The 64,471-nt window shown below is 40.0% G+C and overlaps 1 protein-coding gene across 6 annotated transcripts; it reads left to right on the forward strand.

The window, feature by feature from the left end:
* Positions 1 to 7,482: 7,482 nt before the first annotated feature.
* On the forward strand, positions 7,483 to 42,525 carry SFSWAP (splicing factor SWAP). Of its 6 annotated transcripts, none has more exons than XM_072350829.1 (19): positions 7,483 to 10,085; positions 10,480 to 10,602; positions 11,192 to 11,329; positions 13,487 to 13,572; positions 16,273 to 16,498; positions 16,917 to 17,032; positions 17,224 to 17,359; positions 17,818 to 18,055; positions 18,396 to 18,527; positions 18,891 to 18,984; positions 21,253 to 21,427; positions 22,236 to 22,469; positions 23,888 to 24,078; positions 31,236 to 31,510; positions 35,581 to 35,736; positions 37,048 to 37,173; positions 38,598 to 38,768; positions 39,528 to 39,600; positions 42,045 to 42,524. In XM_072350829.1, exons 2-19 carry the CDS (start codon positions 10,593 to 10,595, stop codon positions 42,108 to 42,110), a joined length of 2,643 nt encoding a protein of 880 aa, XP_072206930.1. In that variant the 5' UTR covers positions 7,483 to 10,085; positions 10,480 to 10,592; the 3' UTR covers positions 42,111 to 42,524. The 6 variants fall into 6 exon arrangements, with proteins under 6 accessions (XP_072206930.1, XP_072206929.1, XP_072206928.1 ...); XM_072350830.1 differs by having other exon boundaries at positions 7,648 to 8,052; XM_072350826.1 differs by having other exon boundaries at positions 7,651 to 8,052; positions 10,480 to 10,649; positions 42,045 to 42,525.
* Positions 42,526 to 64,471: the final 21,946 nt, after the last annotated feature.

Genomic DNA, 64,471 nt, shown 5'->3' on the forward strand with positions numbered 1-64,471 from the left:
CTCCCACAAAGGCCTTCAATTTTAGCCTCTGTGTTTTAAAAGAAAATATGTTTTATATCTTCAGTTTAATGTCTGCATTCTGCCTAGTGTTCAACTGGTATAGATCAATGCCTGGTTTGCACCTCAACCACTCAGCTCAGTGATCTAAGCTGGCTGAGGTTCATGCAGCTTTGCAGCTTAAACTCAGTCACTTCACTGGTCTCTGCATTCACACAGAAGTCCAGTGACCAATATTCATAAGTAAAACAAAGCAATTATTAACACAGTGTAATCCCTGATAGCCTTCCTCTGCTACTCCTTGTCAAGGCCCTTTAAATCTACGCTTGGGTCACAAAACAAGAGCAGAAATTTAAGGAAGTAAGTGCTCTTCATTCCCCTGTTGTAGCAAAACAGTCACACTCTCATGCAGGTTACACACCCATGTATGCTATTTAACATTAAGAGCTTTTCATTGATCAGCATCTTGGCAGAAGTGCAGAAAAGTGATTCATGTAGCTGTACTACTGTCCATGTTGCTCAATGAAATGCTAATCTTGAAGCTTGTCATCTCACTTGCTGGCAACAGTGAAGTTCCCAGGAAATGCAATAGGGAAAGAGTAACTGCTCTGAAAAGATAGGGGAAAAAATGAGGATCCCTCCTGCATTGCATTTTTTATTTCAGCCTCGATAATAAAGAAAAATGTAGCCTCAGTCAAAATGCCAGTGAACAAGTGGAACACTCCAGCTACAGAGGAAAACTTAAAATAACAAATAAATCCCTAAGGCTCATTTTGGTTTTATAGCAGCGTAGTCCCCACTCCCTGCTCCTCACTACCTGCATGCCCAAGAGGCCTACTTGAAATTAATGGGATCCTGTATTCCTCACACCAAGTATGTGTCAGTGGAAGAGATGTAGAATCACAGGATAATTCAGATTAGAAGAGACCTCAGGAGGTAATCACTGTCTGAAACAGTGACTATGAGGTCCGACAAAGTTACTCAAGGCTTAAGCCAAATCCTTGGGCTGGACATTCGATGTCTTTCAGAACTTATTATCTGCTATCATTTTCTGAAGATGCTTCTCCTTCCAGAAACTGATTATATAGAAACCACATAAAGCTTCCAGAAACCAACATTAAAGCACCCTGGAAAATTAGAGGTTTTCTGTGAAATAGCAACCCAGGACATGAAGAAGAGTTTAATTATTCCACACTATAGGGATCTGTGTGGCTGATTCTGTTTATTTACTTGGTTTTATCATTAGGACAAAGAGTTAAAGCAGTTTTACAATATCGTGCAACATACATAATTAACGTTCTCATTTCAGTTGGTGTGTTGTTGTTGTCCACCCTAACTTGAGTGCCCATTACCAAAATACTGCTGCATATGCCATAAATTTGATCTCTAAGACATTAATTTTATTTCCCAAGACACATCAAACACCTACATTATGTTATTGCTTTATTTCCCTTTGAAACACAAACCAGCTGTCTAATCCAATATTTCAAACCCTTAAGTTCTTAACCAGAAGCCACTAAGGTACTGAATGTAAATTACCTTTACTGGAAGGAACTTCTGGAACGAGCAACTGCTGAGCAGCATTTATTTCCTTTCTGTGTTAACAACATTTAGGTGTGCTCTCCTTCACTCTGACACCTATTTAACAAGGTAAGATATGAGCAAGTTTATGCAGAACAGAACAGAAGTGATTGAGAGCTAATTACTGAGTCCTTCTGCCTTAGGTCTACAGCAGTAGAAACCCTTGGGCTTACTGAAGAAGTCACTCACTGAGTGACCTTCAGCACACCAATTTCTTTTAAAGTTTTTCTTTGACACATCAGGTTATTAAAGAACCAGAATCACAGTGTAACTGAATAATTCCGAGATGAGACTGAACACCTTCAGTACATATATTCACATCCAAAATGTGAATAAACAAAGATTTAGGATTGCAAACACTAAAAAGCCATGAAGAAAACTTTACTTGAAGTCTTATCTTATAGCTGGACTAGCACAGACACAATGTGCCTGGGCAGCAGTGCTGATACACCGATCGTTTGGGCTGCACAGATGCAGATGCTAGGCTGCAAACTCCCTCTGAAGTTTTCCTTTATTATGATTCCTACCAAACTAAGAGAAATTACTTAAGACTTGGATTGCTTGTACGCTGAGACAGCAAGTTATCATGCTGATCAATACTGACTTCTTATTATGCATACGTTCCCTAGATGTTAAAATTGCACATAGTACAGAGATGGTAAATGCATCTTGTCTGTGTGCCTGTAGTCACCATAGAAGATTCTATTAACTTACTCAGCATGATGAGCGTTTGTTTTTGCTTCTCCAGTACAGGCAAGGTATATTGTCTGCAATGTGTTCATCACTTCAGACTTTCAAGTTAAGAAAACCATAAGTGTTGCATTGGGCAGAGGGGCATCTTTAAGAAGCATCAAGAGAACCTGGACTGTTTTTCTTCCAGATGTGGTAGCTCAGTTTTTTGCCACTCAGAGCAATAGTATTTTGAGCCCTACACACAGAATTAGGAAAAGGAGTAACTAAAAACAGCAGAAAGAAGCTGTGGAAAGCAACACCAATAGAGGAAGACAGCAGGACAGGCACCAGTTTGACATTAGTGCTGAGATACTTCTGAGTACAAAACGATGATTAGGTGATGAAAGAGGAATGCTATATCTGAGTTTTATTAACATTTTTTACAGATTGAAGTACTTGAAATAAATCATAGAATAGCTTAGGTTGGAAAGGACTTTAAAGATCACCTAGTTCCACACCCCCTACAAATCACTGGATACAAGTGCATGCCTGTAATTACAGGTACCTTCTCCATCTTCATCCGTTTTCAGAAATAGATGTTACCTCAATCAAACAGCAGAGGATAAAGCATTTAAGCCCACTTCAATGAACAGTTGCACTGAGCTTTTTTGTTATTGTACCATGGAAACGCTAACAGTTTATACACAGCAGATCCAGCATCAAGGTCTGACAGCTCCAATGGCCTCCCATGTTCACCACTTGATCCCAGACAAAGTGTGAATGAGAAAGGCAATAGTTGTGTGCTATGGATGATGACAAATTGCACTAGAGAAAGAAAGCACATAAATAAAGTGGCAAATTACATCTGGTTTCACACAGACTGATCTGAAGGCACAGTTATAGCATACTGTGAAACCACCACCTGTTGAGCACGAAACTTTTGACACTGATGAGATACTTGGAATATATATATAAATATTTAACACTGAAAGAAAATTTTAAGGAGTTTTCATCCAAGAAAACTTGAAGCATTAGAGAGAAGAATGGTCTGGTTACTTGAACTGGCAATACCAATATGAAGGGCCTTCATTTCATTTGCAAAAAGAAGTATTTGCAGAACCACAAACTTTGCAAGTAATTAGCTTCTACATTCATTCTATAATATGAAATGACAGCTATTTATAATCTGTATTCCCTTGTTATCACTAGTAATAAATATTGCCTCACAATCCATTAGAGCTAATGAATGTCTTCAGTTCTTTAAGTATGCTATTATAAATAAATAATAGCGGTTTTAACACAAGTTTACATAAGGCAGACTTGGATCTTCTGATATTTGTATATTCCAACAGCGTAAAGTAAAAAATAAAAAATAAAAATCAGACAGCATTTATTTCCTTATGTATGAAGTGTGGCTCTCTTCAAGCAGCTGACAGTCACCAAGGTTTGGTTAGGAATGCTATTGCTCCACAACAAATGGCACTCCTCACAGGAAAAATAAGTGTCATTTCCACATGCAATAAACTTATTCAGCTATGACCTTCTGAAAAGAAGAGAGGATTCCTCTTAATGGCTAAGAGAAGATTAAATACAGTTGGGCAGACTGCAACACGGGGTTGGCAGCCTTGTTGCATAAAGAATTTAGCATAAAACCACCTTGTAGTAAGACAGATCTGCTATCAATTTTGAAGGTTGCCCCTAAACACAACTGTGCTGTCGAGAAAGTAGCAGTCCATTTTGATTACTTTATCTGCAAGATGGAACATGACTTCAAAAAATAACACAAACACAAGATCAGTAGAACAGAATGCAAGTTAATTTCCAGTGATATAACGTTTTGCAAACATGGGTTTGCACAGTAACAAAAGCAAACCTATGATGAAAGCCGAAAGAAAGGAATTTGATTAATTATAAACTGAATATATTTTAAAACTATTTAACTTGCTCTTCAAATCTTTTGTACAGTAACAGAAAAGGTTCGCTGTACATTTTAACTGCAGTGTCTCATACTGAAATCACCACTTTGGAACAAAAAACAGCATGAAAACAGAGCTACTGCTATAAGAGAATTCAGGCGCAAATTCAACATTGATTGTTAGTGCTACTCATAAACTTTAATTTACTCTTTCCAGGCACACAGTAGTAAAATGCCTTTGATGATACAACAGTGAAGATGTTTTTCAATAAAGAAATGGAAGGGGGGGAAAAAAAAGGACAAGTTTATTTTACTTTGTTGTGTTTTGTCATCAGCTGCACATTAAATTCTACTCTATCAGAATTTCTGCTACCAAATGACAGCATCTACTAGCTGAGCTATGTTGTTCAGACCTGTGATGAGGAGTGTCTGATAGAACCTACTGGGCATTTTCAAGGCAAACACCTCAGGGAAAGAAGTTACCTGTTTTCCCAGATACTCTCCATTTCCCTCCCCCTCCCTTTTATTCCTGCTTTAGTATAACATTTTCTGTTTATATTTCTGTGCATCTCTGCTTCTTAAAATCACCCTCAAGAAAGCAGTCCTATGGCCAGAAGACAGTAACCAGATACATTAATCATAGAAATTGGCAGGCTGTGAAATATAGATACAAAGAAGAAAGAACCTGACAGAGGATACATTAGAAAGGTCCTCGATAGATAAATAGACAGCATCACAAAGAAGAGAGCATTTTAATTAACCTTATATTTTTAGACAGACAGGCAAATATAATTTTCACACAAGTAGTAAGTAACTTGCTGGAAATAAATTGAGTAACTAAACTATGAATTACAGAAAGCTTATAACAGGAAGAACCAGAAATCCTCAACCATTACTCTGATATTCTGCACCCAGTCATTAATGTTGTCACTTACATACTACAGCCATTACCATACCTATAAGCTCCTGTTTTACAGGAATTCTGAGTTTAAAATGTGATTCCACTTAAATTGGACTGGAATTATTGTATGTTTTATATGGGGATTCTGCAGTAATGGCAGAAGTAACAGTAACATCTGCTTTAAAAGTCACGGTAATTCAGAGAATATCTTCTTCAAAAAATTAATTATGTACAAATTTAATGTTCAAGTAAAGCTGACTGGTTTTGTGCATACTTCCCTATAGAACACAGCAGCTCTTTCATTAGAAGATACCACTGAGACAGAGTGAAGACATTTAACAGAAGTGTGAGTTCATCTTGGCTCCAGCTTAAGTAGAGCATTTTCCACAAAAATAACAAACCTACTTTGAGTCTCAGTCTCAAGACAGATTTAATTATATGTAAGCTTTCCATTTTTACTACAAAGGACACTATGCACATGTTGATCAACAATAATCCTTTATGGTAGCTCTCTCATACGCAGTTTTGTCTCCATATAACCCAAATACTTTAATCCATTTCTTTGAATTTATATAAATTCCCACCTTCAAATTACAGCTTCTTAGTTATAAAAAATAGCACATCTCTATTCAGAACTGCTTACCCTGTCTTTGTTTAGCTTTCAGTAAGGTCTCTTAACTCCAGCACTCGCGATTTCTTTGTTCCTGTTTGACTGGAACAACACTGGATGCATTCTTATGGTACGCTCAAAATTTCTTTCATATCACTGAAGGACAAAAAGGGAGGCAAACAGTATTTTTCTTTAGAATCAGCCCAACACACTTTTCTTTCAAACCTACATCAGAACTGAGATATACTACGGTTTTCTACACTTTTAGCTAAAGGTAAACTGCATGATACTAGATGACTACACTTCTATTATGATGGAGGAAAAAATGATAGCTATAAGCCCAAAAAAGAAGGGCTTCCTACCTGCAACAGAATGAAAACAGAAAAATCAAAGAGATTCATATTTTTGTTTGTTACAGCTAGCTACTCTTCCTCCCAGTCACTTCAGCAAGAACTGAGTGTCTACATGAAACAACATGGGCATCCTACTATATAAAGACTTTAAAACAGAAGCCTACCATCATTTCAGGTTGTAGTTTCTTAATGAAGTTGAATGTCTTCAAATGCACTAAATAAGAAAGCACAACATACCCTACAACTAGCACCAAGTTTCCTTTCTGACTACGATGACGTATATTAGAATAAAAAATAAAAATGGGATAGTTTACTTACACACACAGAAAAAAAAGCTCTGTCATAGATATCTTTACTACAACGTAAATGTACCATCATGTATTCTTACATGCCTGCTCATGTTCCTACATGTATCCTTGAGTACTTTACAGTTTGAAAATAAACACTGTGCTGTACTCCTGTTCTTTGAGAACTACATGAGAACAAATAGCCTAGAACACCACATGCTGGAATAAACAGTGTGATGATGCTAGAGCCCTTAGGACTCACTTTGTCCTTTTTCAAAGACAGACACACGCTCACCCTTACCCATTTCTCTACATTATTTTCACATTACCAAATTAACACACATTAGCTTTTATAGTCTTGGAGTTAGCATATCCCCTCCTGTTCTTAATAATTCAGTGGAAAAACTATCAGCACCTGGTGCCGTGTTGTTCCTGGGTGTTCTGATTGCCTCTTGATTCTTCCACAAACAGCTCAGCTGGCTGGAAATTTGCTGTTTGTTCGCCTTTTATAGCTCATTAGAATCCTCCCTCCATCTTTCTGTCATTGCATTCTTTGTAACTGAGATTTCCATGTTTGTCCTTTATCTGCCTCGTGCACAGCTTGCACGTCCACCTCAAACGCTGATATCCTGGTAAAGTATTCTGAAGCTTGTTTATTACACGATCAATTCAACTGCTCAGAGCCATTCTGGTGCCGTATTATCTCTATGCTGAAACATCTGCATTACCAGACTTAAGGAAGTGATGAAAACATCACCACATATCCATATTTAATTACTTCCTTACTCCCTCTCATGAACAGTCTATTGTTTGTCCTTTAACTCCTCACGTTTTGTTACGAGGTGGTTTTTTTTTTGGAATCACGACGTGCTTAATTACAACGTTTATTACACCGCAGTCAGATCGTTCCTTCAGTGAACTCTTGCAGAGCTTTACTGACGTGACGAGAGTCGTGATGCTGAGGTAAACAATCCCACACAGCCTCGGGCCCGGCCGCACCGCTCATCCTGCTCAGCTCCCGCCCGCGAGGCCGCGCCTGCTCCCTCAGCACCGCCCCGCGAGGCCGCCTCAGCGCTTCGCCTGACGCACACACGAAGGAGCTCCCCCGCTCCGCACTTTCGCCACGCCCTTGACGTCAGAACCCTCTCCAGGCAACCGACCGGTTCTGCCTCACGCCACCTCGAACTACCCGCACCGCGGCCGTTGGCGGCACAGAGTTCGTTAGCGCTGCACGCTCGTTTGATTTCTCGCTCGAGTCCCAGAAATTTGAGGCGAATCTATCGAGTGCCGAAAAATAGATAGCTTTCCGCTTTGGCCAGCGGAAGCGGAAGGATCGCCATTTTGTTTCGGGTGATGGCGACTGTGGTGCCCTGGAGCTGTGGAGTTTAGCGCGGGCCCGGCCTCCTGGGGGACTCGCAGCTCGGACAGTCATTGCTACTGCGAGTTTCCTCCTCCTCGTCGCGCCCTCCGCCGATATACGGAGGGGTCGGGGGCTCTCGACGGATCGCAGAAGAGGCAGGCCCGCCGCCCCTCATGTTGTTGTCAGGCGGGGGAGCGGCTCCCGGGCCCCCCGGAGGAGGTGGAGGAGGAGGAGGTGGAGGTGGGAATAGCCGTGTGGAGCTGCTGGTGTTCGGCTATGCCTGCAAGCTGTTTCGAGATGATGAGAAGGCTCAGTACCAGGAGCAGGGGCGACACCTTATTCCTTGGATGGGAGACCCCAAGATCATGATCGATAGGTCGGTGTAACACAACCCCTAGACTGTGCTGCGAGATCTCCTGTTATAGCCTCTTTCTGTGCCTCCCCTTGTGCTGTGGGCAAGTGAGGGAGGGGGATGAGCGGAGGGCTTGCTGCCGGATGTGTGGGGATCTTCTTCACTGGCAGCGTTGGAGGGCCGCGTCTCTTGCTAGGCTGCTTCCAGTGCTGGGTGTGGAATCCTGCTGTCCCCTGGTAGTGGGAACTTGGGGTTCCCCTCTCTGGCAGTGTTGGGAGATTGCCATCTTTTTGACACCATTGTGTGGGGTCTTCCTCCTCCACTTGCTCAGGCTGAGTTTGCAGAGTGGAAGGTGGGAATGATCTGTTTTCCATGCAAACCACAGGCATATTTTCTCACTTGGAAACCAAGAGAGTTTATTAGTTTATTATTAGGAGCATTATGCGTTCTCTTAGCAAGCAGGGTGCAGTGTGGGAAGTGGAAAGATGTTTACCCACCGTACAGAAAATGAGGTTTATTGCTGTGTAATCTTGACTGCAAGCTGTTGATGAAGTACCCCAGGAGCAATTTCTTCATCTGATTGCATTTTCCTTGTGCCATGTGTGAATCGCTGTATCAGCCAGAATGGTTCTGGTTTTGGGCGCTTGCTTTTCGAATTTTATGTTGTAGGTGGCTTTTTAGGTTGTTGAGGAGTAGGTACCAGAGAGTACTGTGGCTAGAGAGTGTATCAGAATTTGGTGCTTTGAGTTTTATTCTGGTCTCTTAGGAGTTTCAGCAGTGCAGAGTGGGATTTAGAAACAGTTTATTCAGAATGAGTTTTCTGAATATTTATCTGTAGGAAGAAAATTAGAAGTCAAGTTGGGTATGCACGAGTGGAGCTCTGTGAAAGTACAGTTTAGTACAATTTTAGAAGAGTTATGGCTGACCCTGAACACCTCACTGGGAAAGATGGCAGGATTTTGACTTGAAAAGGATCACATGACATACTATACATATTTGTTCCCTCAATTTCATCATTAATTTAATGCTGGGCATGATTTTTCTTATTTCAATTTAACACACCTCTAATTGTCTTGGAAAAAAAAATCCACAAGAGTGGAGAAAAAAGAAAACCTTACACAATGTTGGATACTTATGGTTGAAGTTAATTTGTTACATTTGAGTAAATATGAATATGTAAAAAAACACCTTTATATTGATACTATGTTGCACTTCTTATCTACATGAGAAGTGTTGTAATACACATTTCTGATGGCAGCTCACTTCTATGATGGATTTTGTTAGTTAGTAGAGGCTGTTTTGCTGTTATATACAACAGTAACCCAGTTTGTGGTAGTTACAGAAATTGTTGGGAGCAAAAATAAGTATGTGCATGTACGTACATACATAAAATACCCCAAAAATTCAAATAACCTACATGCGTAAGTTAAGGAAGCTTGCATTTACTAATCCTGTAGACTCCTTTAGAAGCTTAGGTTCTTTTTATCTCCAGCAGCAGGAAGTCTTCACTTTCACCATTTTGAGAAAAGCACGTTGCTGTTGGAAGACATGGGTTGAAGGTTCTCTAACAGAGCTTGATTTACCAGACCTACATGTTTCATTAACGTTTTGCTATTAGAATATTTACTTTCTTTGTTTTTGGTCTAGCAAGTTGGCACAAATCAAGAGTTGTGTGTGGGAAGACACCTCAGCGGAGTGGACTTTACTGACACTTTTCAATCAGTTTCTTTTATGATGCGCCCACATAATCCCAATGCAATGCTTTTCCTGCAAATAAAATTATTTCTGCGTAGTAGAAAGGAAGTGTACATCATTGATCTTTGCCGTTTTTACGGTGAACCTCCTTAAATTGCATGTATATGTTACTGTTCCTATGTATGTGTGTCTCTCTATCACATAACCCAGAACTTATTTCCTCAGCCAAATGGCTAGGGGCCGAGCCTAGCCATGATTTTACCTCCAATGGACGCAAGTTTCTATGGTGAAGATATCTCCTGAGAGTTCGGGACTAGCAGAAAGAAGCGAGGAAATTTCGACCGTTTGGTTCTTACGGATAGGTATTTATGTATTCGGGTTTGTGTGAATGTAAGCTATTTGACTTTCCAGAAAACGATATTTTGCAAGTGACGTTGATTGGTTGGTTGAACCACGTACGGTAAGAGCTGTTAAGGAAATGGATCCCACTTAAACTATTAAAGGATACCTTTGCCTTTAATTGTAATAATTTTTTTTAGTTTCTTTGAAAGGAATTTAGACTATTAAACAAATTTTCAATAGTTGGTGACAAATGATAAGCAAAATTAAATGTAAATTCTAAAAGGGAGTATGCTTTAACATGTAAGTGCTTTTTTTTGTTGTTTTTTGTTTTCATTTTTAATGGGTAAGTATTTAAGTAGTCACATGAACTCAAGCCCTAAGTTTTTTGCATTGACCAGCTTTTTCGTCCTGCAGGTATGATGGGCGCGGTCACCTGCATGACCTTTCTGAATATGATGCTGAATATTCTACGTGGAACAGAGATTATCAATTGTCTGAAGAGGAAGCTAGAATAGAGGCCCTCTGTGATGAAGAGAGGTATTTAGCCTTGCATACGGACTTGCTTGAGGAGGAGGCGAGGCAAGGTATTACTCAAGGAAACTTCCTGAGTTAGCACATGTTTAAATAAAATAATTATGAAATTAAATTAACTCCTACTTATTTTATACTCTCTTTTTTTCTGATGTTATCTTGACAGTACCCAGTGGATTCGAAAAACGGGAGTCTTTGCGTATGTGAGAGGACCACAGGATAGTTTAAATATAGATCCACACAGAAATTGCCCTGATTCTGAGGGCACTGGAATTTCAACCCCTCCCCCAAAAAAGAATAAAATAAACACATCCTGCTTCTTTTTCAGTGCCATATAACTGAAAGCCATTGTTCTTGTCTGCATAATTGTGTTAGAATGTCTTAACCATCAGCCTTTATCTCTTCAGGGAGATATTAGTAGTCAGCATATGTACATGCTGCCTTTTTCTATTTAATTTTTAATGAAAGTTAAATTAATTAGGTGAAAACGTCTCATCTGAAAATCTAAGTAAGAATCATTACCTTTTATTTTATTTTTTTATGACATAAGCTCTTAAATATGTTGTATTAATTTATAATTGTGTTTTTGTTCAAGAGGAGGAATATAAAAGACTGAGCGAAGCTTTGGCAGAAGATGGTACCTATAATGCAGTGGGATTCCGTTATGGCAGTGATTATTATGACCCTTCAGAACCCACTGAGGAGGAGGAGCATCAGCCTGCAAAACAAAGAGGTAAAGGACAAAAGCAGTGAGCCTTAGTTAAGGGAAAGAGCTTAGCTCTTCTGTCTCCCATGCTAATCTTAATTGAAGTCAGTTGAGTTTTTAACATGAAATCTTAAGGAACCTTTCAGTGTTAATGAACTCTTAGTGAAGTTAGAATTGTTTAATTAGTGAGTGGGCTTGTTTATCTTTATTATATATTGCTATATAATATATATATTATATATATACTCTTACTGAGATGTGAGATGTGTTTGTTTTACCAAGGTATGGAATATAATGCAGGATTGTTTTAGCTATTAAAGATTGTTTGGTTGATCTTGCTGTTGTGTGGGGAAGTCTGACTGTGTCAGGGCAGTATCGCTGGTGCTTGCATTCCACCAAGGGGTTCTCCTGTGCTCTTCAGTGCTGATGCTGGATTTGTGTTGTCTTTTTCAGTCTAATCATTTGTTTTATTCCCTTATGTCAGATAGATTGCATAACCAAATAATTTGTCTTCTTTGCATACAGTTTTTCAGTGTTTCTTGTAAAATGGGTGTGTTGCGTGTTGTGTAAATGTGTGTACAGCTTGCACCTGCAGAAAAATTGGGGATGGTTAAGAGTATGTTTTTAGTTTGGCTGCTACGTTGTTCTCTGCTGCTCAGATATTAGAAAAGTGAATGTTCCCCTCTCTGTTGGTTGCTAAAAATGGAATCTTTTGGACCTTATAGCATGTCTTCATTGGAAGAAGCATTTGCAAAGCTGTGATAACATACCATAGTGTTATAGTAAAAGATTCACGAGTTCTAGTTTTATGTGGGTTGCTGTACATGTTTTTATTTCCTGGAAAGGTGAGATACCTAGAATAATGTATTTCAGTTTTAATGGAATCATTCTTTCAGTAGTAAGGTACAGATTGAACATTAATGAGTCACTGAAAAAAGAGAGAATTATTCCAATTTTCAAGTTAATATTTATTTAATCAATATTTGATACTGCATGGAAGCTCCATACTAAACTGTTACAAAATCTTTCATTGTAATGTGAGAGTTCTGTTGCTGCTGACAAGACGCAGAAATCCTCATAGTAGCTCATGGGATCATTATCTTGGTTGTTAATTTTCTTATCAGACTATGAAGTGAAAACTTATAGTAATGATGGATGACAAAGGGGCACGTCCTGGTAGTATTTGAGAGTAGTTGGAGAAAAAGATAGAAACATCAGTAATATGTTTTGCTGTAGTTGAAACTGTACAGCTTTTTAATAGATAGCTGTATGGTAGCCATTTCCAATAATATAGGACTATAAATCCTTAAATTGATTTTTATAAATTGCAATAGAGTAAAATTCAGTATTGGAAGATGCTTGTAACAGTAATGTGTATTAACTGTACTTCCAATACTGAATTTTACTCTACTGCAGCTGGAGCTGCTGCCAAATGAAACAGAGCTGTTCTTTGCTGCTGCTTACTTTCCTTAATGTCCTAATTTCTGTGAGCCTTTGTGGGCTTGAAATGGTTGAATATATTTTAAATAAGTAAATAAATTGCATATAGCAGTATAAAAGGTTACCGTCTTTCGTTCATGGCTAACAGTTTGCACACAAGTAGTAACTATGACTCCTGATGTGCAACTAGGATGTCTGATGCCTGTGTCCATAGTCTTCCTGACCGGTATGAGGTTACTAGTAGTTTACAGTGTGTCAGAGCATTTAGTCTGCACATGCATTTTCGAAAGGACACAAAATATTGACTTGAACTTTAATGCATGTATTATTGTACAAATGTCATTGCTTTATTTACACTTTTCATCCCTGCAAGTTAAGTGCTAGTTTGCATTTAGCTATTTATAACTTCTTGAAGCCCATCAGTAATAACATTGTAACATCAGAATGATACAATGTTGCCTTAAAAATGCAGGCATAGGCCTCAATGTCCAAGTTAATTTCCCCTCCATTAATGTTTTTGTTTGCACTCTCTAAATTGCTAGAATATAACTAAAGTTCATTTTTCCTCAGAAGGCAGAGGAATCGTATCTAAATGTCTTCAGTGTTACTGCTAATAGTTTCATCTGAGAAATTTCTGGGCTGCACATCCTTTTATCTAAACTTCATTTTTTGTAATTTTTTGTTAATGTTTGAATATATTCTCATGTTCTGTGTTGTAATATTTTTCTCTGTCATTTGTTGTAGAAACATCTCAGACAGAAAATGTGGAAGAAAACGAAGAACCTTTTGTTGCCCCTCCAGGACTGAATGTACCTTCTGATGTGGAACTGGTATGTCTGCACTTTTAATACATACTACATTTCTCTGGGTTTGTGGTGCTTTTTCTCCATTAATTTCATTTTGATGGACTTGAAATTATTCTCAAATTGTACCTTCATTTCAAATCTACTTCTTTAATATTTAAAGTATGAATCTTCTTATTCATGCTGAAATTGACTGTGCTTACATTACACTGAGTGTATTAAGTATCACTTCAGGTGTTACAGATCATGTGGAAAGGTGGATGTGCAGTCCCAGTCTGAAGGGTGTAGGAAGTGACTGTTCATAAAGGCTGCATTTAGACTAGCTTATATAAAGAGGAAAGTAATTGTTTATTTCTTGAAGATTCTGAAATAACTTCAAAGTTATGTTTGCACCAGAATTTGCTACATTCTAAACTGTAGGCCTAATGGCAGCTTGCATATTTTCCTTGAGGGAAGCTGAACAGTTCTTTTCCTTCCAAGATCCTTCACTTAAGTAATGTTGGTGTTTCAGTACAGTTGTAAACACGAAGACTTCAAGTTTCAGAAGAGATACTGGAAAGTCATATAATATTCTTTCTGTACTTGCCTTTGGCTTGTCTTCTCAGCTTCATAATCTTGTATGGTCAAGACCTAAAGCAGTTTGTTAGAATAACTGACAAAGGTGACAGGGTATTTAAGACTGTTCATCTGTTTCATCAGCCATTAGTTGAAAAGTCCAGTTTTGTTTTGTTTCAAATATGAGACTAAGAGCTGTTTGACATCTCTGTCTTGCATCATTTTCTATTTTTTTCTGTGCAGTCTTGCAGTATATTTCAGCAGATCAGTGCTTGCAAACCCACTGCTGAGTGGGTTGACTGGTTTTGACCACAGCATTTAAGAAGTCTGTGGATGCCATGGAAGTGTGCAGGAAGAGGACACTGTCAGTTGGTTTTATGAAGAAAGTTTAAGAATTGCTGTGTTTTCTCAAAAAAAGAGCATATTTGAGAGGCAAGATAAGATCTCTGGGCTCAGTCAGGAGTGAAGGGATGTTGTTTAACTTGCGGTAAGGGATACTCACTTGGGAAAATTTTTAATTGCCGTACTAATTGAAGATTGTAACAGAATACAAGACTAGATGATAGCACTTCCCACTATTTGACTATTCTTCACAGTTTTTTTCTGTGTTCTGGCAGGTACTCTTGCTTTTAGAAGTTATAACAAATAGTTCTAATCTGTTTAATTTAGTGGTTTTTTTATTAAATGTTGTAGGATAGTGAAGTATGTCTGTGATGTCTGCATTTACTTGATGGCCATGTAATGTATTTTGTTTATAAAATTTCTGAAGTTTTGCAGATCACTGGTGCTTCAGAGCTTATAAAAAATGTCAGTTTCAAATTCAGAACCACGTAGTAATTTCCGGTGCAATCTTTCTTGAGCTTCCTTGCTGATTTGTTGCTTTGTTCATAAATCTCTAGGCCTTGAAATGCATGTTATGTTTCAGCGTAAGAACTGCAGAAGAGGATAAATTTCATATATGGCTAAATTGTGAAACAGACTACGAACAAAACAGTCCATTTGTTGAGAGCCTCGTTATCTCTAATTAAAATACTCTTCAGTAGCGTGCTAGAGGGACAAGTGAAATTTGAAACAACTAATTATTTTTCCTGATTGAACATGTTGTTCTAATATAGATTCCAACTGGCTGAAAATAGATTCTAAATATGTGCAGTTTAGTCTCATTCAGACTTTAACCCTGAATAGAGCATCACTGTCCCTTGTGCTTCTGATCTTCTGAAAAAGAATCTTCTGAGGTCTGTGACATATATATGCCTTTGGACCAATAACAATTCAAAGCTGAAATGAATCGTTAGTGTGACATTTCATTTATTATAGGATTGCACAGTTTGTTGAGTACAAGAAAGAAAGAGACTTATCTAAATATGAAATAAAGAACAACTAACGATTTATTCATTCTTTAAGCATATTCTTGTTCTTCTCACTCCTTGACATGGCATGGGATTGCAAGAGTGGAAATGCATAGGTGCTACTTACATTTCTTCATTTTCTTTTATTGCTAAAGTAGCCAATGATACTTTTTGGGACATGGCAACACGTAAAATTGCAGTATGTTTGTTTTACAATGCAACATATTCTTTCCATGAAAAGACATAGTCATAAAATAGCTTGGGGAGGAAAGTACCTTAATGGTCATTTAGGCCTGAGCTCAGTGCTCTAGATGGAGCCTCATGAGGGCAACGTTGTAAGAGGTTTTTATAGCTAGGGGACAATATTTGCACATTTAGTGATAACTGCACGGCGGATATCCAAAGCATCTTAAGATTTAAAGGTAGATCCACTGTATGTTGGCACTGCTATGTCAACAAACATGTCTGTCTCCTCTCTCGTGTTGATGGTGGTGTCTGTATAGCCCTGGAGCGTGCCTGGCTCTAAAGAATGTTCTTGCTGCATCAAATTCAACCAGAATTTGTTCCCCAGTTCAGTTTGGTGTGATAGATGCAGAGCATCTTGCAAAAGGAAATGAAAGAGCTGCTGGGGAAGGTGGGGTCTGTTTGTTTTCTTTCTCATTGTTGACATGCTTCCACCAGTTGAAAGTGATGATGACGCTGTTGGTAGAGAAAGCTGAGAAGGCGGTCAGGGAACTGCTGCTCTTTCTGCTTCCTTCTGGAGTTTGGCAGACTCTGCAAGCTGCTTCTGAAAATATAAATATGTGTTATTTTACTCCCACAGCCACCAACAGCAAAAATGCATGCGATTATAGAACGAACGGCAAATTTTGTCTGCAAGCAGGGAGCACAGTTTGAGATTATGCTGAAAGCCAAGCAAGCACGCAACTCCCAGTTTGACTTCTTGCGATTTGATCACTACCTCAATCCCTACTACAAATTCATTCAGAAGGCTATGAAGGAGGGACGATATGCTGCTCCTTCAGAAAATAAAGCGGACGAGAAAAAACGTAAGTAGTTGTTTGTTAAATAAATGGCTTTGGGGTGTGAGTCAATAGGACATCCACTGATCTTTTTTGGTAAAGTAGCCCTATATTTGGGGGGTTTTGTAGTAGCAGTACTGTTACACTGTAGCTGAGATTGATGTCACAATTCAGGATTTTTGCATAAGCTTTTCTAGAAGAAAATGTTGTTTAGGAAAACTTGCTCATACAAAACTGCTACAATCTTGGAGCTTTTATAAACACTTCTATAGCACTAGTCCAACAGAAGTTTGTAGTGTCATCATTTATCTGTGTTTTTGTGAATAAGTAGATTTATGAAAAGTGTTGTTATTTAGAAGAATATATGCTTGTCCTGTACCCTCTTCGTCTCCCAATAAAAATCGGTAGCAAATCCAAGTTAAATTGAGACATTGCTTTTATTCAGACTCGAAAGTCAAATCTGAGGAGGAGGATGACGATGATGATGATGATGATGGAAACTATCTGCATCCAAGTCTCTTTGCATCTAAAAAATCCAGTAGACTTGAAGAGCTCATGAAGGTACTTCATTGTATTATTTTTGAAAAATTAACCAATTCTGATATAGGAACTGCAGAAACAGTAATTTCAGTATTTGAACAATATTATTGATAATTACCTAATGATAACAACCAAATTAGGTTGATCATACCATGTTTTTTAAATATGCACTTCCAGTTTTAATCTATTTCTGTTCTCAAATTTTTTTTCAGCCTTTGAAGGTAGTAGATCCTGATCATCCACTTGCAGCACTGGTCCGCAAAGCACAATCAGATAATAATTCATCAACACCACAATCAACAGATGGGGCAGCTGTACAAACATCACAAGTAGAATACTCCTCTGATTGTAAGTGCATTGTGATTAGTCAGCTGGTGGTGTGCAGGGACTAGTGGGAGGAAAATACGTTAAATTCATATTTGATCATTCATAACTGATATTTATTCTTTCCCAATCTTAGCTTAATTCTTTCCCAATTTTAACTAAGCTCAACTGCCTGCAGTGTGAGTTAGCTTAGGAAGAATTATTTCATGTCAGGTTGTTTTTTGTAGACTTCCTCTGGTTCACTTTTTTTTTTTATCACCTCTACCTATTTGGCTTCCAGCTGTGTCTCAGTATATTCTGATTCTGTCTTCTTAATCTATGCATTTCTTCTTCATTTTTTTACATGATGAATTAGATACCATTTCTTAGTGCATTGTTGATAAATCTAAATTCTTGTGGTTTTGTACTGATGCAGTAGTTATTTGTTTTATTGGAAGTCTTTCTTTTAAAAAAAAACATTCTTAAATATGTTTTCTTTATAGCAACTGTGGCAGCCATGTATTACAGTTACTATATGCTACCTGATGGAACCTACTGCCTCGCACCTCCACCTCCAGGAATAGATGTTGCAACCTACTACAATGCCTTGCCTGCAGGGGTGACTGTATCAAGCGCTACAGGGGTAGCAACTGTACCTCCACCCCCTGGTACAACACCCCCACCTCCCCCTGACACAACTGATAGCAGCAGTGGGTTGACCCCTACCACGACTTCTACAAGGTACCAACATAATTTTATAGATATGTTTGTTTGGTGGAGGGGTCTCTTTCCTACGCTGCAGTACAAAATATTTAGGGACAGCTTTGTTATTGGCAGTGCCTCAGTCACATTGCCGTTATCAGTACAGCTTTGGCTACCTGGTTTCACTTTGGTCTTTGATATTGTGTGGTTGTTTTATTTAACTTCTGTGAAGTCTTTGCTAGTTGGAAAATCAGCAGTTAGTTTAACTGCATAATGAGGCTGGGGAGCAAGCCTCTATTTCACATTTTTTTGTTAAAACAGGAGACTGAAAGGTATTTATATTCTGTTTATAAAAACAGTGTGTTTTTTATGTTTTCAGCACAATTGCTCCAGTGGTTGCCATTATACCTCCACCCCCAGATATCCAACCTGTTATTGACAAGCTAGCTGAGTATGTTGCTAGGAATGGGATAAAATTTGAAACAAGTGTTCGTGCCAAGAATGATCTCAGGTAAGAGAAGACATTATTTCACTCTTTATTTTAAAAGTTGAGGATTTCATTTACAAGTATATTAAAAGGGCACACAGATCTCAAGAAGGGAATTACTTTGTTGTTTTATTTAATGAAATTCAGAGACCTACTGAAAGGTGATGGCAAAGTGTTATTGCTCAAATCATCAAAGCAACCAAGCAAGCAGAAAGCTTCTGTAGAAACCATGCTTTCAGCATATAAGAACTGGAAGTTTACACATACATTACAGTCCTTCCAAATACCAAATAGGGTTCCATCTGCAAGAGAGATTTAGACAGCAGTGGATTGTTGGGATTTACTGTGTTTGTGTGCATTTTCACAAATTCATTTTTCTTTTAACAGATTTGAGTTCTTGCAACCATGGCACCAGTATAATCCTTACTATGAATTTAAAAAACAGTTCTTCCTTCAAAAAGAGAGCAGTGACAACTGTCAGGTATGTGTGTTAAAACTGCAGTGTAAGTGAGAAAAGGACTTGCTTATCTAGTGTATTACTGTGAGTCTTGTTAAAAATTGAACTCTGAATAATGGAGAACTTGTTCAGCAAAGAATGTGAATCCTTTTTTTGTTGGTTTTTCATTTTGTATAGCATTTAATTTGCGATATGTGAGTTGATAGGATATTTAGTTCTTGCTTTTTAGTATGATCAGCCACTCGCTGTGGTTGTATTCTAAAATGGCAAGCCATGAATCTTAATATATTCCTTGTAGAGGTCTAGAGACTTGTAGAATTAGGATTAGTGTTCTTTTGTCACAAAGGTGAGATATAAATTTTTAACAGCTTCATGGTTCTTTGTAAAGTCGTAGCTAAACTACGTTTCTGGCATGATTTTTTCTGAGGGAGATTTTATAAGAAGAATACTGGCACGGCTGACTGAAATAATACTGGACCTTCAAAATCTCATGACAGCTTATTACTTCCTTTGCTTACTCTACTCGTGTAATTAGAAGATAGTATCCAGACTTGGCATCCTTATTTCTAACCATTCTCATGTTAGCTAATAGCATTAGATTGTTTGTTCTCTTACTGAAAAGAAAATTGCAAATATTATCAGAAATATTTTATCTGATGTTAACTTTTCATGGGAAAGAGCTATTTTCTTTTTAGGCCCTATGTCATTTGTCATCTCAAGGCTTATATTGGAGTGCTCAACAATTAATTACTTAAACTGAAAGAAGGTAGGCCTGTGGGTAAACTCCTCAAAATACCTTTCTGGAAAGTGAAGAAATTCGATAATATTCAATGTTTGAAACGCTTGTCTCATATTTTAACTGTGAAAAATGCTTTGAAAACGCTGTTTTTAAAGATAAGCTGCAGTAAATGTAATCTTATTCAATTGATAAGTTACATGCAAAATCATCCTGTACTACAATGATAGTTTTTGTTCTAGAATTTCTGATTTGCAAACTAGTTCGTTGAATTCATAAGAGTTACATAATTAATTAATTGGGACAATATTTACTTTCTGGGGAAACTGCACCCCAACCAAAAATGTAGTAACAAAAGTTTTCTTTTAGGTGTTCCTTTTTTGGAACCTTTTCCTTCTAGGTGCTTGCTAAGTAAGCAAGCAGAAACTGGTTCAAGTTCCCTTTGGTTGTATGTAGCAGTGCAGATCATCCTACTGCAAGATTTTGTAGATAATGCCATTCTCTTTAATTTTTTAGAAAAAAGATTTCAATATTATTTTTATGCTTTAATAACATAAGTATAGGCAACTAATGCAATTGTTTATTCTCCATTTGGTCATTAAAGTTAATAGAGAATTGTACTGTTGGCTTCAGTAAATACATGAAGTCCATTTCTTCTCCAGGGATTTTCAGTAATTAGTTCTGTTGGTAAGGGAAAGGCTTCAGGGAGCAATGGAGGGAACTCTTCAATACATTATATTTCAATATTAAATATATTTAACAGCAGCCATTGGGAAGCAGCCAAAGTGTATGTTGAGAGAGACTCATTTAAATGTTAAATTATTTAATGTGATCACCCAACTTGCTGTGTAAATATGTTTAATATTCTACAGTATCTGTCTTAATATTTTTATAGTAGGAGTGTAGATGTTGTCTTGAATGCTTCAGTTGCATAGCAGTAGAACCAGTCGTTGTTTACTCTTCTGGAGATCTTAGCAGATCTCTACTATACCAGTTTAATATCGCAAAAGCCATCAGTAGGTCTGATGTTCTTCAGCAAAAGGTTAGAAGTCATCAAACATTAACCTCTGTTCATCTCTATAGTAATTTAAATTTGTAAAGAAAGTATCATGTAATTATATATTAGCAAAAAAAAAAATGTCAGGAGCTTTCATTCTGTCACTGTCAGTCAGTTTAATGGATTTTGTCCTGGACCCTGGAGATCAAGACCTAAAAGGATATACTTTGGAAAGAAAGTACATGCTTTTAGGGTCTGGTTTCAAAAAGCACCATTTTTGAAACAGTTGTTTGGCAGAAGTGTACCAACGGAAGAACATTTTCTTACCTGTAAAATAACATCTTACTGCAGATTTTTAGTCTGTGCAGCCTGTGGGTTTATGTGAAGCAGTGTGTTATATTTATAAGAAGCAGGCTTTCAGTCCTGACTGCTTATTGAGGTACAATTAGCTGTTGGTAGTGATTTTTGAAATGGCTGGCAGAATTGCAGCTCCCCAGGCACTGTATTAACTCTGTCCTAAGCTACTCAGTTGGTAAGTTTGCATATTTCTTTTGAAAAGGGAGTATCTTCGTCAGAAGATGTTCCAGCAGATACTACCACTGATGCACCAAGTGAGACTCAGCTTACAGATGGGCACACACCTGAAGATGGGTCTGAGCCAATTGCTAAGGGAGCTTCAGAAACTAAAAAGGATGTTCCTCCTAAAACTGTCAGTGATGGCAAATTGGTAAAAGGTATGTTGGCACAATTTGTTGGCCATAAAAATATTTGTCAGCACATATTGCAGAATAAAAAAAGGGGTGGTAGAGGGTGTGGGAAAGAATTTCAGCATGCAGAAAGTATTTTCATTAAAAGCATCAAAAAGAAACAGAAATAATCAATGTGTTTGTTTTCTTATTTTGTGAGGTATTTACTGTCTGACAGAATTAAATTGGTTTGTTTCAATTTTGTGCAAAGTTGAAAGCTTTCATCAGTGTTCAAAATAGAATCTTATTTGTCATTTAAAACTTGACAGTTCCAAGCTCTGCGTGAGGAAGAAGTTATCCCTTCTGAATAAAAGCAATAGTCTTATGAAACCATGTGTGTGGAGGAAGTGTACTAGGCTTCTTACTTGGTTAATCAGCATGTGGGATGTTAGTCATACTGAAGGAAAAAAAAAACATCCTTTTTGTGTTCCAGTGGACTGTTGTTCCTCTTGCATTTGCAGCAGCAGAGGAACAATGTGGAAGGATCTCCTGAAAGACAGACAGCTAACACACTGTCGTTACTGTGTGAGAAGAGACATATAATTTTGAGTGTGGGAGACACTTAACTGATTTAATATGGTTGTGTCTAGAAAATGGTTTGTATCTGAAATACAGGGATTTATTATTTGAGACTGAACAATACAGGGCAAAGCTTACAAGCTTGGGGTTTTTTTTGTTTGTTTGTTTTGGTTTCTTTCATGGCGTAGGCTACAGATGTTATGGATGGTTAAGCCGAATTCAACCTGCTTTCCACTGTAGTGTAATGATGTGTAAAATCTAACCCATTCATTCACAGCATCATTTGCTCCAATAAGCTTTGCAATCAAGGCCAAAGAAAATGACCTTCTTCCTTTGGAGAAAAACCGTGTCAAATTAGATGATGACAGTGACGAGGAGGAAGAAGAGGGCAAGGAAGGCCAGGAGAGTGCTAATAGTGCTTCAAACAATACTCCAGCTGTTACCACTCCTTGTGTTGCTCCTGAAGAGAAAAAACCTCAGCTTACACAGGAGGAGTTGGAAGCTAAACAAGGTATCTCATGTTACACTGAAAACAAAATGACAGATGGAGTCCTTCGTAAAGCGTAGCGTTTTGAGTATTTTCAGTCATCACTCTGTCATGTTAGCAGGAATCAGGATTTTTTTCTATTCCCACCGTTCTTTGTTTATTTTTCAATAGGAATTTTCATTGGTTGCTCAGTTAAAACTGGCACTGTAATATGTTGTCACTGATTGCTTTGACCTAATGTGTGATCTGTTATTCACAGCCTTAGAATGAAACACTAAACTTCTAGTTTCCAGTTTGCATTGACACAGCCCAGAAAAAGACATGTCCATTTCTCATTTTCTTCACAGAACAGTGAAATGCTTCCAGCTATTTTTCAATAATGTAGCGTGCCCATGTGCACTAATATCACCTTGCTGATGTTTTGTTACTGTTGCAATGAAGTGCCATTAAGTGTCTGTATGGGTTTTTCTGTTACTGTGTTTGTGTATGTAAGGGCATAAAGGTAGGCTGTGTGAATTGAATGAAATGGCCTTTTAAAGGAATCATCCCCCAGGCAGTTGCATAGTAGAGATTGTTTAATGAAGTAGGGATGCTGTCATTGTTTACCAGCTTGAAAACTTAATGTTCTCTTAGAACTCTGAGTGTGCCACAGGACTTTAATTTTTTCATTTTCAAAATATACTTTTTTTTCCACTCCTAAGTAGTAGTTTTGTTCTACACAGAGTATGCTGTAGTGGTATGCATCTGAAGCAAATAGGAAATATTTTCCATGATAATACATGAAGCATAAGAGAAGAAGCTCTGTGTGGGTAAACTGTAATTAACCAAATAAGTTATGCTGTATGCACAAAACTGGAAGTGTAAGATAGAACAGGTTAGGCAAAATTTCCATTAGGTGCATCACTAAATGAAGTGGCTTGTTTTCTTTCTTTAATAACGTAATAGTAATTGTTGCTTGTAACAATAGCAAAAAGTTTCTGAAGGTATCTGGAGCTTTTTTATGATGTATGCAGGTGGGATGGAAGATGTGAGGGAATGACATGGCCTGTGAGAAAAGCAAAATAAAGACTCTGCATTACTTTAAGAAATATGAAGAGGAAGAGCCTCCGAATTTATGCTGCTGCTGTTTTAGACAGCTTTCATAAATACTGAGCAAAGCATTTTCAGATTTTCGTGTCAGTTTCTTTGACCTTAAAGATTTTTACGTTGCTGTTAATGCTTTTTGTTAGGGAATTGACATTATCTATAAATTATAAAGGCTAGAATTTCATCATTTCAAGCTAATGTGTCCTTACTAGTGCTTTGAATGGAAGTCCTAGAAAAGGTTTGAGTATATAGCTGGGGGGGGCTGTTTGGTTACTCTGTTGGGTTTTGTTTCTTTGAAGGAAACTTCAAGTTGCACATGTGTAGATCACACTAAACTTGATATTTAATTCTCTTAGCAAAACAGAAACTTGAGGATAGACTGGCAGCTGCAGCAAGAGAGAAGCTTGCACAAGCTTCCAAGGAGTCAAAGGAAAAGCAGCTACAAGCAGAACGCAAAAGGAAAGCTGCACTGTTCTTGCAGACCCTGAAAAATCCTCTGTCAGAGGCGGAAACCGAGAAGGTTGAGGAGAATTCTTTCAGTGTTGAGGTAAGGGGGAGATAAATTTCTCTTTACCATAAAGCTATCAGAAGACTTACTGGTAGGATGTTAATCTGGCAGTATTTTATCAGTTTGAGTGAAGAGATGGAAGATTTCTCCAAAAGGAGAGAAAGTTGTATTTTAAGCACTGTTAATCTTTTTCAGTTATCTGAGATGTTTCTTACATGTCAGTTAAGTACTGGTAGAGAAACATGATGTGAAATTCAGAGTTCAGTCTGCCAGTTAGAAGAAGCAAAATGAGCTTGCAAAATTACGTCTGCAGTAGTGGCCCATGAATTTGAATGTTTCCCTTTCAAATTTGTTTAGGTATTTATTTTAATATTTGCTTATTTAACGTGTATTTTGTTGCGAGTTGACATCTTGAAGATTTTAAAATAGTTATCAAGCAACTGAGCTCACTTTTCACTTATTGTGGTGGGTTTGTTGATTGTTGGTTGATTTGTTTTTTTTAATTTATCTGATATAAAACTGGGATAAGAAGGTACAGAATTGATCCATACAGTTTAAGGCTTCTAGCTTGAGAAAATAAATATGTAGATGGGAAAAATCTAGACTCTGTAATGATTGTCACTCATCATTATGTTGGTTGAGTGTTCAACGCAGATGCTTTAAAAGACTAGAATGCTAAGATGTTTCTTATGCTAAATTTTAATATAAGACTTAGGAGTTTTATTATTATTGTTATTAGATTTTTAAAAATAAATCAATTTATGAATAGTAATGCAAAATTCAAATGTGTTTGTACGTGTTCCTCTCTGGGCAGATTGTCAATAAAGAGGCAAAACAAGATGATCAGGTTGAAGTGACTGAGCTCAGGCATTAGCTCAGCATTGGTTCAAAGTGCTCATTTCTATATCGTTTTAAAAAGAAAGAGATAATCTGCAAGAAAAAAAGACTCAAAGTACAAGCTACTGAAAAATTCAGATTACAAAATTGTGTTCTATAATAATGGGGACAAAGCTGGATTTTACAGTCTCAGCTTTTTCTGTGGTAATTTTTGTTTATTGAACTTAGTCATGTTCAGCTCTCCAGTAGCAGTGAAATGTATTCTGTTGCCTATTCCTGTAGACCGTTTACTTTACCAGTATATTCATAATTTTGATTTGCATCTTCAAGATCACTATAAAGGAATTGAGAGCTGATATTTCCAGGATTAATTGTATCCAGCTTGTTGAAATCTGGAATAGATAAGAAGCATACAAATACTGTATTCCTTATCTCCTCTCTTTAGTTGTAGGTGCTGGTTTCTAGGAATATTTCTCTGCAAATTTTATTCTTGAAATATAAAACCAAACTCTAGAAACTTGGATTAATCAAAGCCAAGGGCTGGGTTTGTTTCCTGTTAATGAATGGAAATTGCCATTCATGGTAACTAAGAATTAATATGTTTCACATAAACCCTTTCTGATTTCAGTAAAGTAATTACATTTTTAAAAGCCTAAATAAGGGATTTACATTTATTATATAGGAAAATGGTTCTAGTATTGATTTGTTCATACATCACAGCTCTGTCCTTAAGCTTTTCTCTCCATCTGCGGGTTTTGGCAGCAGAGCTGTATTTTCAATCCAAATATCACATTCCCACGTGCATTATGTATTTTCTGTTTAAGTTCTTCTTTGCTTAACTTCATCCTTTCCGTGCAGGAGAAGAAGCTAGTTTCCTTCTTGATTTTTGTTCTTTTCTTTCCTCACTTATTCCAGCTATTACAGGGGGCCACTCTCTTTCTGACAGTGCTTGTCATGGTTTACAAAGTGATAACTTTACTTCCAGGAGTGTCACCCTTTTTCTTCTTCTATCCTGAGTGTTGTTTTATCTTAACACGCTCCAATCCAGTGTGATGACACACATGCCTGCCAAAAAGATGTGGCTGTGTTTATCAGCATCTGCATGGTCACTTCCAGCAAGTCCAGACAACCTCTTTTCTCAATGGGGGAAAAAAGGAAAAATCACATCAAAACCAATTTTCAGTAAAGTAAGCCTGGACTCGGGGCTTTACTGCAGTAGCTGTCAGTGTCTGTGGGGAAAAGGGTAGAAATGAGATTTGGTGTAAGCTGTGCAGTTACCTGTAACTCAACATAAATTGGGTCTGAAGTTTATGTAGTTTCAGGGTATCGTTACAGGATCATACACCAGCCAGAAAGATATTTTTGTGTTTATCTGTATGTGCTGCAGTTAGACCTACCGGGCACATTGCAAACACAAATACTTTTGGTAAATAGAGCCTCCATTTTCTGGTTTTGGAACTATGTCACTGCTAGGAAGGCCAGCAAGGAATTCTTAATTGCATTGATCAAGCAAAACGTCTTTGGATACTGATTGAAAATTTCAGGTAATAACTGTGGCACGCTACAACATGAGCGAACAGTGTGGCTGTCAATCATGTCGTTTCCCACAGAAAGAATTCCAATGCCTAACAAATAATTCATTGTTCAGTTCTTGATTTTTCTAAATAAATCATGAATTATCCTTTAAAAAACTTTTGGGAGAATAAACATATAAAAGAGAATTATGTGTCTTTTAGGTGAACCATATCAGCATGAAGTGGCACATTTGTGAATTAAATGTGATCACATGCTAAAAGAAATCCTGTTCAGGATTCTCATTGCTAATGCTAATGAATTTTCCCCGTGATTGGCACCACATTCTGTATATTTTACCAGTTATTTGTCAAAGTGTGAATGCAAAGAGGCCATGCCAGTGCAAAATTCTTGAGGGCTTTCAGTCTGTTCTTAGGGGATCTTTTCAAGCACATAGATATTTCTAAGCTCACATTGTTTTGTCATTTTTCTTTAAGGGAATGCTTGAAAAAATCAATAATTTTTCAGTAACAGTTGTGTCTTTTTCAGCAGAGCAGATGGGGGTCCCCACTCGCATCTGAGATTTCTGAGTTGAACTTAATAGAAAACAGGTCAACTTTGCAACAAAAATCTCGCTCTTATTTGACCTCTAAGCAAGCTTACTTTCTATAAATGTGTTTTTCTTCTACCATGTACGTGCAGTTTCAGAGAAGGCGTTTCTTTTTCTCACAGATGAAGTCTGGTATATCTCAGAATTTTAAAGCAACCAGTTTCACTGTTTCTTACCAGTAGAAAAGGTTGGGAAATCATTTGTTTGTAAATGGACTTCTTTAGTATTTCGAATGTATATTTAAATGTTCCTAATGTGGCCTTCATTTTTGAAATGAAATTGACTGCTGTATTGGGAATGCCAGTACTGTCTTAGTGAGTAGTCATATCTGTACTGCTGTACTCAGTGTTTGGAATCCAGTCAGCTGCATCAGATATCCACGTCTACAAAATAATATGTAGCACAGCTTTTGTGTTTGTTGTTTTTATGTTTTTTTTCAGCCATGTTTCAGAAAGATGCATGTAAGAACACTGAGGGTAGAAGTATTCTCCAATAACAAGAAGTAACTACAATAGCTGTAAGCAAGGAAACATGTATGATCAATAGAAAGATGTAAAACCAGTTTTGCAGTTTGGTCAGTGGAACTAAAAGAAATTTAATAAAATGAAAACATGAGCATTTTAGTCTGCTAAAATGTCACTTACCATATTCTATCTCCCTTTTGTGAGTAGGAGCAACCAGTGTGGATCCAGAGAGTGAAAGTTGATACACAGTGGTCATGGAGTTAATGTAGTCCAGTGATTTTTGTAGCTTGAAATCTGTCTCAAAAATGGAATAAATGGCTGAGAAATACAGTAAGGCATGAAAGCGGGTCGAGAATTTCCATGGGAGATGCATCATTCCCAGGAGATTGTCCTTGCCAAAATACTGCATGAAAGCTAGTCATGCTATTTATGTGTATACTCAGCATCGAGTAAGACTGAAAACCTGTTTATCACACTGTGTAGAAATACATTAAATAAGCAAAGCTTTTTTGACCTCTGTCACATTTTTCTGATACCTTGCTTTTCTTAGAAGAATTGCTGATATTGAGTGTATGTTACATCTTTGAAAACAATTGATTGCACTAACTGCATGTAAAGGGCAGTCAATATGATAGAATGTAGTGCTTGGAAGCTTTTTGGCTTCAGATGGATCACAAAAACAGATCCACTTTTTCCTCTAGCTCAATTCTTCGTTTTATATTGTTTCCTGCTTTCCTTTAAAGTGAAATGAAGCAAGAGGAGCAGGAAGCTAATAATTGAGCTTGAGCAGCGAAGCAGCACAGCTTTTCAGAAACGAATCCTCACTGTTCTTTGGAGTGTTACAAGCGAGCAGTCAGGGTATAGCCTGGTCCTTCCTCAGAGCAAAGTTGTAAAACATGGCACTAACTGGTTTCCCAATCTGATCAGCTTCCAGTAACATTGCGGCAAGTGAAGTCTGCCTTTTTTAGAGACATGAGTAACAGTAACAGGGTAATCTCTCCTTTCCTGTGTTCATGTATGTGATGGTGCTAACTGAGACATCTGTGGGGATTGCCAGTAAGGAGAAATTGAAGTCAGTCATACACAAATGCAGAGGTATATTCTTTGTCAAAGAAAAAGGTCTTAAGCAACCATTGCTGCATGCTTCCTTAGAATAATAATCATTTATGACATAGTATTCTGTTTGCCTGTAAATTTAGTAAAAAAATTAGTTTGTGATCAGAATTCTCATGGTCAGTGCAATGTTAATTGCTGTACATCCATGCAGCAGCTGAACAGTGATGAAACAGTTGGGTCTTTGAGTATTTAGTATTTAATTTGTTCTATAGGAACAAGTGTTTTTATCACTCGTTTAATTGCTTTAGGGTAATTTGTTTTATTCAGGGAAGGACTAATGAAATCTTCTTGAGGTAATAACTCTGCTCTCTTTGGTGCACAAAGCAATAGTATGTTTTCATTGCTGGTAGACAGTTACTTATTACTTCTCTGTCAGGGAATATTTCAGCATAGGCTTTGGGGAACCTGCAGTAAAAAAGGTTCTCTGGTAGAGAAGAGAGTGTGAAGCGATTTCACATTTCAGTAAAATAAAGGAGTTGATTAACTCTTTGCAGTTGTAATGTATTTCTCTCTTTCCAACTCCGATTGAATACAGATTCAAATTAATGCAAAATTCAGCTGTTCAGAATAGGAAAAGTATCGTCCAACTGTAGGGATATTAATGAAGTTATAAGTAATGCTCTTTACCTGTTAATTTAATTTGCACCGGGAACAGCACCATTGTTTTGTTCTGCTGTGATAGGCACCTTTTTGGTTTGCTTCAAGTGTTGCTTTTGAGTATTGATTAGGTAATATAACCCCTGAAGCAGCTGAGAGATGGGCACTCTAGGAATGTCCTGTAAGACAAGGGGAGACCTTCATTTCAGCATCCAGTGCTTTTGGTATCTACATAGTGATGTTTAGCACTGGGGGGGGTTCTTTGTTCTGATTGCTGAAATAATCTCTGAATGTAAGCTAAAATACCTGTGTTGTTCAGTTATTAATTTCCTTTTCGGTAGTGATATAATAGCTGATGTTTCATGCAGCCAAATAAACTTGGGCACTGAAAAATATTGTTTTTTCTTCCTTCTCTTGTTTTCCTCTTAACTCTACTTTGCCTACAGCTATTTTGTTTCAGGCTATTAGAGTTATCTACATCAAGGCAAAATGGTCTATTACATATTCAGCAGTGTTCAAAGAGAAGACTGGGGTACTGTATAAAGACATGAATAACATTGTGAAGGAACAAAAGTAGGCTGCAGTAGTCTCTTAGGAAACCCTTGAGTTTGGAAATGAGGTGTCTGGACTTGCACGTGGATTGTGTGAAGTTAGTGAAATTGGAAATAGGCCACCAGTAAAACACTCAAATGATCGTGACTGAAAATATTTACAGTCATTGAGGCAAACCACTTTAGTGCTCCTTTATTGCTGTTTTTGTAAATATTGTCATAACAGTTATCGGTTAAATCTCAAGAAAGAGTCATTGCTCTAATGTAAAGCAATACCAAATTTCTCATTATTCAAATGTACTCAATTATTGCCGTGACATATTCACAGTAGGAGAGGGGTAAAGAGAGAGGAAAAGATCACCTGCTTCTAATTTGGTTATTTTGGCTTTTAATGTATTAGTTTCCATTCTGATCACGGTGAGCATTCTTGTATCAAACAGCGAAAGTGTCAGATCAGGTGGAGCAGAAATTATGATGGGGAAACTGTTTTTTCCAGTTGCCTTGAAATGGCAGCTGGGGGAATGACAGACTTTGAAATGAGGAGCATATCGAGAGTGCCTGACTTGAATTGTTCTACACAAGGTGCTGAGCAGAATCCTCTTGGGTAGGAGCAGATAATTTGAAAACTTCTTGGAGTGTGGTAGGTTTTGCTTAATTGACTTAATTGTAGTCAGAATTACTGACTAAACATGAGTTGTGCAAGGACCTGCTCCATCATTAGGATTAATAACTTTTGTCTTTCTTCCAACCCTTTATGTGTTCGACAACTTATGATTAAGTACAGAAATAACTTGTATCAGCTGTATTTCATTTTGCTGTTTTCCTTGAGGTTCTGATCAAAATATCAGAGCTCGGGGAGGAAATTGACTTTCAAACTTGATGTTGAGGATCAGTAGATGCTGATTGTGTTCTCACATTTATCCCTTTATGAATAAAGGGACAAATGGATAAAAAGCTCTCTGATAGTGCCCATTTTTTAGAATACATTTCTTCTAAAAATTAAAGATAAAAACTTCAGGACTATGTCCTAGTTAAGGTGACAGCCTTAGCGTGTGTTTCAAGGCTTGCTTATATAACTGAGGGATTGTATAGCCTTCCATTAAATACTGTTAGATCAGTGTTTTTGAGGATGCAAGCCTTACTTACACGTGGGAGGTTAAATTGTTATTGATTTAACAACCATTTTCTTAAGATGGTTGTATTTTTCACACTTCTATGAGTAAAAAAAATGTGAGAATATTATTAGTTACTGTCTTCCTTGCTGTTGCGCTTGTTATCCTGCTTTTCTACTATATAAATGTATATTGGCAAGGCTACCAAGTGGGATATCTTAAGTTTCTTTGCTGGAAGTGTATATTTATGTGTCATGCACAGGGGTAGATTTAGCCCTCTATTAGTATAAAAGATTGGAGACACTTATGCATTGTCTAAATGTGTAAGACTTTTTAGAGATCTGTATGCAGCTTTGAGATCTAAATGCTGTTGTTCTTCATTTACCTTTAATTTCAGAGTGTCAGTAGTATACCATGTCCTGCAACTGCAGTCAGAACTTTACCTACCTTAGAAGTTAGCAGAACTTCTGCAGCAGAAAGGCCTTCAAGCAAAAGCAGAGATCCTCCTCGGGATGAAGAAAAAGAAAAAAAGAGAAAAAAACACAAGAAAAGATCTCGGTCAAGATCTCGATCACCTTTCAAGTATCATTCATCATCTAAGACCAGATCTAGATCACATTCAAAAGCAAAGCACTCACTTCCCACTGCCTATAGGACTGTCAGGCATTCAAGGTGGGTTTGGAAACCAAGCATGTTCTTTAGTGTCGTGTGGCTAGTATTGAAAATGTTTTTGCACTTCTTTAATTATGTTGCATTTTCATACCCATTAGATGAGATATAGTCACCCTGAAGGCAGTGAGTAAATATGAACTGTGGAAAATCTCTGAAAATATTTTTAAGGAACTACCTCTGAAAATATAGGGATATTTTTAAATGAAATAATCATTAATTTCTAATTGCACAGTGCAAAATGTGCATCAGTAAATTTCACTCTGGTCTGTGAAATACTTGGCAATATGGTGTAGGAGTCTGATTATAACAAGAGGAGGAATTCGTGCCTGTTGCTGCAGTACAGTAACAATATGTCCCAGCTGAAACCAGGACACAATATTGAAGTAAGAAATAAGGAAAGAGAACCTGGTAGTTGAACGGCAAAGTTCAGAGGGAAGGCAAGCAATTGGGTAGCATGTGAAATGATGTGATTGATGAATGACTGGAGAGATGTGGCAGGCATCCAAGAAGGGTGAAAAGAGAGTTGGTAAAGGAGACCATAGGAAAATGTACGCCAGCACAGTTAACTGTATATTTGCTTATTAATGAGAGTAAATACATTATGTTAATTATGTAGCTGTAAGCTAATGCACATTATGTTATGTTATTGATTACATTTAAGACAGTTGGGTCTCAGAACCTTTAAAGTTTGCTGTGTGTAAACTTTGCCTTGTCTTAATGCCAGGCCACATAACAGTCGCTGTGGTCTGTCAGAAAGTCATATTATTGGGGTTGTAGTCTCTGGATCATGCAACAGAATATCTAAACAGTATTTCAGTAACTTGCAGTTCAAATGAATTGTGACTATAAATACTACCTTAGCTGTGTATGTGTCGGATGCAGAATTATTTATTATCTTTGTGGACATGCCTGTGGCTTAAATGCTTCTTCCCCAGAAACAGATGGCCCAGTTATTTCTCAGTTCTTTTCTAGCTCTTGATGGTGATGTGACAGATCTTCTCGTCATATATTTTCCCTGTATTTTTGTTGTTGTTTATTTAACAAATTGTCTAACTATGGTAATGTGAGTAAGTGTTAATGCTTTACAACTTGTTATTTTCTACTAGTTTTTTTTAGGTTAAATATGATACTTTACTGAAGACATCTCTGTTGTTCAGAGATGAAAGAAATTAAATGAACATAACTTGGGCTTAAACAGTCTGACACACTGCCTGTTCGACTAACGAAGTCACAGTACTCTGTATGTTATTAGCTGCATTCCAGAATAATGTGGTACTGTTCCTTTTCTGTACATACCTAATGTGTAAATGGAATGGTGCTGAATTAAGCTTTTCTTGCTTATGGAGAGAATATGAGTCTTTTCAGAGTTAAAGATACCTTGAGATGTTTCATCAAGTGAATCACTTCTTTATTTTTTCTTTGCCTCCCTGTCAACCCATATCTTCACTTGGAGCTCCAGCATCTCTTAATTCAAAATGTTTCATATTTTTATCCATGATTTTATTTATCAGTGGTAAAAACAGGGATGGAATTAGTAACATGATTGTGATGATTTAAAAAACATAAAATTCTTTTCTAGTACCTTGAAATAGAATCATCTGAGAAGATTCTTATCAGTAGTTACGTATGCTGCTCAGTGAAGCTGATCTTTGTGTGTGATGTTGAATGTGCCTTCTGGCACAAATTAATTAATAGATACATAGTAGTCTTAACATAATGAATCAACACAACACCTAATTAAGTTTGGATGGATTTTTCCTAGGTCTCTGAATGATACACCTAAGAAGTCCAGTGTTTTTGCTGGCTGGCTATATTTTAAGAACTGCACCAATTCTTGCACTGAGAACATTTTGCACATTATAAAACTTTAGTCAGGTTAGAACTGGAAAGGACTCTCATTTATTGTATTTCTGATCTGAATGTACCAGTTCAAACAAGGACCTCTGGAGGGTCTCCCATTCAGAAACTCATAGGAACTTTAAGCAGTATCATCAGTGCTGAGTGGTCACCTGTTCACTTTGAAATTTCTGCAGGATTTGTGTGAGACTTCTGTATTGATAGAGTGAATCCTCAGCTAGAAGACAAGTTCCAAATCTGCAAATAAGATTTATAGGGGTTTGTTTAAAATGGGAAATATTTTTGTTGTTGTTGATTTGTTTGGCTTTAGATAGGGAGAGGGGAAGAGAATTAGAATGATGACTGGAAAAAGTGTAGAAAGATTAATTGAGTCATTGTGTATGCCAAGAAGAGAGGTGTAGAACATTCTTCAGTCTCTAGGGTTTGGACAATAAGTAATGGATGTAAATTGATAGAGACTAGAAAGCTTTTTATAGTTTCTCAGTGGTTAATACAGCTTGTAAAAGCTTCATCATGGGAAATTTCTGCATTAAGAATGATGGTTTGGAGAGTGTTAAAGAGTCTGATTTCTTGAGATTTTTTCCTAGCCCTGTATTTCTAATTAGGTCCTTGAAAAATTATCCACGCAGTCTGACGTTGCACAAGAAATGATCGTGTTAGTTAGGCAAGCATTGCTGAGAGTGTTTGCTATATCTTAACATAAACAGTCTATTTCTAAAATTAAAGCTCTTGCTCCAGAAACTTGAAAGGTGTTAAAATAATCAAGTAATCAGGAGTGGGAGGCTGATTCATAATCCATTGAGACACTAAAGTGTTTTGTCTCTCAAATGTTTAGGTAAAAATAACGCCTTGTCTTAGTAATTTCCCTACAAGAGGCAAATGTTGGTACCTAATTAGAAGATGTGATTTTTTTTTTTTCTTTCTTTTAAAATCATGATATTTAGTGTAGAAAATTATTTCCATTTGTTGCCTTGTGCGCAGTAATTGCCAAGTTACAGCCTGAAACAATGGTTGAGTACCAGGTGAGAAAGTGTGGCTAATTCGGGGAGCTCAGGTGCAAACAGACCCATAAAGCTCCTGGGATGGTCTGGCTTTAATCCTAGACCAACATGACAAGTTAAACAAAAGCCATAGGAAGAGTAAGCAATGTACAGAAGCACTGTAGGGTATTCTAGTGTGGCTTACTATGGAGATGTTAGTTCCAAGGAGATGACTGGTTATTACAAATATGTAACTAATGTCAAAAATGAGGCACATCTGTTAAATCTTTATTGGCAAACAGTCTTCGGTACCTTCTGGTCATCTCTAGTAAATGCTTTGTGGTATCTTTCTTCTAATCAACTTCAAGGTGCCATATAAAGGTCATGTGAATTGTATCTGGTAGTGTGCATTGTCAGTTGCTGAAGTGTTCAGTATGCTGCTTCACTGGAAAGTTTGCTTTCACAACTAGACAGTAAGCGGGAGGAATGACTGTATGTCTGCATCTGTTTTCTATCAGTAGGTCTCTCTGTAGTACATCTGATCTTGTGATGTATTTGTGAGAGTAGGAGATGGAGAAATGCTCTTTGCATATTGAACGATATAGTAATTTGGTTAGTTGAAATCTAGTTTATTTTGAACTAGAGTAGAGATGGAAACCTGAAACTGTTGAATATTGATCTTATTTCTTTTTACTGTCTTTATACCGTGTGAGAGAGAGCTGCAGAAAAATGAGACTTGGAAATAACTGCTCTTTGTTCCAAACCAATTCTCTCATTGTTGAGGCAGTATCAATTAACTTAGTTTTAATTCTTATGTTGTAATGAGACATGCCAAGCTTTGTAATCCTTTGAACTTCTGGGATGCTTCTCAATACAAGTTCTATTGACTTTAAAGGAATGGAGTGTCTTGAAATAATAGTGTAATGAAGGTAATAATTGTTATATCACAGTAACACTGTTAAGCTGTTTTTAATTGTTTGAAACTAATGGCCAAAGTTCTTAACGTTTAGCGATTGGAAGAATGTTGTAAAACCAAAACCATCATATTCAGTTCATAAAAATGAAGCTAATGCATTTTTCTTTCTGATTGTTTGGACTTTTTTTAGGCTGGTCCATATAGGCATGTTTCACTAAGGTTCAGCTTTTGGTTAAGGGAGCCTTTTCAGGATTCTAGTTAATACCAAAACTAGCACATTTTATTCTGAATGTGAAGTGTGTGCCTCCGTATCACAGACTCACAGCATCCACAGGGACACTGAGCATGGAACCGAGTCTGAGCAGCTCATCAGTGGCAGCAGCAACAGAGCGGCAAAGTTATCAGGCAGCTTCGACAACGAAAAGATTTGACTGCTGGCGCTCTTTAGAGGGAAATCCTGGTAAAACGTCAAGGTGTCTGACTGACCAAACTTTATGATCTGTTGTTTTTTTGGTTGTTTTTTTTTTTCCTTTTTTACTCCTTCTGAAAGGCCTGGTAAAGATCAGATTTCTAAGGAATTAAGCAGTTAATTTGCAACACTTAACTGCCATTGTGATCATTTATTCATTTTCAATTGATCGGTTCTGTTGTAGGTATGAGACATGGCTCAGGAACATTTTTTTTATGCTAAATACACAGTTTTGAGTCTTCACAGTGATTTCACAAATTACTTCTGTTTTGGTCACTGCAAGAGAATGAAAGAGAATGAGTGCTTGGTATACATGGAATGGTGTACCTATAGTACATAGATAAGCTTGAAAGCAAACAATTTATTAGAACTGTATAGGCTAGTGGGAACAAAATTAATTGTAGCTACAAAGAATTCGGGGCACATCTTGGGTCTGGTGTTTTTTCTTTCTTTTTTTCAAGCTGGAACCTTATCTTGTCCCCTTCTCAACCTTATCTCCCTTTCCCTTCCATCCTTCAGGATTTTTCTCATTCAGTTTATTTGGTTATGAAAAAATACTCACTTTTTTTCCGTATCCATTTAATTGCAGATCTTAGGAAAAGAAAAAAAAAAAGAGTTATGCTGTTAAGTTGATCTCTGATCTTAACTGGGCATGCTTTCTTTATTTTCATCTTGGTCTTTTTCTAGGAAAATACTTTTAAGTTCGAGTGCTAATGTCAAATAACACCAGTCATGGGTAGTTGGTCACTTGCACAGGTGAAAATATTGGCTACGTTAGGTTTATTCTGCAACAGCGGGGTTAAAATTTTCTGGACTTGTCAGTATTGGAGATGCACTGGAAACAAAAACTTGCATTTATCTCTATGATGTAGGAGTTCTCAAAACATACCATTAATCTGAGAAGACAAGGTCGGGCCTGACAGTTCCAGGCTTCAAGCCAAATTGGACTTCTGTGTACCAGCATTAGTAAACTCTGTTGCCACAATAGGTGACTGCACTGAAGAGAAACGTTCCCACCTACTAATACAAACATTGATGTTAACACACAATACTGGGGGAAAAAAAAAAGTTCTTTTTCCCAGCTGTTGAGACTGAAAAGCAATGGATAACTACATCCTAAATGTGTGAGGTGGGTAAGAAATTCTTGTGCAAGTGACAAGTCTTGGAGAATAGATACCCCATGTTGGTGTAAAATAAAAATATGAATGGTGATACGTTTGCCTTTGGTGACAGCACAATTCCACTGAAATAAGAATAGCAGTATAAATAACAGAAGTAACAAAAAGCAAACTTTTGGATATTTTTTCCTGCGTAGGTCACGATCAAGGTCTCCTAGGAGGAGAGCTCACACACCAGAAAGGCGGAGAGAAGAAAGAAGCGTTCCAACGGCTTATCGCATTAGTAATAGTCCTGGAAATAGTAGGAAACGTGCACGATCCAAGTAAGTATACCTCAATCAAGTGAAGGTTACGTTTTGTTATCTCAAGGTACTATAAATGTTGCCTGCAGTATTGCGTAGTTCCTAGGTAAAAGTGTTTTTGCTATGGGGCTTTGTATATATCCACGGAGGAAGAAGAAAAACCAAGCACTAGTTCCTCTTTAGCTGATCTTGATTATGTTTGAACACTGAATGTACAACCAATGTAGCAAGTATCAACACGCTACTGTCTACAGGCTGTGAAAGCTGAGATTTATTTGGAGTTTCACGTCTTCTTTGGCTGCCTACAGAGGTCATATGCGATGTTATTCTTACTGATATTTGAAAATTGCTTGGGTACTTATTGTATCTGGACAAATAAGGGGAGAATCCAGTTTAGAAGTTGCTATGCTTTATATTCAACAATCATTTTGCTGTCTGAGTAGAATGTGAAATATAAAACAAGTAATGTCTGTTTTGAGAGCACCTTGCATGCAGTCTCTCAGAACCTGCTATCATGGAGATCGCGTAACCGCTGTTATTTGTATCGACAAAAGCATCTGGAAAGTGTGTGTACAAAAGGCTTGAAGTGTTTTGTCTCTAAATTCAATATGCAAGTGAATTTTTTTATTCATTTATATATGCAGCTAGTGTGCACACAAAAGCACAAAACCTTAATGTTTCTAAACTGAGCATACAGAATTTTTTGTCATCCATTAAGATTAGACTTAAAGCTGTTTTTCTGTCTCTTGTGGAGCAGGAAGCAGCAATCACTTTCACCTGCAATTTTTAAAATATTTGTATTGTTTCGTAAGATAGTTTTCCATCATTTGACAACCCCCAATTAATTGATTTGTAGTACGTGCAAATGAGAACATCATTGGTATCGTTCAACTGGTTGTTTTTCATATTCATCATATTCATCAACTTGAGATGATTTTTAAAAGCAAGCAAATGGACTGTGGATTTGCATTTTAGATCTTATCTATAGTTCCGTGCTTTATTCATTTATGGGCTAAGAAAATATTGAGGAATATAAATTCTTCTGTTCCTCATTATATTCCAGGTGACTGATGTTGTTTGGAAAGGAACTTAGCTCTAGCAAAGTTATTCTGCAGATTTTCAGCTAAAGACTTTTCATTGTTATTCTTTAGACCATCAAATACTGTCTGTAATTCCTCTGTACCTAGGAAGTAGTATTCCATGTGGGATCTTTAGATACTATCAGTTGCTTATTGCAGTTTGTTAGAAAGAGCTTCTGATACAGCCAGAGAAGTACAGTATTGGAGTTAGAAGTATGATATCAAGGTACAAGTGTAACGCTTGCTCTGTACATGTACTCTATGGAAGGGGACCGCATGATCTTTTAGAAGTGTGAAAAGTGCCTTCCGCTGAGCTAGTTTCATGCTGCTATAGATACCCTTCAATGGAATATTTTCTCCTCACAGAAGTCCCCATGAAAAAAAGAAGAAGAGGCGGTCTAGGTCACGTACTAAGTCCAGAGCTAGGTCTCCTTCACCAGCTGCGTCACCAGGCAAACCATCCACACACAAAAATTCTGTGCATTCAAATAGTGTCTCTCCTGTGGAGAGCAGGGAATCCAGCCAGGAACGCTCCAGGTAATACGCTTTCTTACAGTAATACCGTTATGCTGATGACTGTTGACTATGAATGTGTCTTTTGACGTAACTTGGATGGTAAAAAGCACTGTGTGCAAATACATGTGTGTGCTTATTAAAAGTAGAAGGCGCTGGGAGAGCATCAGTCTAACAGTGACACTGTTGTATGCTGGAGTTTTCATGTGATCCAGGATCAGATTTAAAATCCTGGAAAACATGCAACACTTTCTGTGCTACACTTGATGTTTTAAATAGAAAATCCCTGTACAAATTTAATCTGTCAAAGGATTTTTCATGTTACATTTTAGATGAAATAGGAACACTTAACTGTGGTAAACAGAAGGTTCTGCTTCTTGTTCAAGTATACATCTTGACACACTCCTACAATAACAGCTGTGTGGAATATTCCACAGTGTAATTCTAAGTTAATAATCCTCACTAAACGGAATAACTCTTCGAAGCAAAATTTTAATAGAGTGGTTTGATTTTCAGTGTCGCTGAGAAGTTCGCAGTTAGGTTATTTCCACAGAGCGTTCTACAGTCATGTTGATAATCCCATGCCTGTTCTTCAGATTTCTTTTAATCAGTTGTGTAGGAGTAAGTCTTCTGACCTTGACTTATCTTGCCTTCTAGTTGAATGACAAAACTTTTGACTAATGCATGAGGTAGTTGTACAGTGGTGCTCCAAATTGTAATGATGAGTGAAATACATTTTGAAAACAAATGCTATAGAATTCTAATTCTGATTGTACTTTTTAGGGGAGTTTCTCAGGAAAAAGATGGCCAAATCTCTTCAGCGATTGTGTCTTCAGTGCAGAGTAAAATCACTCAGGTACAAATAGACATATTTATGCATATTACTTAATTATGTGTGTCCATCATAGGAAATTCTTAATACGTTGTGCAGTTGTAGCTTTGCATACAATAGAGACATGTTTATTGTCAGTCTGTTTGTTTATGAGACAAGCAATTTTGTTGCCTTATGTAGCTGCTCTCTTTTCAAGTTTAATTAAGCCTTTAAAGATCAAGCTATGTTCATCATGGCGCAGTATGTCCACTGCTAAGATATGAAAGTCCACACTGTGCTAGAACAGTACACCAACTGCCAACAGCAGATATTACTGAGAGTCCATCGTACCATGTAGTAATCTTAACAACTTTTATGAAAGGTCGGAGAAACATCTTGGCAAACTCTTAAGTTTGTAGTATTGTCAGTAGAGGAAAGGTGTGTCCTCTTACGCCTACTTTCGTTTGCGTGCTTTGCACTGAGCACTAGCTACAGCTTGTTGTGCCCTTGTTGCTGTTTATGCCTGTGAACTTCTTGTTGCTATATTCAAGCCTGCTGTGGCTCATAGCATAGCTATCTACAACCAGCCATATCAGGTATGTGCGTCTGTATGGCATGCCATAATCTAAATGCATTCACTATCCTTATCACACGTTTAAGATATCCATTCTCAGTCAAAATAACTCCGTTTATTTTTTAAAAGCTACTGCCTGGTAAAAACTGTTTTCAGTTTTTTTATTTCACTCATCCTCTTAGAAACTTCATGCATTTTAAACTTCTTTCAGTTCTGTATGCCAAATGTAGAGGAGAAAAGCTCTTCATTGTGCTTTGGGAAATTTACCATTTAGAATCAGAATTGCTTTTATATTCTCTCTCTTTTTTTTTTTTCTTTTTTTTTTTTAATGGATAGATTATCCTTCATATCATTCCAAGATTTATTTCCTCTAGAGAAATAGAAGTAATTGGAGTTTAATACTAGTAGACTAATATCTTACGTAAAATATGTCATTCATTTTGAAAAGAAACCATAAACAAGAATATGCAGTCAAATAGAAAGTGCAGGCACTGGCAAAAGAAAATGGAACACTGACACCATAGCACTTCATAAGCTACCAGAGAAATGCATGGAAATTCCTGGTAAGAGTAAAGAGACATTAACTATGTCTTGGTCTTAAAAGTGTAGTAAATGTTTTACCTTTTTAAGAACATACTGATTTTAGATATAGGTAAAGTTGATGAGTTTCTGGGGTTAAATATTGCTTATGACACAGTATTTACTAGTTAGTACTTGATTGCTCAAACATGCTGGAATGGGCTGACCAGGGAAGGTGGTGGAGTCACTGACCCTGGAGGTGTTCAAGAAGCACGTAGACGTTGAACTGAGGGACATGGATTAGAGGAAAATATTGGTGGCAAGTGGGTGGTTGGACTGGCTGATCTTAGAGGTCTTTTCCAACATTAGCACTTCTATGATTCTGTGAAAGGGCAGCTGTAAGAGGAGGATATATCAGTAGCACTAAACACTGACTTGCAGTACAGTTTAAAATGCATCTGTTCAGTAGCTTCAAAATTATATTCAAATGCACTACTTTACTTACTGCTTTCAAAAAATAAGGAAGAAGAACAAGACTTCTGTGTATCTCCATGGTATTTCCTAGCATAATTTTGTTTGGCATGTTTTTATCTGTGAAGGCCCAAAGAAATTTTAATTTGCCTCATCATCAGAAAGGTTGTTTTGCTGCCAATCTGTTAGTTTACCCTGCTTTCACTATCTTTTCTCATTCACTTTCTTACATCTGCAAAGTGAAATAGCGATGCTGCAATCTACAATCAAGTGTTTTGAGAGTTTTGGATAAAAATTGCTTTAAAAGTACTAAGGATTATTTGCTTTACACATGTGAAGAAACCTGTTAAGTAATCTGTGATTCATTACCGATAAACACTTCTTAATCCTGATCATTTTTTGCAGCCCAGTAATTAGATGCGTTTACATGAGAATTTCCTTTTGTAATGCTGTTTCCACTGAATACTCAGACACCATTGAGAATTGCTGTTGGGTTCACAGTAGTCTTAATGTTTCTTTCACTGTTGTATGTAAAAATAGCGCTGCTATGTAAATTTTTGGCTCAGCTTTACAAAAAGCTCTCTGTTAAAGAATTGTTAGCACTTTCATCTTAATGAGCTCTTGCCTCTTTCTTTACCTTGCTTGGTTAGTAGCTTTATGTATTTGTTACAGTTTTGAGGAGCTTAAGCAGAGTACTTTGTAGCATTGTAGTGAAAACACACTTAGGAAAACAGTTGCTGTGATACAAACATTCTCCTCTTCTCTTTAGCCTGGAGACTGTTAATATCTGGTGATCATGAATTTCAGTATTTTGTGTGATTAGAGTCCTTTAATGCAGGTGTTTTGTACTGTTTTGTGTGTCGCATGCTTTATCTTTGTTTAAAGCTTAAGCAAGCCTGATCATTTTTTCTCTTGTGTTCTATAGGATCTTATGGCCAAAGTGAGAGCGATGCTTGCAGCTTCCAAAAACATTCAAACTAGTGCCTCCTGAGACCTGTTGATCTGATCATCAAGAAATTATGTAAAAGAACAACATTAAAACTGCCTCATCTTAAATGTACAGCTGAGCGTAGCTCCCTTGGTTCACAACTCTCTTCTCTAATATTACCTGAACTTGAGGAGCTGAAACCTATCTTTCTGTACAGAACTGTCTCCTTGAGATTTCATTAAATTTTTTCAGGCAGAATATCTTTGGGAAGTTTTTGGTTTTTGTAAATTGATTTTTTGACTAATTCTTCAGTAACATTTTATGATCAGCAGTCTATATGTGTATATTTGTAAATACTACGTTTCTGTGATAAAAGTATTACACAATAATAAAGAACGAAACATCTTTCATTAGCTCCAGAGTTTTCGTGGAGTCCTTAACTGTTTGAGGTTGACTTCAGTTACATATTTCTTTTCTTTACTTCTTTCTGCTTTTTGAAATAACAACTGTAGCTTCCTTAAGATGAAAAATAATTTTCATCTGCCTTCAGGCACAGGATTATCTAAGAAGGCTTGTTTACTTGGATGTTAATAGTGGATGTTTCTGAAAAGGGGAACATAATCTACTATCTGTTATTTAGAGTGGTCTGTGATCTGATCTGTAGTCAGATTGTAGTTACTATGACTTCTGTTCTAATTTTCAGTAGTTTCTTATAGTTTAAGGGGAATATGTGTAATACCTGTTACTAAAGATACTCTATTTATAACGAGCTAGACAACTTTCTAATTGGCTTGTTGGTCTGCTGTTGGGGTAACCTGTTAATTGAGAAACAAGAAGTCGATTATTTGGGGATCTTAGTGTAGAACTTTTAAGGTTAATTTTCCTTCAAGCAGAGAGACCTTGCTTACACAAAGTGCAGCTGCTATCAAATTGAGTTAATGGTTTGGCACTGAACTGCTTGGCCCTACAAAGAAGCTGACAGCTGTTGAGATATACCTGCGGTGTCTTGGCTTTGATCATGATTTCACATCGGTTGTCAGTTGTAGCGCTTCATGTTGTAACATTTTGACACCACCAATAATTTTGAAACGTGCACTTTTTCACTTGTTAACCTTCATGCATTACAGACCACTGAGACCATACTCTCTATTTTATTTAATGAGACAACAAATTATAACATTAGAATTCACGTTTTCCTGGATTTAAGGCAATATTATCTTCTGTGAAGAAAATGCATTGCAAAGTGTCCTTAAATTAAATTTCTACTTAAGTCAAAGTTTACTGTATGCTTAACTTCTCTCATCCTTACCCAGTGACTAACCACATGAAACAAAGAAGTGGACCTGTGGAATGAGGTTAGTAAAGCATCATCATCTTCATTCATTTGTTATTCTGTGTGTACTATCAGAGGATTCCTGATCATTCTTGATGTAGAGTGTCTTTGATTTCGCCTTAATATTCCCTGCTCTGGATTACATGGGAGGTGAGTATAGGTGGAGAAATACCCTACTGGATTTTGTGTCATCTTAAAGCAAATTCCTGACTGTTTATAACAAATCCACTTTTACTTTCCTGTGAATTTGAAACTTCTGTGGTATTAATTTAACACCTTTAATTTGAATGAAGATGATAATCTCATGGCAACCATTAATCCTGATCACTTAGCATGACATGCGTTACAGAGAGCTCTGCCAGACCAATTTAAAAGCGGTGCTAATCTGCCATTTTTGGATCACTGCCACACTCTCCTCTGGAGACGTACTGTCTTGTTTTTTCTTCTGATACAGACAAAACGGCCACACATGTAGTTGAATGCTGACAGACTTATTTTTAAGACTGAATACCAAGCTGTTGATCTCTGAACAAAAAAATGTGATGATTTCTTGATGGTACTTGACAGTGTTATAAATACTAGTGATAGAGTAAGGAACATCCCAGTATGCAAGACTGGGGAGGGACAGATGCTGACTTCCCCAGGCAACACAGAATGAGTGGCAGGTGTGATACATTTCTTCACTGAAACAGTTTAAGGATACAAGCTTTTTCTTGTCCAGCATTTTGTAAAATATATTCTAAGAATGTGTTCTTCCAGAGAGAAGTCTTGTATATGCTCATATTTCATCCTTATAAAGCAGGCTTCAGGTTTTCTTGTTAAAATGCAATCCAGAGATGTCTATGCAGCTTTATTTATTAGGATGTGGTAGCCTTGGTGACTGTAGGAATGTCTCTTAAGCCCTCATTTGTATAACAGCTCTTTTTTTTTTCTTACAGATATGCCAAAGCTTGAAGAAAACTAACCTTTAACTCCGATTAAGAAACGGGTCAGGGGGTTTGGCTTTACCAGGAGGGAGAAAGTAATGGCCGTTCCTCCTTTCTGAAGCTTTAATGGTTTAATTCATTTTCCAGGGATGACTGGTGGAAAGATAAGTATTTTTCTAGCCTGAGTTGAGTAAGCATAGAAGATATTTCAGCATTAAGCTGTGGAAATAATCAGAAGCACGTTGTCCACGGGTCTCTGAGTGCCCTACCTTGTGCATAATGATTATAAATCACCAAGTACAATGATTAACAGACTTTTATCAAAATCATATTTGTATTTAAAGAAAGGTTGGGAAGTGGGAGAAGCCTGTCTTACAGTGGCATTACAGTCCATTTTCAGCAAGCTGCCTATCAACATAGGCAAGAGGGGTTAGAAACTTGTAGCAGCTTGTCTTCACCTGGAAACCTTCTCCCATTGGGTTATCAACACAGTGAACAGGCAGCTACTAAGAGGTGCAGAATCACTAGAGGGAAACCTCTTTATTCCCTTGGATTGTTATTGTGGGGAAGATATGTGACATGTAAGTCTGATATAATAATGGCATAAAGGTTCTTTATAGATGCTCCAATCTATTGTTTTGTTTTATATTCCCAGAACAAAGCGTTTCATGTATTTGCATAATAAGAAGCCCCCAGTTTACTCTGTTGAATCATGAATAGTGAAGGCCTTTAAGTTTGTAACTTAATGGTTTTCTCGGCAAAGAGAGAATAGATGATCATTATTCTTTTGTGCAGGTCCGTTATCTGTTTGCGTTCATACTGTCCCTGTGAGCAGTGCTGCAATCTATCAGTGGGAATATATTTCGAGCTCATTTGTGTTCCCCCCTGTCAGGGCCCTGAATGTTGTAATAGACCTTAATAGCTCAACTTGAGCCATTCACCCACATCCTCTGACCAGAGGCTGTATTTCAGCTCAGCCCTGGCCCTTCAGTTCCTGCTACACAGGCTGTGGGTACATCCATCTTCCCAGTCATACCTGTGCAAGGCAGTGGGTCCTGTTGCTGTGTCTCTCTGCTCTAGTCTAATTCTCTCTCTGCTCTCTGGCTGCTATTGTTGTCTTCATCCGTGCAGATGGTTAGAACCCAATTGCACATGGCTGTAAATGCTCAGTTCCAGCTCACCCTGCTTTGAGCCGCAGGCTTGGGTGAAATGATTTCCAGATATCTGTTCCAACCTCGGCTGTTACGTGATTTTGTTCTAACAGTCAAACACTGGCTATCTTAATCAGAACTGAAATGGCTGTCTTGCCCTACAGTCTGTGTGTTCCAAGGGAAGCTGTCCTGTGTGTCTCTGTAATAGCTTTACAGAGGTATATTAACTCCAAAGGTGAATGATTCCTGTCAGTACAGTAGGCAATAGAAATTGTCTCAGTGGCTGAAAAAAAAGCCAGTATACTAAAGCAGCCTTCATTGAACTCCCTTCCCTTCAAATAAGATACTTTTTAAAAATGATAATATGCTATGGAATCTGAGAGATCCAATAGTTGGACATTGACAGCTTCTTAGAATGTGATTCAATTAAAATGTTCTGTGAAACTGCACATCTCATTGCCAAAAACTTCCTATGCTTTAAGCCTTCGTACATCACGTAACTATTTGTCCTCAGCTGCATCCTCTGTTCACGCTTCTTGAATAGCTGTAAGCTTATCTGATGGCTTTTAATCAGGAAATGGCAGAAATTGACAGCCTCAAGCTGTCACTGCACACAAAGGCGTTATGAGACATGTATCTATTAATCCTGTGAAGGGAGCACGTTCAAGTCCTGCTGTTCGTAATCTCCTGTTGGAACCAATATTGGCTAATGACTTCAGTGGTATCACACTTGGCAAAAATTAAACACATATTTTATCCTATCCTAAAGCTATTTCTATTTCCAGGCATCATAGATAAGGATGCAAAATGGACAAGTATTGATATTCTGTGTTGAATTCAAGACAATACCGCAAAAAGAGTGAGCAGTGCTGGCAAGTCTGATGGCATTTGTCTGATGATTTTTAGCTGACAAAGAGACATTAGCTCAGTTCTGGCAACCTAATGATTCTGATGGCATTATGATGGTTTTTTGAGAACCTGTTGTTCTGTTGTGACAGTGACAATTCCCTGGATGTTAAGGCTGATGCCAAAGAACCAGAAGGGCAAGGTAGCAGGCAGTGTCCAGACATCTGCTTGCTGTAGAGAATGGTTGAGTTACTGACCTTCAGAATCACTGAACGTGCTGCTCTCTTTGACAGTCTTCCATGGCCAGAGTGGAAGTTATGATTTAAGAAAGTTAGGAATATGTATAGAAGCAGTTCTCTGCATTTTACAAACCTGGTTGACAGAGGCCTCTCATCATCTTAACACAGAAGTTTTCAGGACCAAAGTTTTACACCTTTTATCCCTTCACTAGTAATGAATTTTACACCTTAATAAAAGACACAACAAAGTACAATCTAGCTGCAATTTCTTTTAAGTCACTGAAGAATCACTGATTTCATTGTGGCATTGTCAGCAGCACAAAAGCAGCTTCTCAACTGTCTTCTGTAAATTAAGTATTACCTTAAGAAACAGCTTTCTATTACCTGTTCTTATACCGTTACTTTTTCTATCCATATCAAATAGTTTGAGTTCAACTGAAATCTTGCTCACTCTGTTAGAAAAAGCTTTCAATACCATTTCCATTGCCTAGACAGAAATTAGCAGTGAGGAGGTTCTGCAGAACCTCCCTGAAAATGTGTTATCTTTGCAGAATGGACCACTTGTAAAAAGAACCTTCCAAATCCTCCTGTTGTTCATACTGCACAGGCTTGAGCTTTGCATGATGGGGCAGTAAATAAAAATGGCATGCCTATCTCTTGCTTTTCCCCACCTTCTCAGATGGGTATTTTAGCTTTGAGTGCATAGCTGAGCACACTGAAAAGCATTCTGGATGAGCAGCATGTCGACTTACGCCACATTATGGAAAGAGGTTGCTGTTTGCTGGTGGGAGCTGTAATTTGAGTCACGTGTGTAGGTTTACTAGGCATGGCTTCTGATAACAGTGTGAAAATATGGAATATTTTACAGCCCAAGTGGTATAAAAATAACTGAAAAAGAGCTGGTGGTGGCTGGGCCTCTGGCTGCCATGGGGCTGAGAGGAAGGGATGCATGCGTGGCTGTGCTGCACTGTGTGGGGTCTTACCTTCTGGTGGTTCCCACAGTACTAAGCTCCTACATGACCAGTATAACTCATAGGACCTTTTGAGAAACTATTGCTGATAACCCAAGGGTTCAGGAGATTTTAATACACTTAAGAGGGGAGGAAAGGATAAGAGCTAAATCTTGAAATACCTAAGAGCTTGGTTCCACTGTGTGGCTGTAACTGCAGCTATCAGAAACCCTGCCTTTATGAAGAAAATGAAACGCTGCTGCTGCAGTGTAAAAATGTTGCTTTTCAAAAAGTCAGCAGCCTGCAGACGGAGAGGAAGTCAGACCAATGAACAGCAAATCAGATAAAATGGATTTTATTCTGCCAACTGTTGTTGTAATGTAATAATGAGGAAAAATGCTGAAAACAGCACCTGTATTAAAACACCGAATCTCCAAATCTAACTTTCCTTTTAATTGGACTGTCAGGATGGTGAGACCTCACAGTGCTTACAGGTACCCATGAAAACTCAAAAGGGAGAGAAGAAATACATTAAAGCAGCTAATTTCTAGCACAGTGCTGGTCTGTCTGTCCCTTTCTCCCCGTCAATGTAAATCGTGACAGACTGATTTCCTCCCTGCAAAAAGCTCCTTTTTACTGGTAGGTCTTAAGCTGATGGAATGCTGCACTGAGTGGGAAGTGGGGAGGTAACTGCTGCCAGCACAGGAAGTAATCAGCTTGTTCCCCTTGAGTAGTGCAGATAAAATGTTCACCCTCTCTAAACAGAGGGGGAAACCTCTCTGCTGTTGTGTTGGAATTTGTACAAGGCTTGTGAGGCCTTGAACATAAAAGGGTTAAGGATATCTGCAGGAAGTGTTCTTGAGAGGTTGGATTGTAGCTTCAGTTTTAGTTTATTACCGTTCCTGTGTGTACTCAGTTTATCTTAGTGCTGTGAATGTTATTACCTGCTGCCTTTAGTTGTCAAGATTCCTACAAATGTGTTGCCATTTGGCTAATTAAAGTTGGGCCAACTGCGCAGCATCAGGCTGTGGGCTCTCCTGCTAATTGCATTGAGCTTTCTACCTGTTAATTTATTAAGATAAATATTTTCAGAAGGCTTTGATAATTAATAGCTATTTGTGATTATGCCTCTCACCTGTCACCATCCTCTCAGCTTATGTGTTCCTGAAACAGGAGGTTGGAGCATTATTCCCTACAACATCCTAATAACGTGCCAAGCAGGAGATCTGAGAGAAAATGAATCTGGAAATTGGAACAGTCTAAAAGTAGGGCAGCACTGGGTGTGGGCAGAGCATCGGGTTGGTGGGAGTGTGCTCTGATCCCAGCTCTCCCACTGCCTACTGATGTGATCTCATACTGATCATATCAGGCTTTCAGGGCTCAATTCAATGTCAGAAAAATCAAGATCACTGCACTGTTTGCTTTGCTCAGCAACACATAACCTGGGTTGCAGGGTGCTGTGCTGATTCACAGACCTTTCAACGTAGCCCCGAGGTGACAAGAAGGAAAAGCTCAGGCTGAGCCCAGCAGGGAGTGCAGAGGTGATACTGCTGTTGTAGTGCGTGACTGGAGACTGCTGCTGAAAGCTATGAGCCTCGTAAGTTTGTTGTACATACCATGCAACAAGGCTAAAATCATCTGGAAACTACACTGTAACGCCAGCAGTAACTACAGGGAGATGTTTGCACTCCTCTTCTACAGATGAGATGCTCGGACACCATGCAAGCACCCATACTTGATGTGAAATTCATTTCACATGTGTGGAGATGGGTTGAGGTTTATGAGTGCCAGAGATGTTCTATGGGACTTGTAACTGTACCTGCATCCTCTTCCACCTTTGCTAGAGCTGCAGTTTCAGCTGCATGACAGCATTAAAATTGACTTTGGAGTTAATTTTAAATTTATTAAACACTTATGTCTTAGAAACTCATAGCAAATGCCCATAATATGGCATAGCAATTACATCTTAAATACCTTCATGTAGATAAGGGGTGTTTTGTACCCATTGCTAAAAACCAGGCTCAGTGATGGGTTATGAAGAAACTCTTCTTGCCTGGTTTCTGCAGTGTGGTTTTTTTTCTTCTTTCCAGCAGCAGTAGAACTGAAGACTTATGTGACTGATGGATTCATTCAGGGCATCTCGGAGGTAGGTAGGAAAGATAACTATTTACTTAACAGATGATGGTGGTTGATGTGAACCTAAAAGATTAATGCATAGCTAAAAATGACATCTCAGATCTTGAAACATGTAGTTTTCTGGGCTGTAAATATTCTCTGTTTAATACCAAAAATGTAAAGTTGAACCTTGGTAATAATTCTTTCTTCAGCAGCGATCTGTCTGTGCTGAGATATTCTTATAATGCGAGCCATTGATCTTCTCAAGAGCTGCTGTGTTTGAAATAATTATTTCAAAGAAACATTGAGAAAGAAGCAAGATCATCTTTGCACAAGATTTTTTTTCATCTCTCAAATATATTCACTGTAGGAATACCTCCTTCAGAAGAGGTGAAGATCATTCCCAGCTTCCTGAGCTGCTTTTTTCCTGCTCCATCTGCCAGAAGTTTTGCAGCTGGCACAATTCGTTTATTCTGTCCAATCTGTGCTCTCTTAAACCAGCAGTGAATTTGACGATCAGTGTGCTGGGTTTTTAGCGTGCAGTTTTAATTTCCACTCTGAGCCACTCATTGACTATTACCACACATCACAGTAGCTTTTCCAGTGCTTTCTCCTGCAAGGCAGGAGTGGAAGCAGCAGCAGATGGATTGTGTGATGGGGTCTCCACCTTCTTGGTAGGAACCTGGTGAGTGGAGCTGAAACCTGGCACTTTGTTCTGTTGTTACTGCTGTCAGCAGAATCCCCAGCTGCAGTGCACCAATGAGAGCAGTGGCAGTCTGCTTTTGCAGACGTGGAAGTTGTGAGGAGCCTGTTAGCTACCAGAAAGTCAGTCTTGTGAAGTACTGGCCCTAAGATCTGGAGGGTAAGGCCAGGAAACAGCACCGTGCTCCAGACAGCTGTTGAGCAAGGGATGTGAGTGACACAGCTCTGCTCCTGGCTCCGTTTTTTTTGGCTTCTGTTGACCAAACAGCCCTGCCAATGGGCCAGTCCTGTCACCTCCCTGAAGGGAAAAGGGATGTAGGGATAGAGAGGAGCTACAGGAGCGGCAGGATTGGGCAGGAACAGGGAAAACTGAACAGTCAAAGTGTGAACAAACAAGGAAACTGGCATTTATGACCATCTCCATAATAAATTAAACCATTATTACAGTCTTCAAAAACCCGCTGCCTCTCTCATCCTATTCTGAAAATTGTCTCCCCCCAAAGCCCCAGCTCTACAAATGCTCCTGATACATAATTCATGCATGTTCAGGACTGTCATATATTTTTCCCTTGCAGATCTTCCCAGAGCACTCTGGAGAGACCCGCTTATCAGATCCAAAGCAAAGCTTTGTTTTCCTTTCTCCCCCCAGACAAAACCCTCACACCCAGTGCCAGCACTCGCAGCAGCCTGTGTGTGTGTGCATGCTCAGGACCCTGGCAGCTCTCAGTGAGTGACAACCTGCTGTCGCCGTCATCTGCACACGTGTGCAATATTAATAACTGCTTTGGTGACCTTCTCGTTTTCTTTCAATATGTCTCGGTAGAATTGAAGCGATGCACAATTTTCCACAAGAAATTACAGGCGAGTGGCTTAATGGAGAAATCCACCCACTCCTTTCCACCACCCTGTACAAATATTTCTAGAGCTGCTGGTGGATTTCTGTACACTAATATGCACCGAGAGCAGCTTTCCAGGGTGGGAGCTCAGCCCAAACCCTTGGGATTGATCCTGGGAATCAGTGCCTTCTGTGGAAAACTAGCAGTGTGCTTTTTTCCCCACCCAGCTCTCACCTTTCTTACACCCCGTGCCCTCCACCACTACGACAGTCAAAGAAATTGTCATTACAGCTCTTCTCCCCGTGCCCTTTTCACGTTCTATCACTGCTGTGTGCCCAGCACAGAAGAACAAAGAGGTTCCTTAAAATAATTATATTCTTCCTCTGCTAAACATAGATTAGTTTTGGGTTTTTGTTGTTTTGTTTTGTTTTGTTTTTCCTGATGGTTATTAAAAAAAATCGTGCTAATTCACACCGCCAATGACAGATTTACTGGCACTCATGCAACTCTTACTGTCAGTGTGCTTTCTAAATGACTGCATGTGTGTTATTTCAGGAGCCTTTGCTTCTGAGCTGAATTTACAGCTGGTAGGTGTCGTTCTGCTGCCTTCCTGGCACCTCTGCACTTATCAGCTACCAGTTAGACCCAGGTGCTCCTGGTGATGGTCTTTGATGCTACAGAACCTGGAGGGATTCAGGAAATCTGCATTCAGTTCTGAGATTCGAGCCCAATGAATTCGCTGAGTAACTTGCAGCAAAGCAGCCTTTTGGCTCAGTTCTTTTGTAAATAAGCACGTAGTTAATAGGGCCTCTTGTCCCATGGTCACAACTCCAAAGGAACTGTGGTGGGTTGGCCCTGGCCAGCAGCGAGACATCACTGCAGCCATCACTGAACTGATGTTTGAAGCTCCTCTACAAAGCAAGTTCCCATGATCTGAAGTGGGTTTTTCCTTTCTTTCCACACCCACAAAGGCACATCAAATGGTTCTTCATTATTTAAATCCTTCTTTTCAAGAGGAATTAGCAACTGGGCAGGATGCTGGCTGTTGAACAATGTGTCACGTTTCCAGTTTTAAATCCCACATAATTAGCTAAGTGTACCAGAGGAAACCCTAATTTGCATAAGGTTGCTGAATAATCGTAACATTCTTTTAAAATTACCTAGATTGGAGCATTTTCTGTTCTGTCTTTGCAGAACAGAAGTGGTGGAGACCTGGCTGTAGCTGAGGACAAGGACCTTGGGGACAGGTGAAACACGACCTTTCTGCTGCTGGGGCACATCCTCTCTCCTCAGCTCGCCAACAGTTTCTGCACGGTAGGGCAGGGAGTTGGGGAAGCACCATGGAGAGTTTCAGATCATATAATTGACTTTTTTCCTCTTCCCTCCCCCAGCATGCTGAAACACCTGTAAAACAGCCTTATCTTCTTCTAAAAATAAGCAAAAGAAGCAGACTCTAGCACCCAATTATCTCAGGCTGGGAGAAACAGATGTGATTAAGGTTTTAAGGCAGCCTTCAAACGGGCATCTGAAAATATGTCCAAACTGCAAACGACAGCAGATGTACGGTGGAAGGGAATGTGGATGGCAGTCATTGACTTGAGAAGTGCACGGGATAATAAAAGAGGTGTTAACAGATGGGAGATTAAAATAAGAAAAAAATAAGAGGGATATGGAAGAGCAAAGCCTGTGAAGTGATGGAGACAAGAAGTGGGAAAATGTGCTTGGGTGTCTGTGTTTGGAGGAGGGGTCTGAGGCCATCAGATCTTGTGCAGGAGAATTAGCATTTTCCTTCTCTTGGGAAGGGAGAGCTGGGAACCAAGTGGCTGAAAAGCTCTGGTTTGGGAAATGTTTTTTCTGGGTGTGTTTCTGTATTCTAGAGCAATCCCACAACTTCTCTGTGCCATGCTGTCATAGAGGCAGTCCTGTACCACCAGCCATGTCTGTCCCATGGACAGAGCGCTGTGTTGGCCTGCCCTGTTCCTTGTCATGAAATCTGTTCTCAGCTTTCAAGCTCTGTCTAATTCTATGAGCAGAGAGCTAATCCAGATAATCCTTTTTTTTTTCCTTCACCCCCCCAGAAATGACACTGTTGTTTTGCTGCCAGGTTGTGCTGTTTCAAGCCTTCTCCAAATGACTCCCAGGTTCTGGGAAGCTGAACAGTCTGAAAGACAAAATCAGTTCCCCTCCTGATGCTTGTCATGACCTGACTTTCCCAACACGTTCATGGCTGCTGACACAACAACCAGAACAGCTCAAGTGTCTTTTTACGACACTTGCTTTTCTTGCAAAGGAGATGACTTCTGACTCCTCTCTCTGTAACAAAACTCTCATGAGAACTCGAAGGACTTCCTGAAATTGCCAATGTGCTCTCACCATGCTCTAAAGCAATAGGAGCCAGGTGGGGCTGCGGGGATGGGAGTTGCTGCTCCCCACCAACACTCTTACCGGTGCAAACAGTGAGCCCAAGACAACGGTGAGGACAGCAGATCCTTTTCTGCCAATATTTCACAATCAGACCATCCAGGATTTGTTTTTTTGCATCACCAACCTTCAGATGTGCAGGAAAAGTGATGTTTGCAGAGGACTTTGCTGCTTGTGCCAGCAATCAGAGCCGAATTAAAGGACTTGATGCTGAGAGGGGATGAGGACATTGAGTCAACGTGCAATCTAATCCGATATGTCAAAGAGAAAGAGGGGCTTTTGTGCTGGTTAATGGACTGTCCTTTGGAGACGCAGTGCTTGCCTCTGGGAATGACGCACACACCGGCTAGGCTGGAGTGCTAGGAAGGAATTAGGCTGTATAATTTCAGGTTGCCTTTGAGTCAAAGAAAGTTTTTAGAGATTCATTCCTTATTTATTGACATGTTTGCTATTGCTGCAGAGAAAGAAAAGTCCTGTGAGATGGAAAAAAAAACAAACCTCTTTCTGTCTTGCTTCTAAAAAGCGCCTCAGGATTTTTTTACGAAGTCCCAGTTACAAAATGCCTGCAAAGTTAATTGCAGGACTGGACAAAAAACACAATTATTGTTTTTTTTTCTTTACATTCTTGCCTTTGCTTTGCCTAAGTGCACTCTGTGCCTGTGATATTGAATGTGACCATGTGCAGAATAAAAAACTATTGCTTCTGGAAAGTTCTTTTTTCTTTAAAAAAGCAACAAAAAAAAGCATCCTCAAATTGCTCAAAATAATTCTTGCCTTATATGTCTTTGACTTAAGGCTGACAGTAGCTCAGAGGTACGAAGCAGCCGTCCTCTCTTTCATGGAGCAAACCTGAGCAATAAGCACAGTGAACTTTCACTGTGCCCTCTTGCAACTGTGGCTGGAAACCAATGACATTTGGGGCTCCCCTTCTGCCACTGTACCTGAGATTCACTCCGAGTCAGTGCTGGAATCCCCAGTGCCCTGCGGAGCATCTCATGCCCACTGGCTGCAGCTTCATTCCCACTGCTGTCGGTGCAGCCATTAAGCCCTCTGCATAGAGCCCACCTTTTGGTTTTGGCTCCCACTGCACTGGAAGAAGCAATGATCCGTGCTGAGAACAAACAGGAGCTAACAGGCTTCAACACGCTTTGCTGCACGGGAGTTACAGCAGCACGGCAGCTGTTATCATTCATTTAGGGGCACGGCGTCTGGCTCGTTGGAAATAAGCTACAGAGGTGAAATCTGCTCCATTATTTTCAATAAGAGATGCGCAGAGCATAAAGAGGTCAGTGTCTTCAATATGGACAGCAAAAAAGCGCTGGTTTAACCGCTGTGCATTGCCCCACTTTATTTACAGCAGCCTGAGCGTGGTTTGTGCAGCACATGTCCCCAGTGTCAGTGTCCCCAGAACAACCAGTGTCCCCACCTTGCAGCAGGCTGGTGGCCCCATGGCTCAGCCAGGGCAATAAATCGGCTTTGTTCCTGGGACTCCTTCCCTGGCTCAGCACAAGGCTTGTGCAATTTATGGCAAAGAGCTTCCACACCAATAAAACAGGGTAATTACGTGTGCTGTCTCCTTCCTGCTGCCTGATGAGGGGTTTCAGGCTCAGGATCCTTTCTGTAGCTGTATCCTGTACCCATTATTGCACAGCCTGGTCCCGGTAAAGCTCTTTCAGGGCCGTTTTGGTGCCAATAAATCCTATCACATACAGGTTTGCTTTAGGCTCGGTGGCACTGTTATATCCCAGGCACATTCCTGAATGACAGCCAAGGTTTCCTGGTTGGTAAAGGAAAATATATAGCAGCCAGTTTTATGGCTTCCTGAGCCTATGACAGAGGATGCGAGGTGTAAAGGCCTTCTTGGGACACGCTCCATTTCATGCGAATGAACCGCATCTTGAAATTAAGAAAAAAAAAAAAAAAAAAAAGGTTAAAAAAAGAGCATAGAGGTGTTTTCTGGCACAGGGGACTCTCTCATCTGCTGCAAACTTCACTGACCACGCTGACAGTTGGAGTTCAGCAGCCAGACCCTGCTAATGGCTCAGCTCTGCCCAAGGTCCATGTGGCATCCTGGTGGAAAAATGCATTTGTAGAAGGAGAAGGCGCTGGGGAAGGGCTGGGTCTGGAGGGAAGCAGCCTGGCTTCCCCCACAGTGTGCCCATGTCCTTTGCTCCTCCACCTTCAGGCTGAGCTTCAGAGCCACAGGGCCTGGCCAGGCTGCACCACGCCAGCTGAAGTGGTGCTGCTTTGGTTTCCATTGATCATCTTGGGGGACAAATTCTGCATGCTCTTTATCATCTGCGTGTTGATGGCTGATTTTCACCTCCCTTAAGTCTGAGCGAGGTGCAAGAGCCCTGTAATCCTTTTTGTTCTGCGCATTAGTGCAGAGCCTCATGAATCTCTATTAAATCAGAGCGAGAACATGGAGATAGTTTGCAGCTGCCTTGTTGATTTTGTATTTCCTCTCATTGCCGTGCCTCGCCATGAAGCTGGAATTTAAATGGCTGATGAGGCAACTGCTGCGAGCAGGAACCTCGAGGTGGTGACAAAAACAAGTTTGGGTTATTGGCTTTGTTTGCTGTCACATAAACACGCGATAAAAACCTGAGACACCTGGTTGGAGGCAGGGATGGGCCGAGCTCCTGCATGCAGTGCTGCCTGGAGAAGCAGGAGTGAAAGAACTGAGACAGCACTGCATGTGGGAGCTTGGATCAGGACAGAGAACCTCACCAGCCCAAAGAGACCCAAAGGCTGTGGGGCTGTCCTGAGCCCCAGCACCCAGCACCAGGGCAGTGGGTTGGGGCAGCAGGAGCGCTCAGCATGCAGCACAGGCAATGGGCTCAGCATGCAGCACAGGCAATGGGCTCTCCTGTTTTCACTTTCATGTAGACAGCTGATACTATTTTTTTGATCTTCTTTTTAATGATAGAAATCTAGTGTCAGACCTGTCATTTTCATGTTCAGCCGAACCCCAAGTTAATTATAATTCAATTAATTAATGCTGCCTCTTGATGGAATGGGTCTTATCTACTGTGACTATGGCCTTCGTAGCTGTGATTAGCAATGCCTTAAAGAGAAATCAAGTTTTCAGATGTGCTGGGCGTTGCTGATGCTGTTTCCAGATAGAAAGTGTTGCTCGGCACAGGGGTCACAAAGTCACTGAGGCTGCTGCCGTGATGCACCGAGGAAAAAGCAAATATTTCTCTTATTAATGAAAATGCATCCATTTTCATTAAAACAGCTGTGTCCCAATTTATTAAAACATTTTTATAATGATTTTTATCTTAATGGGAATTTTCTATAGACCAGTAAGACACATTTTTAGAGAGGAGGTGCTGGTACTAATGCTCTGAACGGCCATTATAGCCAAAATGAAGCTCGGCTCATCACTCCCAGAAATGAGGGCACTTTGGATTTCTGAGCTGAACAAACATGGGCAGCAGAGTAATGATGGCTCGGTGTGTGGAGCAGCCTCACTCTTCTGCACTGCTGATGATTCTGTGCAAAAACGTCATCTGCTGGGGACTCCTGAATGTTGCTGTTCCTTGCAGTGTTCCATTATTTCTGCTGAACGTCACTGCTGTCTCTGGAGCAGAGGTGCCTCTGCAGCTCCTATTGTTGCCGAGAGCACCCAAACCAAAGTGTTCTGTGATTACTCCAGTAATTAAACCTTCGTTAAGCTTCACCTTTGCCATCCTCAGCCCCTAAGTTTGGCAGTACAGTTCTAATTAGCTTTTAGGTAAGAGTGTATTGCTAATAAACACCCGTCTTTGCTGAGTTTGGGCTGCATGGAATCATACTGAAGCATGTGTACGTTTTTCTTCTCTTCCTCCCCACCTCCCAGGCTTACCTGGCAGGCTCCCCCCAGGTTGTATTGTGCTGCAGTTTAAGATCACCCAAACAGTTCAGCAGGAGGCTGTGCTCTGCCTGCACTGTGTGAATGAGGAACACATGTTTTCAGTTCTGACAGAGCCTGATGGATTGCTGTGATTTGGTACTTTCTTCCTTTTTTTTTTTTCTTTCTTTTCTGCTGCAGATGAAATTCACAGTTAGAATTGGAATTTTCTGTGTTAAAAATCATCCCAACACACAAACACAGCTCAGCATGAAAAGTCCATTTGCCCTCTCTCCTATAGTCAAACAGGTGCCATATCTGCTTGTTGCACGCTGCAGCTCCTCCTCTTGGCTTTCTGGTGCTGCTCCAGGCTGAAAGTGGATGTTGTCCCAAAGACAAAGAGCTTTAAGGCAGAGGTAATATGCTTGAGGAGATGCATGGTTTCAAAGCACATCTAATGCTGAGACGGCCCAGGCAGGTTTATTGCAGGCCACTGTTCTGGCACTGAGTTTGATCAGAGATTTTCAATGCTGCTGTGCTAAGAAGAGGAAACTCCTCTTGGAAAGGGAGAGCTTGAGGGAGCGCTTCCAGGACATGGGGAACTGTAGGATCATTTCCAGCCCTCTTCAGGCAGCATCACCCTGGCAGGGAGCTGTGGGCATCCACAGCAGGCTGAGATCTGAATGCAGGGCTGCTCCTCCTTTCATCTGCGTATGAGACTGTGGTGCTACCGACTGACCTTCAAGTGCTGCTTATGCAAATTAGCATTTGCATAGATAATTGCTATTTATTAATGCCAACCTGACCAAAATAAGTCATGGCTTATTGAAAAGAAGTGGTTTCCCCCAGACCTTGAACTTACGCAAAGTCTGGCTTAAAAGAAAAGGATGTTACATTCAAAAAGAGTCTCTGAGTATCTGTTGCCTTGGCTTTCTGCTCTCAGCGTGGCTATGAAACATTCTCCCAGTGAGCTGGCAGCCGTGTGTTCAGCAGTGCTGTGCGAGCTGCTCTTGCTGGCTCTGGCTCTGGATCTCCCACAGTTTCCCACGTGCCTCCTTGCTGTGCGTGCAGCTGTCAGTGCCACAAGGCCACTGCTTCCCTTCTCTTCTCAGCCCCGAGTCTTGGTGCCATGGCCACGTCCTCTGAGATACAGGTGGATGCCACGCGTCCCAGACAGTCACTTCATTTCCATTTTAAACTCCTCATTCTGCTTTTGACAAGCTCGGTCCTCACCCCTTCTCCTTTGCTCCCATCGTGTTGACGTTAACCACCTCCCAGGTCCTGTCCCTTTTGGTTTTAACATGCTCAGATTAACAATGACTATGTTCAGTGAGTAGGAAAGAATATATATATTCCACTTGACTTTGCTAGTGCTGTTCAGGTCAATGGGAAGAAATTTTTTCAGTGATAAAGGGAAAGGCCATTTAAAAATAAAGCTGTGACAGTGCATGCTGTTAGCACACGAACTGAAAGGATGAGGTGTTGAGGAGGGTCAGCTCTCCTCCAAAATACTTTGCAGACTGCTCCTGGTCACAGCAATACATGTTTTGGGCCCAGCAGCCATCAGGGGAATGCAGGTGGCCAAAACGAAGAGCGATACTGCTGGGCACCGCAGCTCAGAAGAGCCCTCAGTGGGGCGGTTGTGTGCACAAGATTCAGCTCTCCTTTGCTCTGCAGGAACAGTCATAAAATGCAAGCTGCTGAGTGCAGATGTCCCCGGGGCGCTGCGGGAGCTGTTAAACCAGGGCCAAACCTCCAAGATCAGCATCTGGTTGTTGTCACCACCTGGGCCACCACGCTGTCCTGTCAGCAGTGCCATTCCTGGGTGCCATCCCAGCTGTGCGTGGGAGCAGGGCTGAGACACTGCAAAACGCAGCTCCTTAAAACCAAACACCCCCTGAGCCCTTCCCAGCGTGTGCTAAGCTGATAAAACACATTGGGTAGCAAAGAGCCCCACAGTGGCCACACAATTAAATGAGCTTTGTCCCTGGAGAACCTGAAAGTCTCATCAAACAGAGCCTGTTCACACAGGATTTGCAGTTTACTTTCAAGTCTCTTAATTCGGCATTTCACCTTTTGGGGATCAGCCTGGTATGCCCACTCTGAGGATGGCTCAGCAGCAGATTTCCCATCAGCTCAGCTCTGCTGCGTTACAACAGCATGCAGTGGGGATTTCAGCTGTGTTCAGTACTGTAAGAGCGAGCACATACACCACATGTGTCACACATGAGCCCCACAGCAGCAGCAGTACCCCCGAGAAGAGGTGGGGACACACAGTGGCAGCAGGGCCAGGGTGCTGAAGCATTCTGCACCAGCTTTCCCATTGCTTCTGGTAGTTTTCTGAGTTTAAACCAAGTTTCTCTGTCATTTCTCTTGCAAGTCCATTGTTTTCCATCCACGCAGCAATACTTCAACTCCTTTTACGTGCAGGAAGCCCTCAGGGTAGTTGGTTTTATTGAGCTGATTTCTCACCCTATCATCTCCCCGTGATTCATTTTCTCCAGCTCTTTTTACACATTTCAACTCAAAACATGTGATTTAACCCAAGCCGTCAGTGCCAGGAGCTGAACCAGGAGCTGTGCCCATGACTGTGCTCATTTCCCTGGGATGGAGCACAGGAGGCTGCCAGCCCCAGCTGGGCAATCCTTGGAGACATCCCCCATTCTCAGTGGTGCTGGGAAAGGTTTGCCCTTGGACATCCTGCAATCCCCTCTGCCACTGCACCCAATGGACAGGGCTGCACCCAACAACCTCCCCCCGCCTAGGAGATGTTTCTGGTCTCCCTCAGTATAAAAGCATTTGAAAAGCCAAACAGTTAAAGAGGAGCTGTAAAGTCGGGCTCAGGCCCAGGTGTGTTGATTACTTCAGGGGATAAAAAAGTATTGACACAGGAGGTGTGGGATGCTGCTGGATTCTCCACTTGCAGAACACAGCAGCAGCCCTGACCCCCCCCTTCCTCTGTGCAGGGAGGACACATCCCAGGAGAGATCTGATTTTAGCTCCATGTTTGCAAGGTGAGCTGCTGAGCACACAGCCAAGAGCCTCGCTCACATTATTAAACAACAAAGCTGTACTTTTGGTAGGGAAGAAAGCAGTGTCCTTTTACATCTCTATAAAGCCTTCAGCAGGTGTTCTAACGAAGCATCAGCCTCCTGGCCCTCTGCAGCTGTGTGCCCATGTGCTGCAGCCACACCTGGCTGTGTGCATTGCTTGGGTTGGTGCTGTCACTGCATTGCCCCATGGCTGGTAGGGGAAGGGACACAGAGACGTGGCCTGGAGAAGGACAGACCGTGTCTGAGGAAGTGGCAGAGGTACAGGTAAGTGTGATGTGTGATCTGTGGAAAAGTGATGGGGAGGTGGAAGGGGAGCAGGAAGAAGTGCTTTAGCACTTGTGGAGTAGAAAGAGTTTTGTTTTCTGAAGCGTGGAGTCCTGCTCTGCAGAAAGCTGGTAGATTTGTATGTGTGCGTGAATACATGCAGTGAAAGAAGCTTCTGAAGCATCTAATGCTTTCATGTAAGTGAAAACTTCTGACAGAGGGTTTCCAAATGCTCCAAAGTTGGTTTTATTGTTGGTTGTTCTTTAGCTGAGAAGTCCGTGTTATGGCTGTGTGTTGGGGTCTTCCTGGGCTGATGAGGGGCTCCCTTAATACAGCATGGGGGGGCTGTGTTCCATGGGGCAACGTGGCCATGCCTGCAGGGATATGACACCAGCACCTCTCTGGGTGCCCTGTGCCAGCTCCTCACTGCCCTTCCCTATATCCCATCTCAGTCTCCAGTTTTAGTTTGAAGCCACATCCCTCCCCTTGTCATGTCACACAACCATGGTGGAAGGGCTCACCCTCAGTCTGCTCTGCAGGGCTGTGTCCTGCTGGGGGGAGCTGAGCCCTTTCCCCACTCTCCTCTTGCCCTCCCTGCAATCTCTGCTAATCACACGTTCAGCAGCTCTCCCTTTGCTGCCCAAAGGTAATTGCTGTTAAAATTATATGTATTTTACTACAACCTTTGGAATAAATGGCTCTATTTAACAGTTAAATCTTCTTAGCTGTCCTCTAAGCCTGAAAATGAAGGAAAAATGTTTTGGCAGGATTATTTAAAGGGAGCTGTGGGGAAACAAGAAACTGTCTTAATTTCTCTGCTTATTGTGAGCAATGTTTATTATTATTATTACTATTGCTCGCTTCTACAGTTAAAACCCTTTATCCATCAGACTCCTCATTAACACAGCACTGTGCCTCTCCTCCTCTGAAGGGCTGCTCCCTCCCCGAGCACCAAAAGGCTCTCTTCTCCCTTTCAAACATCCGCAGCAACCCCTGCGATGCTCTTCTCTTGAAGCAAGTATCAGAGCAAACCAGACATGCGGGATGAGGCAAAGTTGGAAAATACTTTCATGCATTCTGAAGTGTCTGTCCTTAGGCATGTCTCTGCAGCAGGAGGTACGATGGTGTGATGAATTTCCAATCGTGGCCTCCACAGGTCCCTTATTTTCCAGATAGTATTTATTTTTTTCCCTGAAGGCTGAGGAAATACGACATAAATGTTCTCAGTAGGAACAGCTTGACAGAGGGATGCAGCCCGCTTCATATCCCCAGAGGCTGGCAGTAGCAAACCCCCCACCTTATGCTCTGACCACATCCTTCTTAGGAAGCCCCTGACAAACAAGGTGCTGGCCCCAGCCCTTCTTGCAGGTGGGCGGCTGCTGAGGGGTCAGGGCTGGCATGGAGTGCTCAGGTTGCAGCAGTGCCCACCTTCTGTTGTGCTGCCTGCTCCAGGGGACACCACAGGGACAGCAGTGAGCAGAGTGGGGTGTTCTGAGCCTCCTGCCTGCTGGCACCTGTCCTGTGATGGCTTTAATGCAAAGGATTTGGGTCTGAGTTGCCCGGTGTGGAGGCTTTAGAAACCCCAAACTCAATTGATGGAGGATTTGCAGGAGCCAGACCTTGGTCTCCTTGTTCAAGCTTTAATAGCGCAGGGAATTAGTGGTGAAGTATTGGGCGATTTAAAAATAATAAAGCATTTCTCTAGTGAAGGTTTGGGTTTTGTTTTGTTTTTTTCTAAAAAGGCATTTGGTTGTATTTTGATTAAGCACGGAGAGAGGTTGTACATAAAGCGTCCCTTTGGACGTTTTGCCGCTATAACCACCATAATAAAAGTTTGGTTTATGTAACAGCTTTGCAATCTATGTAATGGACTTTATTCTGCAGTGTGGACACAAAGCTGAGCTGCGTGTGATTGCCAGGAGCTGTGGTAATCTGTTATTCTGAGGGCACAAGGGGTAAATAAGAGCTTTTCTGTGAAGTAGGGAGACTTTTCTCTAAGGCCTTTAATAGAGCGCTGAGATTTCTGCCACATATACCTGGGCATCATTGCAAACAAGAAGATTTACTGGTAGCTTCAAGCCAGAAGGTTTGTGAGCAATTTATTTCCAAAGTGCTGTGCTACTGCATATCTTCGTTCTTGGTAAAGGGAAACCATTTGGGACTCTATTCTTTTTGTTTTCTTATTTTCTTTCTCCCCCCACATCTGATGCTGGGCTGTCTGCTGCAGCTTTTAATGCAACGTGACATAGCTGGCTGCTGAGGACCCAGGGAGTATGCAGGAGTCATTAAAGTTGAATCCTGGGAAATAATTAACTTCCCAAAGTTACTCTGCAAATTACACTACTGTGAGGACAGACCGAGTGGGCTGTGCTTTCCTTTGGTCACAGCCTTGCTAAGAAGCCGCAGAGGCTGCGCAGAGGGAAGCCCTGCAAGGGTTGGTCTGTCTGGGTTGGATGTGTTGGAGTTGCTTTGCTTGAGAGGTGCAGTGTTTTCATGTTAGGGCACTAACAGGGAAACTGAGCAGCCTTGGCTTCTTTGGGCTGCGCTCTGTTCTGCTAAGGGCTGTGTGAGCTTTGAGGCTGATGTATTTCCAAGAGATGAATTGTTTATAGCAAGAAAAGGCCCTGCATCTGCACCACTGGCTCCAAACTATCCTTGGGTCTTTCTGACACCGGTTGCCAGCTGGGCTTTGTAAGCAGGCCAGAGAGAACCCCCATGCATGCACTGGGGTGAGTGTTCAGCTCTATATCCAAACTAATGGCTGCGGCACATCTCAAAGGTTTTGTTTTGTTTTGTTTTACTTAATGAGGAAAACGTTGAGTTTGAATATTCAAGCTCCTTGCAGCCCTTTGTAACACAGTGATGGTGAGCATCGCATTGGGAGCCTTGTTGACCACACCAGCACGCCCAGCTGGCTGAGAGAAAGTAGGCAACTCCTATGTTGAATGTTGGAGGATTTACAGCTGTGCTTCATTGATGAGCCACATCCCATCCATCCCACGCTGCAGGGCTGCAGTGTACATGTGTGCATCACCGGTCTGGGGCGTTGATGTGTGTCACATAATCTGCCATCTTCGTGACTGACAGAAAGCACCAACACTTATTTAGGCATTATAAAAGCAGGTCAAAGAGTTCCGTGATTTTTCTGAGCTGAAGGACAATCTGCTGTGCTTAAGTAGTGTTAAAATTGGTACATTTCCACTGCAGCACTCTATTAAATGCTAGTCTGTGGCCTTTCAGATTTGTTGGTTTTGAATAAAGTGTCTGTGTTCTACATCTGGTTAATTAGCCTCGGGATTTCTCATTGCTTAAAGAAGGCTGCGTGAAGTGATGCTGCTGTTACTAAAAGGCAAGAACAGCAGGGCTGGCAATGTGGTGGTGCAAAGATGATCTCATAGGGCAGCCTGGTTCTTCTGCCCCCACCAGCACAAGGACTGAGTTGTGCTGCACTGGGACGCAGCTGAGCCTGGAGAATGTTTGTCTGCTGCAATTCATGGGTGTCACTGCCTGCAACGCCGTGCTGTGAGAGCACACAACTGCTGTGTGATCTGCTCCTGTCTGCTTGGTGGCAATGTGGCAGTGAGCTGAGAAACTGCAAAAGTCCCTGTGCAGATGGGCAGCGTGGGACAGTGCGGATGTGTGGGAGCCTTGCGAGGGAGGAGAGGTGGGTACCATGGCAGCAGAAGCCCATTTCCCACTGCTAAATGGGTGATAAAAGACAAGGCAGAACTGTCTGGGAAAGCCTTTGAAATA

Source organism: Excalfactoria chinensis, chromosome 16 (genome assembly GCF_039878825.1).
Source record: "Excalfactoria chinensis isolate bCotChi1 chromosome 16, bCotChi1.hap2, whole genome shotgun sequence".
Lineage (NCBI taxonomy): Eukaryota > Metazoa > Chordata > Aves > Galliformes > Phasianidae > Excalfactoria > Excalfactoria chinensis.

Excerpts from the sequence above, each read along its gene's own strand:
- SFSWAP (XM_072350826.1), top strand. The coding sequence starts at position 7,850 with ATGTTGTTGTCAGGCGGGGGAGCGGCTCCCGGGCCCCCCGGAGGAGGT. Across the intron at positions 11,330-13,486 it reads TCAGCCTGCAAAACAAAGAG|AAACATCTCAGACAGAAAAT; the intron begins GTAAAGGACAAA and ends CATTTGTTGTAG. Across the intron at positions 18,528-18,890 it reads CGTGCCAAGAATGATCTCAG|ATTTGAGTTCTTGCAACCAT; the intron begins GTAAGAGAAGAC and ends TTCTTTTAACAG.